Below are 72,089 nucleotides of genomic sequence, written 5' to 3'. Positions count from 1 at the left end.
TTAAAATGCACATAGGATTGAAATGTATTAAAATCAGATAATAGGCCAATAATAATAGTTGAGCGACCGTGCTAGAACCACAGAATTCGGGAATGCCTAACACCTTCTCCCGGGTTAACAAAATTCCTTACCCGAATTTCTGTGTTCGCAAACTGTAAAACAGAGTCAATCTTTCCTCGATTCGGGAGTTAAACCGGTGACTTGGGACACCAAAGTATCCCAAGTGGCAACTCTGATTTTAATTGAAATAAATCCCGTTTCGATTGTCACTTTAAGTTGGAAAAAACTCCCTTATACTCCCTTCCAGGGTGTAGCGAAAAAGGAGGTGTGACAGTATTACTCTCTCGAGGTTTAACCCTTTAATTGGGGCTATCAATCTCTTGAGTACGCCCCAATTCCTTGTTGGACCAATTTCGGAGACTTAGGCTCTCTTTATCAAGAAGAGCCCAAGTCAACTAAACACAAACTAGTGTTTACAACCTCTAATTCAACAATTAACCATGAAATTGGCACAAATATCAAACACCCATAGTCAATATAGCTCTAAAATACAAGACCCATTAATTACCCACACTTAGCTTATGGGTCTAGCTACTCATAATTGAAGAAGAAAACAAGAAATAGATGAAAAAAAACTCATATGAATTAATTGCTCGGCTAAATAACAGGATTCAATGATGAAAAGTAGATAAATTGCCCAAAATATCTAAGAATATCGAACCCACGAGTGCAGCTACTTAATTACAATATTTGATACCCTAAAAAATGGAAAAGAAGCTATTTATACTAAGCTGACAATTCTGGACAAAAATGCCCCTGGGGGGTTAGTGAGGACCGCACAAAATGGTGTGCGGCCGCACTAGGGCTCTGAATCTGAAGATCTGACTCTCTGAACTCAGGCACTGCGGATCGCAGAGAATGGACTGCAGCCGCGGAGGCTTCTAGTGCGGTCCGCACAAAATGGAATGCGGACCGCATTGACTTGAATCCTTGAAACTGGCACTTCTCTGATCTTGGGTTCTGCGGACCGCACTAAATTGAGTGCGTCCGCATTGCCTTTAGTGCGGACCGTACAAATCCTAGTGCGGCCGCATGCCTTTGTACCTTGAAAGTCATGCTCTCTGAACCTCACAGTGCAGACCACACTGAATGTAGTGTGGCTGCACTGGCCTTGCTTTGCCTGAGCTTTGCTTTGTCTTGGTATTTGTGCAAGTTTCACTCATTTTGAGTTGATCTTTGACATCTTGTCACTTTGTTGTTCAAACCGGCAATCAAACACAACTTGTGAGCCTTTTGGGACTATTTTGTATGAATTTCTAATTAAAGCATAAGCAAGAAGGAGTACAAAATGTGTTAAAATCCCTAGTTATCAGTGCCCACCAGAGGACTTTGGTAGTGGTCCAACAACATCCAATCCCAAGCGTCAAACGGCCAGGATGCAACAATCAGGTGCAACACTTCAGGAGGTTGATGAATAAAATTTGCATGGAATTGACAAGCCTTGTATCTTCGAGCATAGTCCAAGCAATTTTTTTACCGTCGTTGGCCAATAGTATCCCATCCTTTTTATATGGAAGTGGAGCTTTGGTCCAGACTGGTGTGACCCTTACACCCCAGAATGCACTTCTTGCAGCTTGGAGTGCTTCATCTTCCCCTAAGCATCGCAAGAGTACTCCCTCGAATGATCTTCTGTATAGGGTATCTTTGTATTAAAGGAAGCGAGGTGCACAACGATGGATTTCAGTTCTTCTCTGCGGATTTTTTGGAAGTATCCTATAGCACAAGTAGTCGATAACGGGTTGTCTCCATTCTTCTTTCTCTATTTCAGAAATAGTGACAAGATGCTTGAGTTCATTTTCTTCACCTTCAGCCTCATTTGGCAGCGGTACAACCCATTTTTGGCAGACAGTAACTTGCGCTTGATAAGGCAGGGTTAAAGATGAAGCTAGGGCAGCTAAAGCATCCGCCTTCTTATTTTCTTTCCTTGGCACATGCTGAATAGTCACATCACCGAGCCATCCAATTAACTTTTTAGCGTAATCATGATATGGGCATAGTTCAGGCTTCTTGGCCTCGTAACTACCTAAAAGCTGATTGACCACTAACTGAGAGTCACCAAAGACTTGCAATTGCGAACCGCTTCATTTCGACAGCTATTTCGAGCCCAAGTATTAGTGCTTGATACTCAACAACGTTGTTAGAGCAGAGTTGCGTCAACGTAAAAGAGTAGGGCAGAACTTTACCTTGAGAAGTGACAAATACTACACCAACACCAGCTCCTCTGTGATGTGAAGCACCATCAAAGTACATCTTCCATGGAGGTTGAACTTCGATGACCATGGCGTCCTCATCAGGTAGTTCGTCAGTTAGCTCCCAATCATCAGGTATAGGGTGATCTGCCAAGAAGTCCGCTAATGCTTGTCCTTTTATAGCCTTTTGAGGGATGTACACGATTTTAAATTGTTGAAACTGGAGGTACCACCTTGCTAGTCGATCACTAAGGATAGGTTTTGACATCACGAACTTGATGGGATTTGCTCTAGAAACCAAACGAATGACATGATCTTGAAAGTAGCGCTTCAACTTTTGGATTGAGAAAACTAGCTCTAAACATAACTTTTCAATTGGCGAATAATTCAGCTCATTTGTTGTCATCATCCTGCTCAAGTAATAAAGGGAGTTTTTTTCCCTTCACTATTTTCTTGGTCCAACAGTGCTCCAACAGACCTTTCTTGTGCTGAAACGTATAGTATCAACGTCTTTCCAAGTATAGGGGGCTGCCAAAACTGGAGGCTTCATCAAGTAGGATTTAATGCTCTCAAAGGGATTGCTACACGCTTGGTCCCATTTGAAAGGGACACCTTTCTTCATAAGGTGACTGAACGGTTGACACCTCCTAGATAGGTTTTAGATGAATCTTCTAAGGTACGCTAACTTTCCCTGTAGACTTTTCAATTCGTGAATGCCCCGAGGCTCAGGCATTTTCAAGATTGCATCTACTTTGACTTGATCAATTTCAATCCCTGAATGTCGAACAATGAAACCAAGGAACTTTCCGGAAGTAACTGCAAAGGCACATTTCAATGGATTCATCCTAAGTTGGTACCTCTAGAGCAACGCAAACACCATTCTCAAGTCTTTCAAGTGGTCGCCCTTCTTTCTTGATTTTACTACCAAGTCGTCAACATAGCATTCGCCATTCTTGTCGAGAAGATCATCAAAAATATTATGCATAACCCTTTGGTAAGTAGCACCAATGTTTTTCACGCCAAAAGGCATTACCTTTTAGTAATAAATACCCTTGGGGCTACGGAATGCAGTAAGCTCTTCATCATTTGGCGCCATGCGAATTTGGTTATAGCCTGATGTACCGTCCATTAATAACATTGCCTCATACCCAGTAGTAGCATCGATCATCAGTTCTGGAATGGGAAGAGGGAACTCATATTTCGGACACGTATTGTTAAGATCCCTAAAGTCAACGCGCACTCGAATCTGGCCATTTTTCTTCCTTATAGGGACAATACTTGAAACCCATGTTGGGTATTTAACTTCACGAATAAAGCCAACTTCGATGAGTTTGTTAACTTCGATTTCAATCAAAGGAACCAAGTCCGGCCTAAAACGTCTTTGAGCTTGTTTAACAAGGCGAGCACCATTTTTGACTACAAGGTGATGAACTACTACTTTCGGGTCCAAGCCATGCATCTCTTTGTAACTCCAAGCGAAGACATCCCTGAACTCCTTGAGTAACTCAATATAAGTTCTCTCTTTATCATCTTCTAGTTAAGCACTTAGGTAGGTGGGTCTTGGTTCTTCATCGGTGCCAAGGTTAACTTCTTTTAAGGCATCAACTGTCGTCTTCACTCCTTCTTCAAGTTCGGGTGGAGCGTCTTTCGCATCTTCATCTTCTAGAGGTCCCCATCGTTGAAGGATATGTGATAACATGGTGAAACATCCTCTAATTCTGCATTATCCTTCATTGAAGATGGAACACCATTCTCGCCTTGTACAGTAACATGATACGAAAAACCCACACTTTCTTCATCTACGTCAAGCTCCTTATTGTAGACCACAATATATGGCTTTACCTTCAGTACTTATTTACATGAAACCACAAGTTTTGTTTGTCGCCTCATTCTAGAAGGAACCAAACTTTGGAAATCCTTAGAGATCTTTTGGATTTTGGGCAAAGCGGGTGTTCTTATGCTTTGAAAATTTCTCTGGAACTTGTTCCCCTTCTTTAATGGACCCAATCTTTCAAACACGGAAGTACCTCACAGGTGATTTTCCAAGTCGATCAAAGATAGAAGGCTTATTAGAAGTAGGAGATTCATCTTCAACAGTGATATAATTGCTACTCGCCCTTCTTATGGAGATGCGCACTGGTGACAGTTAATCGTATCCCAAACCTTCACGTGGTTGTCTCATTGTAGCTTCTAATGGTAGCTTCCCTAACTTTGACGGCTCGTTAGGATTGTATCCAACTTTTGCAAATAGCTTGTAAGCGTTAGGATCAAAACCTTCATCTGTTTGCTTTGTAGGGTGTGCCACATTCTGCCAATGATTTTAGGCTACAAACTCTGCAAGCGGCTTCGAGGACAACTTTACTGCATCAATTCATTTTACCGAAAGAGTTAACTCCTTTAGCGTCTTGGTTTGGAGATTAGATGATTCGCCCTCGTCTTTCTTCCTTTTAGGGACATATTGGAGCACATGACTTACTTTCTTGCCATAAGACGCAATACCCCCTTTATGAGATTTATTCACGTTGGCGTGTACCTCCTTAGTAACAACTTTGGCTTTATCAATAGTCACCTCAACTCTTTTAGTTATGGGCTTGTCATTCTTGCTTTTCATGCCACCATCAGCTTTTATCTCCTTCACAATGCGGTTCTTCAAGTAGAACTTTGCATCGGCGAAGTGTGACTCAGCCTCGGTGAATGGCTCATCATCAGCAACTATCTTCTTCTCGACTTCACCCTCATAGTATTTCAAACATTGATGGTAGGTAGATGGAACCACTTTTTTCTTATGTATCCAAGGCCTTCCAAGCAAGACATTGTATGAAGTCTTTGCATCGATCACATGTAGCCATGAACTTGATTGCATATCTTCAATAGTGATTCCCAGCCTGATCGCGCCTATGGCTCTTTTCCCCCATTGGTTGAATCCTTGGATCATCAAACGACTTTTTGAGAGTTCGTTCATGGGAATACCAAGTTCTTTCATAGTGCGAATTGGAAAAATGTTCACTGAGGATTTTCCATCAACCAAAATTCAATTTACCTTTTCATCATGCATATATCCAATCAGGTACAATGCGCGGTTATGAAGAGTGTAACCTAGAAGAAGATCGCCATTTGTGAACGTGACTTTTTCCTCACAAGCATTAACTTCTTGAGGAGTGGACTCGATGAGCTTTTCCAAAGATGGTGCCAATGGTAGGACATCACTCTTTTCTTCCCCTCTATCAGCATTGCAACAAGAGGCCTCCATACACTCATGGGAAATCTTCGTGCGGAACCAACTTGGTAAAAATTCCTCCAAGGTCACTGGATTTCATGGCTTTTGAGAATGGTGCATCTCCACTTTTGCTTTCTTCAAATGCCTAGCTAGATTCTTTTTCGTTGGTCTTTTTACCATCATCTTCCTTGTTGGTTGTTCTATTGATTCTTTTTGTGGGCCCCTTTTGTGGTGCCTACGATGAGTCACAAATGTACAACCTTCATCATCATCAAGTTGATCGTCTTCAACTTTGTTGTTCACTAGTAATTCTTCATTTTTTATTCCTTTTAAACTGCATAACTCATCTAGACTGAATGATCCAAAGGTGATATAGACTTGGTTCGGGCTTGATTTCTCATCTTCAAGCACGGTCTTCTTTTCACGGGCCAAGTCCATAACTTTGTCCTTGAAGACAAAGCACTTCTCCAGAGGGTGGCTTATAAGTCGGTGATATTTACAGTAATTTGGGTCATTCGTTTTCCCAGCTTCATTTGGTAGCTTCATCTGCGGAAGCTCAATAAGATTTAACTCGAGGAGTTCTTCAAAAATGGCTGGCACATCAGAATCCAGGAATGGGTACTCTTTCTCATGCATTTCTTTTAGAGTCAACTTTCCACTTGGCTTATCTTGAAAAAAGTGGATTTCATACTCTGGTTCTTACTCACCTTCGTCGTGAACTTCATAGGTGACGTGTTGACATTCATAGCTTCTTTGCTATTAGACTTGGGTACAAACTTGCCCCACTTCCTGACTTCTTGCTTGTCATTCCCTTTGCGAGGTTCATAGACGGGAAGCCTTTCATTTCCGGTGGAGGCCATGCTCAATTCCATGTCATGGGCACGAGTTGCAAGTTTTTCAAATGTGCCAGGCTTGATACCATGCAAGATGTAGCGCAATCCCCAATGCATGACTTGGATGCACATCTCTATGCCTGAAGCTTCACTAAGCCTGTCTTTGCAGTTGAGGCTTGCATTCCTCCAACAATTGATAAAGTCAATAACTGGTTCCCCCTTTCGTTGACGAGTATTTGTAAGTTCTATCATACTCACAGTATGTCTCGTACTATAAAAACAATTGAGGAACTCTTGCTCTAGTTGATCCCAGCTATCGATAGATCCAACCTCGAGGTCTGTGTACCAGTCAAAAGCATTTCCTTTTAGCGAGCGGACAAACTACTTGATGAGGTAATCTCCATAAGTACCAACATTGTTTCACGTCTCCATGAAGTGCGCAACAAGTTGCTTTGGGTTACCTTTACCATCAAACTGTTGAAACTTTGGAGGTTAATAGCCAGCAGGCATCTTCAACATATCGACCCTTGCAGTGTATGGCTTTGCATAAGTAAGGGAAGATTTGACAGCAACTTCATTTATGTTCTTAATGGTTCCTTCAATGAACTCCTTCAATTGATCGATTGGAATCATCCCTTCAGATGAGACATGGATAGCCTTAGTGGATGCTGCTTGTCTTGGGGGAGAGTCACTCTCTAGAACTTCTGAAAGCTTGCCAGGTGCATGGGCTGATTCTTCTTCTATCAAGATTCCCATCCTGTCTGTTAGCTTATCGATTCTAGCCTCTTGATTTTGCATGCATTTGGTCAAGCCAGTGATTGCTTCCGTCAAGTTTTCCAACTACTCCTCCACGGATGAAGTATTTGTCACTATGGCTTGCATGATTGTCGTGAATGACAGAGAGTAGCATGGATTTTCACACAGATTGATCCTTAATCGGCTCAGGCTATGTGGTGTAAGTGGGGAGGATCCATCACTTAAAGCACCATCATCTTCCTTCATAGCAGAGTGCTTGGATCCGGAGAGGTCAAGTAGAGCAAGAGTTTTCTTGATCTTTTCAGCAACATCGCTCCCTCCTTCAGATGTGTTTGTGAAAGATCTTGCTCCTTTTGAGGATGAAGATCCGAAAATAGGGGTTGACGCGGACGACACTTGGGGTGTTTGTTGTCCTAAAGAGCTTGCTTTTCTCCTCGTAACTGGTCCGAAGCTTTCAAAGGTAACATCGAGGATGCTTTCCACATCAGCATAGAACCTGGAGTTAGCAGCCTTGGTGGAAGTTGAACCGGAGTTGATTTTCTTTGAAGCCATTTCAATGTTCTTGGACTTTGGTGATTGAAAAGTTGAGATGAGAGGTAAAGATTGTCCCACTGGGCATACCAAAATTTGTAGACAATAAATTACATCAAGAAAATAAAATCATGACCAAAAATATCGCAACAATCGTAATATTTTATTTTAAATATTTGAGTGTACAATCTCTATGATTCCTCTTATTCTACTTTTCTAATATAAATTCAAGGGCCTTTGAGCTTGAACTTGATTTATCTGTCGCGAACAGTTTGATTGTTGCCACGAATTATATCACGAACAAGTAGCCTTGATTTTGAACGCCTTGTACTTAATTTGACTTCGTTCTTGATCTTGAATACTTGAATTGTTCTTCGTTCTTGAGCTTAAACTTGATTTCTTGAACTTGAACTTGATTGCTTGAAGCTTGAAACTTGTAGAAAAATTTACGGCGTTTGATCCACGAGCTCTCTCTTGCTTCTTGTTATAAATTCTGGTCTCTTTTCTGGGTTATGAAGACCCCTATTTATAGTTGTGGGAGGGAGGAGTTGTGATAAGAACAAACTCTTTCCGACCAATCAAATTGAAGCGTGACATGGCCGTATTTGATTAGCCAGAACATGTCACTTGCACACGTGGTGCGGTTTCATTGGCCTTTTAATTTGACTTGGCATGCCTTGTCATTTTAATACATGGCATAATCCTATTGGCTCTTCCGTTTGACTTGTCGTGCCACACCATTTCACGCGTGGCACCAAACTAGGCCTCTAGGAAGATTTGGGCCTAATGAAGTGGGCTCATTACTTGTATCCCAATTAAATGGGCTAGCCCAATGGACTAAGACTTATTTATTTAATCCATATATGTTGGACTTATACAATTAATCCAATTATATTAGCCCATAATATTTATTTGGACCAATATATCTTGAATTTAAAATATAATCCAAATTCTTTACGAATTTAATTCCAATAAAATTTATATGCCTACACTAGGTAAGCGGATCACTTTTCAATCTTTAAAACAATAAAGACATGATATCCCGAACATTATTAAATATAAATGTGGAAATAAAGGTGATACAAGCCAACACGACGATAATAACAATATATCCCAAAACTAGGTAATACAGAGTCACGAACTATAACTAAATACATAGAAATATCTCAAAATACAATATTGTTCGGATAGAGAATTGATAGTATAAATGTAAAGAAATGACTCCAAGGGACTGCGACGATCCAGATAGCTCTACCTTGAATCCTCACGATCAAGAAACTCTCACAGCCTGAGTCCTCTATCTTCAACACTTGGATCTGCACAAAAATGTGCAGGAGTATTTTTTGAGTACACCACGGTCGAAATCCAGTAAGTATCATAACTAACCTCGGTGGAGTAGTGACGAGGTTCAAGTCAAGACACTCACTAGGCAAATAATTTGTGCAAAAATAACAACCTGGCAACAGGAAGAATAACATAAGGCAATAATTGTAATCTCATCAGAAGAAGTGATAATAACTTAATATAAGTAAAAGCTCTATTTCAACAACAAGTCATCGAATAGATCCACACACATAAGGCACCTCGTGCCCCCATTATCAATCACTTTCGCACGGTAAAAACATCGTGCCACATAGTAACCAAATTTCGCACCAATTGCCGATTAACATGTTCAAGAGAACTTTTCATGAATCAACACAGTCATGCATGATAACAACTTTTCTTTTGCTTCAATATGTTATGCTATCAAACACTCGATAGAGTATATGAGATAACTTCATTGAGGTAAATCCAGCTTGGCAATCAAATAATCTAGTAATAACAGAAATACAGTTTAGCATGTTAGGAACAACGCAACAAAACATGTAAAAAATGCATGACACACATAAAGAAGTCATACACACAGATAAGAATGCCCCTTTTTGCACTACCACACAAACATCATCAACAAAACGCCCCCAAACCATCACATATCATCCTCAAAATGTCACCCTTATCTCACCGCGTGAGCAACAATAAAGTAAATGCCTGCGTTGTCTCGCCACACGCATTTTAACAAATTTCCCATCTTGTCTCACCACATGTGCAAACCCAATAAATAACCCGTCTTTTCTCGCCACATGTGCAATATCAATAATAACAATAGCATAACAAAAATCTCGTGCCAATGCCTGAATAATCCACCCAACAAGTCCACGAGTGTCATAATCATAACAATACAACATGCTAACAATTGTCACCAAGACATAAATTCAAAATCTGCCAACGCGGTGCACAAGAAAAATTCAATAAGGAAATGCAGATGGGTGTTCGACAAATAATCATGAAAGCTAACTCAAATTAGCAACAACCTGACAAATGTCCAACTTGACCAATTAAGGAATTAAAACCCTAAAACATGATCTATAGAATGGAATATAAACTCAAGTAACCAACCGTAGTGAAATCACGTAGAACATAGACCTGTCAAACAAAAATAAAGCGATAAAAGCAACCATGGGTTAAGTGCAGTCATAAAGTCACACTACGATCATGTACACACTCGTCACCCCATATACACGTCGTTCACACATAACACAAATAAGCAATTGAAACAAATCCTAAAGTGTAGTTTTCCCCACACAAGGTTAGGCAAGATACTTACCTCAAACAAGCTAAATCAAAACTGTAAGAAGCCATTCCTGCATGAAATAATCTACGGACGACTCGAATCTAGCCAAAACAACTTAATAATATCAATAATCATAGGAAACAAGCCCAAACGATAAAGCTACGATCTTGGTTCAATTATACAAAGTCAACCCCGAGGCTGCACTTCAGAACCCGACCGAACTCGCAAATTTCGAATACCCATTCAATAAGAGTTCAACCATACCAATTTCATCTAATTTTGACTCTGAATCGTAGTTCAAACCCTCAAAATTTCTTTTTGAAAACCTTTTACTAAAATCTTCAATATCCTTACTTAGATTCATCAGCTAAATGCTTAAAAAAATAGAATCACAAATAACAACTAAATTTGAGTCAAAAAAATATTTATCCCAATGAAGCATATGAAAACTCCCTCAAAAATTGCATTTTCTCAAGCTCCAAAAGCTTGTGAGAAAAAAGTACCCAAATTTCAAAATAAGTAAAAATGTAGCAGTTGTCCCTGCCTGAATTAGATTTTAGATGATTCCAAAACTTAAGTTTGAAAATTCCAATGTGATCCTTGCGAGATTACACCCAAAATAGCCTTTTAAATCACCTAATCTGGCCTTAAAATGAAGGAGATATGATGTTTTAAAGTTTTGAAGGAAGTTGAAAATTCCAGGGACATAAAAGGTATTTTCGTAATTATCTACACTAGAAAATCAGCAATAATTTTTTTTTAATTTTAGCACCCAAAACTCATTCGCAACTTCCCAGACACAAACCATATATGCATTTCAATCATAAAATATGCTATGAACCTGCTCGTGCACTCAAAACACCAAAAAGAGGTCATCTTGACCCGATATTGACCATGGTGAAACTCCAAATCCTTAACTTAGCTAGTCTCTCAACCAATGATTCAAAATACACCCGAGCCCTTTGGTACCCCATCCAATCATACTAATAAGTACAATTACATTATTCAAACTTATCCATAGCATCAAAACACCCACGGGAACATCATAACAATGAATCGAGACTCAAACTGAATATAATTTCTTTTAAGTTGTTAAATCTTCATTCCTTCAAAAGAGTGTATGAATCACACATTTCAGATTACTTCCAAACTTTGGTATAAGTTCAATTCAACTATATAGACATATCTAAAGTCTTAGAACATCAATTAGAGTTTAATAACATCAAAGTCAACTTTTGGTCAAACTTATGGACTCTTAAGTTCTACAAATTACTAACTTACGATAAATAGTGTTGAATTCTTCTAGGAACCTCCAAAACCAAATCGGAACATACGTACAAGTCCAAAATAATCATACGAACCTATCAGAACAATCAAAATCCGATTCTGAGTCTATTTACCCAAAAGTCAAATCTTAGTCAACTCTTCCAACTTAAAGCTTCCAAAATGAGAATCATTCTTTTAAATCAAATTTGAACCGATCAAAAATAGAAAATGGCCATACACGCTAGTCATAATACAACATGAAGCTACTTGCAGAGTCGAACCACCGAACAAAATTCAAATAATGAAAACGACCGATCGGGTCGTTACATTCTCCCCCTCTTAAGCAAACGTTTGTCCTGGAACGTAATAAGAGTCGCTCTAGAGCCATCGAATCACTGTATAGTCTTACCATACACGTACCCACGGTGATCCCGCATCACCTCAATCCATAAAAGCATGTCAACACAATCTCGACTGAAGATTATCCCTTCAACCTTGGACGATAAACCTTAGAACCAAATCTTATCACCCAGGCCTTCTCCAAGAGCTGATTCTCACATATACACTGTGGTGACCCCAACTAGCTACAATAGATCATGAATAAATCCACAAGGTGTAACCACATGACGTAACCCATTTCTCATAAGCCCATAACAATATCTCCGATCATAATAGCTGTCAATTACTGAATTCGGTACCGGTGCATAACCTCATATCAACTAGAACCTTATTCGAAACCTTCACCACACTACTACGGATGTAGGAAACATGTAGATCTCATAACCACTCACCCAATCAACAAGTCATGGAGTTCTCTCACGTCCGACAAGAACCATAATCGTATTCTGACATTCTCCCTCCAAACATAGAATTATACCAATCTAATAGTACTGATTCCAGGTCCAACTATTTCGTCTCACCCAGTACAAGCTGCTCGGCCGATAAGCCCCATCAGACAACATTTAAAATCTCATATGGCGCGATCTATGCGCTGACAAGCCACAAGTCAAATATGGCCACTAAGGAAAGGAAACTCAGGTACAAAACTACCCAGCACACATGATAGATATAACCACTGAACAAAATATTGTGAATCTATCCCACAGAGGAGAAGTAAAACACACAAAATAGTATAAAGAATCGTACACAACATCTCACCGTTGCGGTGTGTAACCCGATCTACACATTATACTCGTGGCGGCATGACACCAGGTCTACACATAATAATCTGCATGGGAATATCTATCGAGCTAAAAATGGTCACACTCACTAGACACACGTATATCAACTACAACCACACCAAGTGCATAAACATAACATTGGAGAGACGAATATCATCATGCGCTACAGAAGGCCAAGCACGACTAAGATACAATGAACAACCAACATCTCGAGAGACATTTTGCTCACTTAACACCACAAGAATACACAGGATCACAACACACATGTGAATAATCAACCCGCCTCACAACCCACATAGCATAAAAGTAATACTAGAAATATATGGTGACAGGAACAACATCCACCATGCCCGAAGACTCATCCATAGATAATGTTGTGCTGAATAAACATATCCAATCTGGTGTAGAATATACATCCATATTTGACCTACCAATGGCCCTTCTACACCGATTTCCAACATCTCAAATAGGTAAGCATCCTTTCAAGATTCACAATGACACGATTCCTGACTCTTAGAAACAATCGTCAAATAGTGAACAAACTTTCACAGTCCGCAACCATAGGAATAATGTGTTTCTCAGACGTGAACTCTCCAATCTATAACCAAACCAGAATGTCCATACCCGACCTCAATCTGTACTACTTAAATACTTGACACGTCACACCTACATAATCATTCAGTGGGAAAAAATCCCACAACCTTCCTCCCCAAGTAATAAAATCTGCCAAACTGAACCGCAAACTTGACCCTTCAATCCTAATTTTCACCCACCTCGTCGCATCATTATGCTGTTACGCAAGAGTACTAGAATCACATCATAGATCCTAGACCACCGGTAGAATAACACTTTAACGCCTAGAAACCTTTCGCTTAACTCACTTCAGAAGAAAATTACAACACGCAACCAACTTCCCATAACCACACAAGACACAAACCTCAAGTCATGGTCTAAACCGTCATAATTCTTTCCGGACCCCTTTGCACATAATAAAATCATCAAAATTAAATACCTCTAAATCAATCAAATTACGGAGAATGCCAAACCACAAGTATAGAGACGAAGCACATGTATAGCCTTATCATACAGAATGAACCGCTATAAAACCATAATAACATTATAACTATTCAAAACGTAACTGCAGAACTTTTTAACTCACGTAGACAATATTTGAACAAATTAACAAAACTAATCAAATAGTTTAACAAATGAATGGCATGAAATAAAGCATATATAATAATATTTTAAGCATTATTTATTTAAAAATTCAAATGGAAGGAGACTAACGGCGATAGCGTTACAAGGTTATAACAAGCATTAACGTTTGGTTGAGTGATCTTAAAATGTGGAAATCTTAGGTTTAAACATTTTTATTTGTATTTGTCATGTTCTTAAATTGCATATTGGTTTCGTTAATTTGTTAAATAATGTCTTATTTAAGTTAAAGATCTTAACTTCACCAATGTTTTCTTGTTTTTGTTCATTTTTTTTAAATCCCCTTTCACTTTGGATAAGAGTCCTCGCAACGTGGTCAGCTTCCTTAGAGCCGTTTGGTACGAGGATAAAGATAATATTTTCGGGATAAAATTTAATATTATTGTATATTCCAATATTTATTTATAAATATTAACTAATTCTTGGATAAGTTTTATACTAAAATGGTGAGATTAACTATTCCATATAAAAAGTGGGATAACTAATGCTGTGGAATATTTCACCCCATAGAATATCCTGAATTATCCCATAATTATATCAAACGACCCCTTAGTCTCTTCATCACAAACCATTTTCTTAATCCCATGCCATTTCCTCTCTCATAAATATTCAGTAGACGAGAATTTATGCCTTGAAATTATCAATAAGAATGTGAGGGAGATGTGCACAAATAGCCACTAAGAGCACCTGTCTTTATTTTAAAGCCAGTGTTTTAAATGTCTTTAGTCTTTAGCCACTAGTTTAATAAACTTATACCTGACTGGACAAAAATACCCTTCTACTATAACTTATACCTACGCTTTTATTAACGATCAGCAGCAGCAGCAACGCACGTAACTAACTTCACTGTGATCATCGAATTACAAAGTGTAGAATTGCAGAAGCTTCTCTTCCGATTTCAAACTATAGAATTCAACTTTCCCGTCCAAATATCGACATAAATTTACAGTAATCTATACTTTTGTGTGTTTCTATTGATTTTTATTTCGTTACTAGGAATTTGATTTTTTTTGAATTTCTGGATTGATAAGGTTAAGGACATCGCATCCTGTGATAATTCTATAAAAATTGAGCACATAATATTAAGGACATAGTGTCCTGATTTTGCAAATTGAATTGAAAAAGTTAAGGACACAATGTCCTTAACTTTTTTTGTTGTTCTTCTGTATATTAAGGACATACTATCATAGTTTTGCAAATTGTTTCGAAAAAGTTAAGGATACTTGGTCCTGAAGTTTGAGTTTCAAGTTGAAAACTTAAGGACACTTGGTCCTGAAGTTTGAGTTTCAAGTTGAAAAGTTAAGGACACTTAGTCGTGAACTTTGACTTACATGTTCAATAGTTAAGGACACTTGGTCCTTAACTTAGAGTTACAAGTTAAAAAGTTAAGGATAATTCATCCTGAACTTTGACTTGCATATTCAATAGTTAAGGACACTTGGTCCTTAACTTAGAGTTCCAAGTTAAAAAGTTAAGGACAGGCAGTCCTTAACTTCAAGTTTCAAGTTCAAAAGTTAATGACACTTGGTCCTTAACTTTGAATTCCAAGTTCAAAAGTTAAGGACATTTGGTCCTGAACATTTATTTCCAAATTCAAAAGTTAAGGACACTTGTTCCTTTACTTACAGTTCCAAGTTCATAACTTAAGGACACTTGGTCTTGAGCTTTAAGTTCCAAGTTCATAAGTTAAGGACACTTGGTCCTGAACTTTGAGTTCCAAGTTAAAAAGTTAAGGATATTTTGTCCTTAACTTTGAATTCCAAGTTCAAAAGTTAAGGACACTTGGTCCTTAACTTGGTCTTGAACTTACAATACATGTTCTTAATTATACAAGATTGCTCTATAAAATATGTCCTGAGTTTTCCATTCTCTTGACTTGCAGGATGGAAATAATATGCATTATAGTTGCTTTTAATGATAGATGGACTGAAGACTATAAGTATCTTGATCATCAAACAAAGCTTGTTCTAGTACCTGAGGCAATTCGGTTTGAAGATTTCATTAAACAGATTTTTGAAGTTATTGAATTGGATAGAGACAAGTTTGAAGCAATGATATGGTTTGATATCAACCTTAGAACAAGCAAGGGAATGCTTGTATCCAAAGATTTAGATCTTCACACATGTATAGAGTTATTAAAAACTTATTCACTCTTCAAGGGCTGTCGTTTCATTGTTGATATTTCGGAAAGAGTTTTTGGATCAACAAGCACCTATGAATTTGTCAACAGAGAAACTCAACATGACAATCAAAACAAATGCCAATAGATAATGAAAATAGATATGGTTGAAGCTCAAACAATAACTGAAGAGGTGCTTCAAACATTTGATTCTATTCAAGTAGAAGGACAAAGCATTATAGAGATTGACAACGAACAAGCTTTGGGTATTCAAGTCTTACAGAGTGCACCGGTAATCGAAGAAGTTGCTAAAAAATCTCTACTCAGCTAACTAGACGAAGGTCAAATTTGAAACAAAAAGAATCACCAACTACGATATTAAGAGAAAAATGCTTCGTTGGATGAAATAAAAGTAGGATCAATATTTGACAAAAAGAAGAGCATAATTAACTATTTTCGAATATAGCAATTAAAGGACATTTTGAATTCAAGGTTGTTAGATGAAGCTCAACAAGATATTTGTTGAAATGAAATGATGATAGGTGTGGGTAGTGTGTGCGTGCTTTCAGAATTAAAGATTCAACACTGTTCAAGATAGTAAAGATTGAGAAAAATCATGACTGCTCTATTAACATTATGAAAGTTGATCAAAGGCATGCAACTTCAAAGTTGATTAGTGGTTACATTATCGACAATCTTCGAGACCCAAGGTTTGAACACCAGCTTTTTGTCATGGCAGATGTCACGACCCTAAACCCGGACCCGGTCGTGACGACACCTCTCGTGAAGACAAGGCCAGCCAACTAGTCCCAATTCAATTTTTCAACAGTTAAACATTAATAAACAATCTAAGCATGAGTAAATAAACCAAAGGCTAAGCAAAAGATTTTATAATGTGCGGAATACAGCCCAAACACAGCCCGATACCGGATTGTCACAAGTCACGAGCATCTACTAGGGTCTAAATACAACTAAAAAGTTTGAAATGTACAAAATACAGACTAATGAAATAAAGTGGGAGAAAAGCAGTGCTGCGAACGTTGGCAGCTACCCTGCTAAACTCCGATGACACTGCCTCCGGTCAGCCAACACCTGTTACCGGGTTCAGAAATACCTGAATCTGCACACAAAGTATAGGGAGTAAAGTGAGTACTCCAAATCAATGAGTAATAATCATAACTAAAGTTTGAATGGTAAGAAATCACAAAAGTGCATCAACATGTTGTATAGAAGCGGTACAAAACCCGTAAAAAGCAATGAAGTTGAAAAATCTCTTAAAAACATCTTACCTCAGTTTAACTTCTTTAAAAATGACTTTTCAACAGTTACACAAATGAATGCCAAACAATTAGTGCAGATAAGCACAGAAAATCCGCCCCTCGGGCACAAATACATAATTAAACAGGTAAATGACAGGCAAATACGAAAGATAAGCACATAAGGTTCGCCCCTCGGGCACAGTATCAACAATCCGCCCCTCGGGCAATATCTCAGAAGAAATACCAGCCCCTTGACCAATCACATAGAACAGTACCAGTCCCTCGATCTATATCTCACATCACAATGGGTACCCACGCTCACTGGGGGTGTGCAGACTCTTGGAGGGCCCCCTTACATCCCAAGCGCAATATCAAGCCACCTCGTGGCATCATAAACAGGCTCTCGGCCTCATATCAATATCAACAAGCCACCTCGTAGCGTACATATCTCAGGCCCTCGGCCTCATAATTAAATCAGTGTATTACCGCTGCGGCGTGCAGCCCGACCCAGAAGATATCCTCACAACACAGGCCCTCAGCCTTACTTAGTCAAAAGTCACATAAGCCTCTCGGACAACAATAAAACAGTGTTTCTCAGCCTAAAACATCATTTAAATATCATTTGAGTATTAAAACTGAGTGAACATGGCTAAGTTTTGAAAAATAGTGGAAAATAACATGACTAAGTTCATGTATAAAGTCAAAACAGTGAGGCAATATCAACAAAAATCCTTGAAGGGTTCAAATAGTTGGCATGAAGCTCAAATATGGCATTCAACCCAAATAATGATGATAGTAAATAGATTTCAGTCAAATATACGGTAAAATCATCAATCGAAACGGACCAAGTCACAATCCCCAATAGTGCACAACCCCATGCTCGTCATCAAGCGTGTGCCTCCTCTCAGTATAGCACTACGATGTGCAATCCGGGGTTTCAAACCCTCAGAACATCATTTACAATTACTATTCACCTCGATACGGTCCAAACTCTAGCCCACGATGCCTTTCCTGCACGAATCGACCTCTGGATTCTCCAAATCTAGCCACAATCAGTACATAATCATTAAAATATGCAAAGGGAATGAAGCATACTTGAAAATATCCAATTTTACATCAAAATCCCAAAATTGCTCAAACCTGCCCCCCGGGCCCACATCTCGAAATCCAATAAAATTAACATCAATGGAATCCACATCCTCACACGAGTCTGTACATATCAAGAACATCAAAACCGGACTTCAAATGGCCCCTCAAATCCCCACTCAAAGGTCTCTTAATCTCAAGCCCTAATTACCCATTTTTGCTACTGATATTTCCATGGATTTCAAGCTTACAATGATAGAATTCATCAAATAAACAAGTTTAGGGACCAAAAATCTTACCTCCATGAAATCCTCTTGAATTTCCTCTTCAATTAGCTCTCCGAAGCTTCAAAATCGCCAAACAATGGAGGTACTTAGCCTCAAAATCGTGGAATAGCCCTTTTAAATCATTCTGCCCAGGTATAAAAATCCTTCTTCGCGAACGTGGTCAAAGCCTCGCGTTCGCGAAGCACAAAATTACTTTGACCAAATTTCCTTCACTGCGAACACGTCCTACCATTCGCGAACGCGAAGACTTGGCTCCTTAACCCTTCGTGAAAGCGGAGCCTCCCTCGCGAACGCAAAGGCTAAAATCTCCACCTCACCAGCTAACTCTTCGCGAGTGCGAGGGCCTACTCACGAACGCAAAGGCCAAATGCCTGCAGCACTGAACATAAATTTTTCTACAACTTTGCAAAACATGAAATGGTCCGATTGACCACCCGAAACTCACCCGAGGCCCTCCGGACCTCAACCAATATGCCAACATATCCCATAATCTCATTCAAACTTGTTCCAACCTTCGGAACGCTAAAAAAAACATCAAAACACCACATTCACATCGGATTCAAGCCTAAGAATTCCAAAACCTTCTAAATTATGCTTTCGATCAAAAACCCAACCAAACCACGTCCGAATGACCTGATATTTTGCACACACATCCCAAATGACACAACGAAACTACTGCAACTTCCGAAAATCCATTCCGACCCATATATCAAAATCTCACCTATCAACCGGAAAACACCAAAACCTCAATTTCGCCAATTCAAGCCTAAACCTTCCACAGACTTCCAAAATGCATTCCGATCACGCTCCTAAGTCCCAAATCACCCAACGGAGCTAACCAAAACATTAAAATTTCGATCCGAGATCATATACAAACAAGTCAAATCTTGATCAAACCTTTCAAATTTCAAGCTTCAACTGAGGACTGTTTCTTCCAAATTCATTCTGATTACCTTGAAAACCAAAACAAACGATTTACATAAGTCATAATACATTGCACGGGGCAGGTCACACTCAAGAACTGACAAGCAAAGTGCAAAATCTCAAAACGACTGGTCGGGTCATTACATCCTCCCCACTTAAACATACGTACGTCCTCGAATGAGTCAAGAAACATACCTGAAGCCTCAAATGGGTGAGGATATCTTCTCTGTATCTTAAGTCAGATCATCATCCAACTGAACCGTGCTAAAATCCAGAACATGAGACGGATCCCCAATATACTTCTGGAGCATAGAAACATGAAATACCGGATGCACACTCGACAAGCTGGGTGGCAAAGCAATCTCATAAGCCACCTCCCCAATCCTCCAAAGCACCTCAAAAGTCCCAATGAACCGAGGACTCAATTTCCCTTTCTTCCCAATTCTCATAACACCCTTCATGGGTGAAACCTTCAATAGAACCTTCTCACCAACCATGTAGGACACATCTCAAACCTTCCTGTCAACATAACTCTTTTGCCTTGACTGCACTATACAAAGCCTCTCCTGGATCACCTTCACCTTTTCTATAGCATCCTGCACCAAATCAGTCCCCAATAGCCTAGCCTCACCGGGCTCGAACCAACCAACTGGAGATCTACACCGCCTCTCATACAAAACCTCATATAGAGCCATCTGAATACTCGACTGGTAGCTGTTGTTATAAGCAAACTTTGCAAGTGGTAGAAACTGATCCCATGACCCTCCGAAATCAATGACACAAGCACGCAACATGTCCTCCAATATCTGAATAGTGTGCTTGGACTGCCCATCCGTCTGAGGGTGAAAAGCTGTGCTTAACTCAACCTGATACCCAACTCTCGCTGCACAGACCTCCAAAACTATGAAGTAAACTGAGTGCCCCTATCTGAAATGATGGAAACTGGGACACCATGCAAACAAACAATGCGAACCACTCTGAGGAATAGGTAGTACACACAGGAATGAAGTGCGCGCACTTGGTCAGCCAATCCACAATCACCCAAATAGCATCGAACTTTCTCAAAGTTCGTGGAAGTCCAACAATAAAGTCCATAGTGATCCTCTCCCACTTCCACTCGGTAATATCCATCCACTGAAGCAAGCCACCCGATCTCTGATGCTCATATTTCACCTACTGACAATTGAGACACCGAGCTACAAATCCCACAATGTCTTTCTTCTTTATTCTCTACCAATAATGTTGCATCAAATCCTGATACATCTTCGCAGCACCCGGATGAATGGAATACCGTGAGCTAAGCACCTCTTCTAGAATCAAGTCCCAAAGCCCATCCACATTGGACACACAAATTCGGCCCTGCATCCTCAACACCACATCATCACCAATGGTCATATCTCTAGCATCATCATGCTGAACTCTGTCCCTAAGGACTAGCAAATGCGGATCATCATACTGGTGCTCCCTGATACGATCATATAAGGAAGATCGAGAAGCCACACAAGCCAATACCCGACTGGGCTCCGAAATATCTAACCTCACGAACTAATTGGCCAAGGCCTGAACATCAACTACAAGAGGTCTCTCCCCAACTAGGATATATGCCAAACTCCCCATACCTACTGCCTTCCAGCTCAAAGCATCGGCCACCACATTGTCTTTTCTCGGATGGTACAATATAGTGATATCATAATCCTTAAGCAATTCCAACCATCTCCGCTGCCTTAAATTAAGATCCTTTTGCTTGAACAAATGCTGAAGACTGCGATGATCAGTGAACACCTCACAAGACACGCCATACAAGTAATGCCTCCAAATTTTTAACGCGTGAACTATGGCAGCCAACTCCAGATCATGAACGACGTAGTTCTTCTCATGAGGCTTCAACTGACGAAAAGCATAAACAATAACTCTACCCTCTTGCATCAACACACAACCAATCCCAACTCTCGAATCATCATAATACACGATATATGAACCTGAAGCTGATGGCAAAACCAACACTGGAGCTATGGTCAAGGCTGTCTTGAGCTTCTAGAAGCTCTCCTCACACTCGTCCGACCATACAAATGAAGCACCATTCTAAGTCAACTTAGTCAAGGGAGATGCTATAGATGAGAATCCCTAAACAAACCGGCAATAATAACCCACCAAACCAAGAAAGCTGCGAATCTCTGTGGCTGGGGGTAGTTTGGGCCAACTCTGAACTGCCTCTATCTTCTTCGGATCAACCTGAATACCCTCGCTGGACACCACGTGCCCTATGAAAGCCACTGAACTGTGCCAAATCTCACACTTGGAGAACTTTGCATAAAGCTTCTCCTCTCTCAATCTCTGCAATACAACTCTCAAATGCTCCGCGTGATCCTCCTGACTACGCGAATACACCAAAATATCGTCAATGAAGACTATGAAAAACGAATCAAGATAAGGCCGGAACACGTTGTTCATCAAATGCATGAACACTGCTATTGGTCAGCCCAAAAGACATCACCAAGAAATCATAATGACCATATCGGGTCCTGAAAGCTGTCTTAAGAATATCCGAGTCCCTGATCTTCAACTAGTGATAACCTGAACGGAGATCAATCTTGGAGAACACCCTCGCTCCTTGAAGCTTTTCGAATAAATCATCAATGCGAGGCAAAGGATACTTGTTCTTAATTGTTACCTTGTTCAATTGCCTATAATCAATGCACATTCTTATTGTGCCATCCTTCTTCTTCACAAACAGAATTGGCACACTCCAAGGTGACACACTAGGCCAAATGAACCCTTTATCAAGGAGTTCCTGAAGCAGTTCTTTTAATTCCTTCAACTCCGCTGGTGCCATACGATACGACGGAATAAAAATGGGCTGAGTGCCTGGCACCAGGTCAATACCAAAATCAAAATATCCCTATCCGGGGGCATGCCCGACAGGTCTGCAGGAAACACATCAGGAAAATCCCTCACAATTGGGACAGAATCAATACTGGGAGCCTGAGCTCTGACATCCCTCACAAATGCTAGATATGAAAGACAACCCTTCCCAACCATACGCTGGACTTACAAGAATGAGATCACTATACTGGGAACATAATCAGTCACACCTCGCCAATCAATCCGTGGCACACCCGGCATAGCCAATGTGACTGTCTTAGCATGACAGTCCAGAATAGCATGACACGGAGATAACCAATCCATGCCCAAAATGACATCAAAATCCACCATTCTCAATAGTAATAGATTCACTCGGGTCTCTAGACCCCTAATAGTCACCACACACAACCGGTACACACGATCTACAACAACAGTATCGCCCACCGGGGTAGATACATGAACAGGTAAAGCAAGAAACTTATGGGGCATACCCAATTAACGAGCAAAGTATGATGACACATAAGAAAAGGTGGAACCGAGATCAAATAATACAGAGGCATCTCTGTGGCAGACTGAAACAATACCTGTAATAACAGCAGCTGAAGCAATAGCATCGGGTCTGCCCGAAAGTGCATAGAAACGGGCCTGACCACCACCTAATCGACCTCCTCCTATAAGGTGACCCCTAGCTGACTGGGCGGGTGGTGGTGGATTAACTAGCGCTGGAGCCGACGACTAATTCACCCGCACGCCTCAAACTGGAACCAACATAGCATATAACTATGCAATCGACTAATTAATAGTAGACTCCCCCACTTGGCTCGAAGCCATAGACCAAAACATACACCGTAACTCATAACGCATATACTTTATTGCTGCCATAATACCAAATGTGAGATTAAACTCAATCCATCATAAGCTCGTGAAACATAGACCATCTGGTACTTTATATCTTCTACAAATCTCGCATTCACTCTCGTAGTAGTCAAGCCTACTCTCTTGAGCAACCCAAATTCAAATTGTAAAACATATATTTCCCTGGTAACAGAGATCTTCAAATAAATGACACAAGGGATTACGCAAACTTCATAACAATCCGCAAGAAATAACCCCACATGTTTTGCCTCAAACTAACATTTCTGTATACCTTACACCGTCATAAACATTGCGTAGTCACTTAAACTTCCTGAGTCTGAACTCAGACCGCAACAAGAAATTTACTCCACTCCCAACTAGGAAATATGGGAAGATTCTTCACACACCCATAACTCGGGGCTATACCTCAAATCAAGATGAAAACTGAGCACCTAATAGTCCTCCTATCCTCGAACAGACCCTTCTCGTCGCTTCCAAATCACATGAATACATCTCGTAGTCACATCACACTCATCACGTAACTATCCAATCATCACCTCCCTTAATAGGGACACAATAGAACATATGGATCAAGAAACACACACTCACGAAATCAATAGCTGATGGCTCAAACTATAGGCAAAAATCCGGCCTCGAGTCCTCCAGACTAGCCCAACATCAACACACAGAGATCACATCTCGCCCCTCGATCAGGGAATCATATGCCATCGATGCATATCCAATACCGAGCGCTCATGCGTGCATATGAACACGTGGAAGGGATTCAAAGAGTTACTTTTCAAGCTGAATCAAGGAAGCACGATAAGAATTCAAGAATTTGAAATTTTTCCTAAAGGTTCTACAGCTTCTCGAGGATAAATATAGACGTCTCCATACCGATCCACGAGACTCTACTAAACATACTCATGACTCGTGAGACCTATGTAACCTAGGCTCTGATACCAACTTGTCACGACCCTAAACCCAGACCCGGTCATGATGGTGCCTCTCGTAAAGACAAGGCCAACCAACTAGACCCAATTCAATTTTTAAATAGTTAAACATTAATAAACAGTCTAAGCATGAGTAAATAAACCAAAGTCTAAGCAAAAGATTTTATAATGTGCGGAATACAGCCCAAACACAGCCCGATACCGGGGTGTCACAAGTCACGAGCATCTACTAGGGTCTAAATACAACTGAAAAGTCTGAAATGTACAAAATACAGACTAATGAAATAAAGTGGTAGAAAAGTAGTGTTGCGAACATTGGCAACTACCCTGCTAAACTCCGATGACTCTGCCTCCGGTCAGCCAACACCCGTTACCGGGTTCAGAAATACCTGAATCTGTACATAAGGTGCAGGGAGTAAAGTGAGTACTCCAAATCAATGAGTAATAATCATAACTAAAGTTTGAATGGTAAGAAATCACAAAAGTGCATCAACATGTTGTATAGAAGCGGTACAAAACCCGTAAAAAGCAATGAAGTTGCAAAATCTCTTAAAAACATCTTACCTCAGTTTAACTTCTTTGAAAATGACTTTTCAACAGTTACGCATATGAATGACAAACAATTAGTGCAGATAAGCACAGAAAATCCATCCCTCAGGCACAAATACACAATTAAACAGGTAAATGACATGCAAATAAGAAAGATAAGCACATAAGGTTCGCCCCTCGGGTACAGTGTCAACAATCCACCCCTCGGGTACAGTGTCAACAATCCACCCCTTGGGAAATATCTCAAAACAATACCAACCCCTCGACCAATCACATAGAACAGTATCATCCCCTCGGGCTATATCTCACATCATAATGGGTACCCACGCTCATTGGGGGTGTGCAGACTCTTGGAGGGGCCCCTTACATCCCAAGCGCAATATCAACCCACCTCGTGGCATCATAAACAGGCTCTCGGCCTCATATCAATATCAACAAGCCACCTCATGGCGTATATATCTTAGGCCCTCGGCCTTATAATCAAATCAGTGTATCATCACTGCGGCATACAACCCGACCCAGAAGATATCCTCACAATACAGGCCCTCGGCCTTACTCAGTCAAAAATCACATAAGCCTCTCGGGCAATAATAAAACAGTGTTTCTCAGCCCAAAACATCATTTAAATATCATTTTAGTATTAAAACTGAGTGAACATGTCTAAGTTTTGAAAAATAGTGGAAAATAACATGACTAAGTTCACGTATAAAGTCAAAACAGTGAGGCAATATCAACAAAAATCCCTGAAGGGTTCAAAGAGTTGGAACGAAGCCCAAATATGGCATTCATCCCAAATATGATGATAGCAAATATAGATTTCAGTCAAATAAACGATAAAATCATCAATTGGGATGGACCAGGTCACAATCCCCAATAGTGCACGACCCCACGCTCATCATCAAGCGTGTGCCTCACCTCAATATAGCACTACGATGTGCAATCCAGGGTTTCAAACCCTCAGAACATCATTTACAATCATTACTCACCTCGATCCGGTCCAAACTCTAGCCCGCGATGCCTTGCCCGCACGAATCGACCTCCGGATGCTCCAAATCTAGCCACAATCAATACATATTCATTAAAATATGCAAAGGGAACAAATCCCACTCGAAAATATCCAATTTTACATCAAAATCCCGAAATTGCTCAAACCCCCCTCCCTGGCCCACGTCTCGGAATCCGCGGAACTCGATAAAATAAATATCAATGGCATGAGTTTATACATATCAAGAACATCAAAATCGGACCTCAAATGGCCCCTCAAAGGTCTCTTAATCTCAAGCCCTAATTACCCATTTTTGCTACAGATTTTTCCTTGGATTTCAAGCTTACAATGATAGAATTCATCATAGAAACAAGTTTAGGGACCAAAAATCTTACCTCCATGAAATCCTCTTGAATTCCCTCTTCAATTAGCTTTCCGAAGCTTCAAAATCGCCAAACAGTGGAGGTACTTAGCCTCAAAATCACGGAATAGCCCATTTAAATCATTCTGCTCAGGCATAAATATTGTGGTTCGCGAACGCGGTCAAATCCTCGCGTTCGCGAAGCACAAAATTACTTTGACCAAATTTCCTTCACCGCGAACGCGTCCTACCATTCGCGAATGCGAAGACTTGGATCCCTAACCCTCCGCGAACGTGGAGCCTCCCTCGCGAATGCGAAGGCTAAAATCTCCACCTTACCAGATAACCCTTCGTGAATGCGCGGACCTACTCGCGAACGCGAAGGCCAAATGCCTGCAGTACTTAACAGAAATTTTTTTGCAACTTTGCAAAACGTGAAATGGTCCGGTTGACCACCCGAAACTCACCCGAGGCCCGAACATATTCCATAACCTCATTCAAACTTGTTTCAACCTTCGAAAAACCCAAAAAAACATCAAAACACCAAATTCGCATCGGATTCAAGCCTAAAAATTTCAAAACCTTCTAAATTACGCTTTCGATCAAAAAACCCAACCAAACCACGTCCGAATGACCTGAAATTTTTCACACACATCCCAAATGACACAACGGAACTACTGCAACTTCCATAAATCCATTCCAACCCCTATATCAAAATCTCACCTATCAACCGGAAAATGCCAAAACCTCAATTTCGCCAATTCAAGCCTAAACCTTCCACGAACTTCCAAAATGCATTCCGATCACGCTTCTAAGTCCCAAATCACCTAATGGAGCTAACCAAATCATAAAAATTCCAATCCGAGATCATATACAAACAAGTCAAATCTTTCAAATTTAAAGCTTTAATTGAGGACTGTTTCTTTCAAATTCATTCTGATTACCCTGAAAACCAAAACCAACGATTTACATAAGTTATGATACATCGCACAGGGCAGGTCACACTCGAGAACTGATGAGCAAAGTGTAAAAGCTCAAAACAATCGGTCGGGTCGTTAAATCAGAAATGCAAAAATTGCATGGACTAGACATTGGGTATCACAAGGCGTGGCGTGCTATTCAACGTGCTTCCGCTTTAATAAGAGGAACTCCTGAAGAGAATTATGAATTATTGTCTTCATACTTGTATATGATGAGAAGTAAAAACCTGGGAACATACACTAACATAAAGATAGATGACAACAACAGGTAAACAATCAAAAAAAAGTTTATTAGTCCGTTTTATAAAATTTAGGACATGTTGTCTTTAACCAGTTAACTTTTGAGCTTGTAACCTGAAGTTCAGGACTGGCTGTCCTTAACTTTTGAACTTGTAAGTCAAAGTTAAGGACTCATGTCCTTAACTTCTGTTAACCTTATTTTATACTGTATTTTCAGGTTTCTTTATATGTTTTATGCATATGGATCATTAATATCTGGTTGGAATTATTGTAGACCAGTGATTGCTGTTGATGCAACTTTTTTGAAGTCAAAATTTCGTGGTGTTTTAATGATTTCAGTTTCAAAGGATGCAAATAACCAAATTTTCCCACTAGCCTTTGGAATAGCAGAATCTGAAAATAACAATTCCTATGAGTGGTACTTTAGTCAGCTTCGCAATGCAATTGGGAGCTGTGAGAATTTAATTTTTTTATCAGACAGGCATCAAGCTATTGCATATGGCATTGCAAAGGTATATCATGAAAGCCATCATGGGATTTGTATCTATCATTTGGAGCAGAACCTAAAGCGAAGGAAAGTGAAAAGTGAGGTCATAAAACTTTTCCAAAGTTCTGCAAGAGTATACAGGCACAAATAATTTGATCTACACATGTCAGATATTGCAAAAGTAGATAAGAAGACTTATGACTACTTGATGGAAGAACCACCGAAAAGGTGGGCACGTTCTTGTAGTCCACGACGAAGATATGACATGCTCACAACAAACATAATTGAGTCAATGAATTCTGTCCTATTAGAAGCAAGGGAGCTACCTATATTAAGAATGATGGATTTCATTCAAGTGAAACTACAACGTTGGTTTTATGAAAGAAGAAGTGAAGTAGAAGGAACTTTTTATGATGCTTCTTGTTGGGTAGATGAGAAATTGAAGAAAAAGATAGATTTAGCATTTACTTTGAATGTAAGTATTATGTTCTATGTTTAGGTTATGATTTTAATATAATTTAACATAATGTACTAACTTATAATTTTTCAACATTGAAGGTCTTCCCTGTTGATTCATGGCGTTCTAGAGTTGAAGAAGAAGGAACAAGTGTCTTGGTGGACTTAAACAAAAGAACATGTGATTGTTTTCAGTTTCAATTTGAGGAATTACCATGCATACATGCAATTGCAGCTATCGAGAAGAGAAATATCAAGAAGTCCAACTTTTGCTCGCACTGGTACTTAAAGGAATCTTGGCTGAAAATATATGAAAGACAAATACATCCTGTAGGATATAATGGTTCTTGGATAGTACCAGAGAGTGTTAAGTCACAAATTGTTAAACCTCCAGATTTCAAAGTGCCACCAGGTAGAAGGCAGAAGAAAAGGCATATTCCAGCTACCGAGTCATCAAAATAACATTCAAATGTGGTCGTTGCAGAAGAATTGGTCATAATAGAACAACTTGTATATATTCTCCGGCAGTCCATCTATTTTCAAGAAAGCATAGGGAATAGTAGATATATCCACTTATGTTTATCGACTCTTTTAAGTTTTTGCTATAAATTGGATTCATTTAGATTATTCTTATTTGAGCAGATGTCTGAATTTTCAAAATTTCTTTCTTCTTATGTTCTTTTTGTTTCTTTTGGTTCAAAGTTCAAAAGTAAGGACAGACAGTCCTTAAGTTTGACTTACAGGTTCAAAAGTTAAGGACAGACAGTCCTTATGTTTGACTTACAGGTTCAAAAGTTAAAGACATGCAGTCCTTAACTTTGAGTTCAAAGTTCAAAAGTTAAGGACTGTCTGTCCTTAACTTTGAGTTCAAAGTTCAAAAGTTAAGGGCTGTCTATCCTTAACTTTGACTTACAAGTTCAAAACTTAAAGACAGACAGTTGTGATGACCCAGCCAGTCGTCTCATGAGTTACCACTCTGTTTCCCCCATTTCTGCTTCTTATTGCTTTGTTTATAGGTTCTATATGTGATCGGGTTGGTTGGCTCAGGTTCAGAGAGGTTTTGGTTAGGTTTGAGACACTTAGTCTCTTTTGAGGAAGCTTAAGTTGGAAAAGTCAGCCGGATGTTGACTTATGTGTTAAAGGGCTTGGATGAGAGTTCTGATGGTTTAGATAGCTTCGATAGGTGATTTGGGACTTAGGAGCGTGATCGAAATGTGTTTTGGAGGTCTGGAGTAGATTTAGGCTTGAATTGGCGAAATTGGAATTTTGGTGTTTTCCGGTTGATAGGTGAAATTTTGATATAGGGGTCGGAATGGAATTCCGGAAGTTGAAGTAGTTTCGTTGTGTCATTTGGGATGTGTGTGCAAAATTTTAGTTCATTCAGGCATGGTTTGTTAGACTTTTTTATCAAAAGCGTAATTTAGAAGATTTTGAAATTCTTAGGCTTGAATCCAATGTTAATTTGGTATTTTGATGTTGTTTTGGGAATTCCAAAAATTGGAACAAGTTTGAATGGTGTTATGGGATATGTTTGCATGTGTGGTTGAGGTCCCGAGGGCCTTGGGTGAGTTTCGGGTGGTCAATCAGACCATTTCAAATTGTTGGAGATTGCAGAAAACTGCTGTTGAGTGTTGCAGAAAATTGACCTTCGCGTTTGCGAGTAGGCCCTCGCGTTCACGAAGGGTTAGCAGGTGAAGCTGGAGATTTAGCCTTCACATTCGTGAGGAAGGTTCCCCGTTCGCAAAGGGCTGGGGTTGTTGTGCATCGCGTTCGCAAGGTTATGCCGCATTCGCGTAGAGGAAGTTAAGCAGCTGGGTTCAGATTGATTTGTTCTTCACGTTCATGGAAGTGGAGTCGCGTTCGCAGTGAGTAAGGGAGCTAGGTCTTCGCGTTCACGAGCTGGGCATCACGATCGCGATGAAGGAAATTCTGGTCAAAGTCAGTTTGTGCTTCGCGAACTCGAGGCGTTGACCTCGTTCATGAAGAAGGATTTGGATGTCTGGGCAGAATGTTTAAATAGCCATTTGTCCACGATTTTGGGGCTATTTTCCTCCATTTTTGAGCGATTTTGGAGCTTTTTGAAGAGGATTGAAGAGGGATTCAAGGGGAAACACTTGGAGGTAAGATTTATGGACTTAATACTCGATCCTAATGTGAATTCTACATAATTAATCATGGAATTTAAGCCTAATATTGAAGAACTAGGGCTTGTAATTGGAGACCTAGAATTTGGGATTTGAGGGGTCGTTTGTGGTTGGATTTTGATGCTTTTAATATGAATTAACTCGGGGAGTGATAAGGAGTCTATTGATGTAATTTTTATCGGAATCCTAGACGTGGGCTCGGGGGTCGAGTTTGGTCAATTTTGGGATTTGTGTTGTAATTTGATTTCTTTCAAGTGGGCTTTGTTCCCTTAGCATATTTTGATGGTTTTGCACTGATTTTGGGTAGATTTGGAGCATCCAGAGGCCGATTCGAGTGGCAAAGGCATCGCGAGTTAGAGATTTGGACCGGATAGAGGTGAGTAATGATTATAAATATTGTTCTGAGGGTATGAAACCCCGGATTGCATATCGTTGTACTATATTGAGATGACGCACATGCTAGATGACGAGCGTGGGGTCGTGCACCATTGGGGATTGTGACTTAGTCCACCTCGGATGACTGTTTTACCGTGTAATTGCTTGAAAACTATTTGCTATCATCATGCTTTGGGCTGAATGCCATATTTGGGCCTCATGCCAATTATTTGAACCCTTAGGAGATTTTTACTGATATTTCCTCACTGTTTTGACTTTATACTTGTACTCAATCATGCTATATTCTACTATTTTCATAACTCAGCCACGTTTACTCTGTTTTAACATATTAATGATTTTCTAAATGATAATTTGAGTTGAGCATCATTTTTTACTACTGCCCGAGTGGCTTATGAGATTTTGATTGAGTAAGGCCAAGGGCATGTGTTGTGAGGATACACTGATTTATGATTATGAGGCTGAGGGCCTGAGTTGTATGCCACGAGGTGGCTTGATATGAGGCCGAAAGCCTATTTGATTATGCCACGAGATGGCTTGATATTGTGCTTGGGCCGTAAGGGGCCCATCTCGGAGTCTATACACCCCTAGTGAGTATGGGTACCCATTGTGATATGAGATATAGCCCGATGGGCTGGTGTTGTTCCATGATATTGCCCGAGGGGCGGATTTTTATGTGTTTATCTGTGTAGCTGCGTTTCATTTAATTGTTTAACTGTTAAAAAGGTATTTTAAAGAAGCTTCTTCTAAACTAAGTGTTTTTACATGTTTCCACTATTTTATTGTTTTACTGGTTTTTATATTGCTTCTTTATAGCCTGTTGATGTGCCTTTACGTGATTTCTTATCACTCAGTATTCATTTATTATTATTACTCACTAAGTTGGAGTACTCACTTTACTCCCTGCACACCGTGTATAAATTCAGGCGCTTCAAAACCTTTAGGAAAAACTTCATATTCTTGAAATTCTTGTCGTGCGAATATGTTGATCCGAGTACTAAACTTTTGTTATTCTATTCTCTCACAGATGGTGAGGATACGCACTACCAGTCAGGATGGACGACCACCAGTACCACCAATTGTGGCCACTAGAGGCTGAGGACATGGTCGTGGTCACGGTAAGGGTAGGGGTGTGGCCCGCACAGCAGCTAGGGCAGCACTTGTAGATCCACCAGCCGCCCCAGTTCAGGATCAGGTCCCAATTATGGACGCTCCAGCAGCACCAGCTGTGCCTATTGTGATTCCTGGTCTTCAGTAGGCTTTGGCTCAGATTTTATCAGTATGCACTGGCCTAGCTCGAGCGATCTCAATTACTACAGCCGCAGCTACTTCTCAGGTCGGGGGAGGCACTCAGACTCCCGCCACTCGCACACTTGAGCAAGTTGTGCAGGGACTTCAGACATTGGGGGCACATCCATCCTAGCTGGTTGTAGCTGCTCAGGACTTTGTAGCTCATGTCATGCTAGAGGACGAGCAGCATAGGTTGGAAAGGTTTGGGAGACTTTAGCCTTTGACTTTCAGTGGTGTAGAGGGCGAGAATGCCTAGGGTTTCTTGGACAAGTGTCAGTGGATTCTTCGCACAACGGGTATTCTGGAGACCAGCGGGGTTGCTTTTACTACTTTTTAGTTTTCTAGAGCTGCTTTCAGTTGGTGGGAGGCATATGAGAGGCGTAGGCCTGTTGGTGCAGCACCCCTTACCTGCCAGCAGTTCTTTGTTCTCTTTATGGAGAAGTATGTGTCGTAGTCTCGCAGAGAGGAGCTACACAGGTAGTTTGAGTGGTTGCGTCAGGGAGAGATGAGTGTGATGTAGTATGAGATGAGGTTCTCTAAGTTATCTCATCATGATATTTGGTTGGTTCCGACAAATAGAGAAAGGATTAGGAGGTTTTTAGATGGCCTCACTTATCAGCTTCGTATTCTCATAACCAGGGAGAGGGTATCTGGTGCTACTTTTGAGAAGGTTGTAGACATTGCTCGTGAGATTGAGTCAGTTCGTCGCCAGAAGCGAGATAAGAGGGAGGCCTCGAGGATCTGGTACTTATGGTGGTGCTCCTTCGAGAGGTTAGTTTCAGCACGGCAAAGGTCGTCCATTCAGGCATGCTTAGCCAGCTCGCCCAGGTTATCGTGGGGCGTTATCGGGTCATGGTTCTCATCAGGGCCAGTCATCACTCAGTGCCCTTCCAGCTCAGAGTTCATCTCGTGCTCCATCAGTTCAAGGCTCTTCTATGCCAGGTGCATCTGCTAGTCATTCCGGTGCTAGGGGTTCACTTCAGTCTCCGTCTCCAGCGCCCAGGAGTTGCTATGAGTGTGGAGAGATGGGTTATATGTGGATGTGGCTTGATATGAGGCTGAGAGCCTATTTGATTATGCCACAAGATGGCTTGATATTGTGCTTGGGCCGTAAGGGTCCCCTCTCAGAGTCTATACACCCCCAGTGAACGCGGGTACCCATTGTGATATGAGATATAGCCCGAGGGGCTGGTGTTGTTCCATAATATTGCCCGAGGGGCGGATTTTTATGTGTTTATCAGTGCTAGGTGCGTTTCATTTAATTGTTTAACTATTAAAAAGGAGTTTTAAAGAAGTTTCTTCTGAACTAAGTGTTTTTACATGTTTGCACTATTTCATTGTTTTACTGGTTTTTATACTGCTTATTTATAGCCTGTTGATATGCCTTTACGTGATTTCTTATCGCTCAGTCTTCATTTATTATTATTACTCACTGCGTTGGAGTACTCACTTTACTCCCTGCACCCCGTGTGCAGATTCAGGCGCTCCAGGTCCTGCTTGCGAGGGTTGAGAGCTTCCAGCAGACTTCGGAGATTCACTAGGTAGCTACTCGGCGTTCGTAGCCCAGTGCTTCTCCCTTTATCTTATTTTCTCCTATTTTAGCTATGTGATAGTTGTGTAGACTCTTTCTGACTTGTAGTTTTTATGATAGATGCTCATGACTGGTGATACCCCGATGTCGGGCTATATCTATTTCGCATACTGTAGTATTCACCTTATTTTAGGATTATTATTGTTATGATTAAGACTTAATTTGTATTATTTAATTGCTTAAAGTGAATTGGGAGTGTGTCGGCTGGCCTTGTCTTCACGAGAGGCGCCATCACGACTGGGTCCGGGTTTAGGGTCGTGACAACAGTCCTTAACTTTGAGTTTCAAGTTCAAAAGTTAAGGACATGCAGTCCTTAACTTTGACTTACAAGTTGAAAAGTTAAGGACACTTGGTCCTTAACTTACAGTTCCAAGTACAAAAAATAAGGACACTTAGTCCTGAAGTTTGAGTTCCAAGTTCAAAAGTTATGGATTCAATTTCAAAAGTTGAGGACACATGGTCCTGAACTTAGACTTTCAAGTTCAAAAGTTAAGAACACTTGGTCCTGAAGTTTGAGTTTTAAGTTCAAAAGTTAAGGACACTTGGACCTGAAGTTTCAGTTTCAAGTTCAAAAGTTAAGGACACATGCTCCTGAACTTTGACTTATAAGTTCAAAAGTTAAGGACACTTGGTCCTTAACTTTGAATTTGAAGTTCAATTACACTTGGTCCTGAACTAATACTAACAAGCTTAATGGACAAATCAATATTGACAGAAACAAAGAAATTAATAACATGATGCCTTCAGATTACTTCTGAAATTGTAATTTTGCATAGTTGTGACAAAAAATTATGCTATGCAAATAAAATAAAAGTGTCTTTTGAGGAATTTACAAGATATTTCAGAATTCATACGGATTCTTTACAGCAATTTTATACAAAAAATTAACCACAACTAACTTTCTTTACAACTAAACTACAGCTCCTTCGGACAGCAAGTTTCATTTTCACTATCATAGTCGTCGCCAACATCTTCTGGTAGTGTATCATAACCAGAATTTCTTTTCCACTCTCCATGTGCATAAAGATTTGCTGCAAGTTCTTTTCTAAAGTCGTTTATGTCTTCAGGTTGGAATTTCTTCACATCTTTTCCCATCATCAACAACTCCACATACTTGATTAAGAATGTACCACAATCAGTCCTAAGAAAAATGTAAGATATGGAGTCAATTAAAAAATAAATCTAAAGTACATATAACTTATATAACAAATAACAACATGTACGATCCAGTTTGGTGTGGTGATCTTTGCCACTGAATATCAAATTTGTTGAATGCATTTCCAAAAGACTTGTGATGTTTCTCAAACTGTGAGAACTTTAGCCAGTGGGGGATCATGCATGCAAACATTTCAATGTAATTCATTCCTACCTCATATGGCTCACTATATATAGAATCGTACACATCAATCTTTTTCTTATTCAAGTCCAATACCCCCAAAAGAAAATGTGTCACAGCATTATCATCTTCTAAAGGAAGCCGACATGGAAAAAAGATTTTGTCAACCTCTGTCCAAGCAATTCCACATCTATGACTGTCACCCAATACATATGGTGTCAGAAACAATTGATTATCACCACACCAAAAACATCTGCAGTATCTTCATTGAAATCCTTATACACAAACATCATATAGTTATCAAAAAGTATATCTGTAGTTGTGCAACAAAAAGGATGATCGCGAGAGTGGTAGCATTCCTTCTTTCTCGGATAATATAGTGCAATGTCAATATGCTTCATAAAAAGGCAAAAAATAAAACAAATCCATCAGTCATAAAATAATTAAAAAATGATAAATTAAGAATAAAGAAAATAAATGCCTTGCGAATTATCAAACCTTATCATCAAGTACAAAGCTACTATCTGAAAGCTCAAGGAAGAACATTTTTCTACTAATTTTTTGATGATACAATTTGTATGAATTCTTTCTCACACCATTATCATCAGCATATATATCAGTTTGTCCCCTGAAAATTTTGAAAATATCAAAGTTAGAAGTTAGTCTTTAACTTAGACTTTCAAGTTGAAAAGCTAAGGACACTTGGTCCTGAAGTTTGAGTTTCAAGTTCAAAAGTTAAGGACACTTGGTCCTGAAGTTTGAGTTTCAAGTTCAAAAGTTAAGGACACATGGTCCTGAACTTAGACTTACAAGTTCAAAAGTTCATGACATTTTGTCCTTAACTTAGACTAACAAGTATAAAAGTTAAGGACATGCAGTCTTTAACTTATAGTTCCAACTTCAAAAGTTGAGGACACTTGGTCCTGAAGTTTGAGTTTCAATTTGAAATGTTAAGGACACTTGGTCCTGAACTTCAAGTTTCAAGTTCACACATGGTCCAGAACTTAGACTTTCAACTTAAAAAGTTGAGGACACTTGGTCCTGAACTTAGACTTACAAGTTCAAAAGTTAAGGACACATGGTCCTGAACTTTGACTTACAAGTTCAAAAGTTCAGGGCACTTAGTCCTGAACTTCGAATTCCAAGATGAAAAGTTAAGGACACTTGGTTTTTAACTTTGATTTCCAAATTCAAAAGTTTAGGACACTTAACTTTAGGAATTTAAATATCAATATACTTAGTCCTAAATTTAAAATTACAAGGTAAGGACACGAATTTAAGAAATTAACAAATAATGAAATACATTTAGGGACTTACGCTTTTTTGCGACCTTTCATTTTCTCCTTCCCCAACCACACAATGAATTTATTCAATAATTTTGCATCATCTTTGGCATAATGAAAAATACATGTACAAGTATATTTTGATTTTATCCAGCCCGTTTTCTTTGGAGTATTTTCATTGTGTGCCATCGATGTTCCTATTTTTCTTTCCTATTCAAAAGGAGATTTCAACTGCCAACTAAGCTTCTTATTTCTTTTACCTTGACCAAGTTCTTCTTCAACATTTCCTTCAACCTCCATAGACAAACCCTCATCAATGCTCATTTGTGTACTTGTAGGAGTAGGAGTAAGAATAGAAAATGATGGACCATCATAACCAATACTATCTCTCTTCCTTTTCCTAGTATATTGGTTAAGATCTTCATCTTTGTCTGCAGACAACACTATGTATATATGCTGCAAGTCATCAAATGAAGAGACAAAAACTAAGAACATTATTTTTGAAATGTACTGGCATTTTCCATTATGAATATAATATTTAGGACACAATCAATACATGTCTTGTTCACATTGCCTTCTTGTATTTTTTCAACAGACAATTGAGCTAATATATTGGTTGCATTTTCTTTATCTTCCAACTGCACATTTTCTTTATCTTGCAATTGTTCTCCATGTTCTTCAATTGCAAGTTCACAAGATTCTGCAAAATATTTACAAGAGCTAACACAATTAGTACTTGTTACTAATCTTTGATTAAAATAAATATGTATAAAATTAAAAAAAATACTGTCTAACCGTTTGCAACTGTCAAGATCATCGCAGTTAAATAATTATCTTCATTAGCATTTTCTTGGCTTCCAATATTGTCAGTAAGAGAGTGAGGTGTAGAGAGATCACATGTTCCATCTATGCATTCGGAAACAATCTTACTTATACTTGTTCCTTGGGTATTTTCTAAGTCTTGAGATTGTACTCCACTTTTGTCTTGATACTCCACTCCATCTTCTTCCCTTGCAGCTTTGAAAGATTCTGTAACATTTATAATTAATACACATTCTAATAGTTGACTAAAACTAACATTCAACATATCATGAAAATTTCATCTAACCTTGATTGGCATAATTTTGAACTCGAAATTTCTCTTTATATGAGAGAGGTGTAGACATATCATATGTTCCTTCTAAACATTTGCATACAATCTCACTGACACTTGTTCCCAATGGACTTTCAAAATCCTGAGATTGCACTCCACATTTACAAATTTTTTTTGTTACTCCTGTCTCTTTTGGATTTTTTTGGTCTTGACATTCTACTACATCTTGAACTTCCACTCCATCAACAGATTCTACATATATTTGTAATCACAAAAAAATTTATATGTATTACACTATTGAATATAAATTTCAATGACAAAAAATTCAAAATCTATATCTAACCTTTCCAATTTCAGTACCAATATCAGTTTCATCATCTAGATGTGCATCTCTATAATCGCTTTCATACTAAACTTTTGCATGCACATCTGTATCATCAGATTCATCACCACCTGCATCTTTGTTAATTGTAATAGTAGGTTCTGTACCATCACAATGATCATCAACTCCATCTTTAGTAATTGGAACACTAGATTCTCTCTCTATGTTCCTTTCATCAGGTTTCACAAAAATCTTCAACAAAGTATCAATATTTGATCCTAGACTTTTCTTTAAATCTTGTGAAAGAAACTAAGTTAGAAAGTTAAGGACATGTAGTCCTAAACTTCAAGTTACAAGTAAAAACGTTAAGGACAAGCAATCCTTAACTTAGAGTAACAAGTTCAAAAGTTAAGGACACTTGGTCCTAAACTTCAAGTTTCAAATTGAAAAGTTAAAGACAGATTGTCCTTAACTTAGACTTACAAGTAAAAACGTTTAGGACACAAGGTCCTGAACTTAGACTAACTGAAATTAATGATATTACCTTGATATCATTTTGAATCTTTTTTCTGATACAACTATTTTCTGATTTATTCTAGTAACTTCAGCATGCAGATCCTTTTTAAACTTCTCTGATAATTTCTGAATCAAAAACCATAAAAACAAAAAAGTCTCTTAAGCAAAAAATAATCAAATAAAAAACAAATGCTATTCAAAGACAGAAAACCTACTTTAACAATTTCCTTAAACATGGCTTCATCAAATTGTATGGAAGAAGGCATTGAGCTTTGATCTTGAGAAATTGGCTCATGCACACTAACATGCTCTATATCTTCTTCAATAGGAATAAATGGTACCACCTCGATCAACTTATACACCTATTATATAACCAAAAAAACATAAGTTTTCAGAACTAAAACAAATAAACAAAAAAATAGCTAGTAATTAGATTAACTTACATTTCATTATGGAAGTATTTTTTACACAGAGAATCATATTGTGGAGATTTTATTTCTGAATAACATAACATCTGAGGAAACCCACATTCTCGGAAGTTCACAAATTATTTTTCCTGGAAAATAGGCAATACTTCCATAATCCAAACACAAAAAGTAAAAGCAAAGCCAAGTATAGTGTAGTTATCCTTGTCTTTATCTTTCTCTTTCTCTTTCTCTTTCTCATTCTCATTCTCATTGGGCTTCAAACAACTCTTTAATGATTTTAACAACGTTTCATAACAAAGAGAGCCCCAGTTGAAAGATGAGCAGAGTTCATCATCATCTACAATTTTCATTATCTGCTCGGACACATTCCTATTCTTCCGCTTCTCCATCAAAACAGATTCAACAAAATAAATTGTTGCCAACTTCACAGCATCATCATTGCTGCCTACAAATGATGCAGTTATACCATTTGTGTGACTAGTAATAAAATTAAATAAATCACCCAACTCAACTCTATCCTTTCCAAGGAAATAGACTTTCGAAAGCCTATTCTCTTTTTCATGCAAACCTTTGATGTCTAGTGAAGAATAACACTTCAAACCAGTAATTATATGAAATGCTTCGCGTGTAAACTTAATTTCATGGTAAAAACCTTGTCATCGAATCAGGGTCATTATCTACAATTTCTGAAAGTAATACACAGTGAATAAGTTTACCACAGAACTTCACACTTTGTAATCGGAAAAAGTTTCCGAAAATACCATCTCTCAACTTCTTCCACTGCTTGTTCGACAAAAAACTTTTGATTGTTTCCTTATACTGTAAATCTCTTTTCCAGTAGCTCATTAAATTACGCCAAATATCAAAGTCAAACACACGATCTCCTACCATTATCACACTACAAAGAAGGAAAAAGATCATAAAAGATTAGGACTTACAATTACAAGTTGAAAAGTTTGGGGCACTTGGTCCTAAACTTCAAGTTTCAAGTTCAAAAGTTAAGGACAATAGGTTCTGAACTTCAACTTTCAAGTTCAAAAGTTAAGGACACTTGGTCCTTAACTTCAAGTTATAATTTAAAAAGTTAAGAACAGGCAGTCCTTAACTTATAGTTTCAAGTTGAAAAGTTAAGGACACTTGGTCATGAACTTCAAGTTTCAAGTTCAAAAGTAAAGGACACTTGATCTTTAACTTTGAATTCCAAGTTCAAAAGTTAAGGACACTTAGTCCCGAACTTTGACTTACAAGTTCAAAAGTTAAGGACATTTGGTCCTTAACTTAGAGTTATAAGTTAAAAAGTTAAGAACATGCAATCTTTAACTTATAGTTTCAAGTTGAAAAGTTAAGGACACTTGGTCCTGAACTTCAAGTTTCAAGTTCCAAAGTTAAGGACACTTGGTCCTGAACTTCAAGTTTCATGTTCAAAAGTTAAGGACACTCAGTTCTTAACTTTGAGTTCCAAATTCAAAAGTTAATGACACTTGGTCCTTAATTTTTATGAACACAGTTAACTAAAAATTCATAAACATAGTTAACTTATGAATTCGTACGACTATTTTTATGAAATGTCCTTACATAATCAAATATATTGATTGAACCACAAACACATTTCAATACCAAAAATTTCTGAATAACTTCCTCACAAAAATCCGCTACTTATTTGACACTGAACCAACTTATAATCATTATTTTTGAAACTTCACACATAGTTGATACAGCATTGATCGCGATTAAACATATACAAAAACAAAAATGCATAAAAGCAAAAAAAAATACCAGTTCGATCGTTCAATGCAGAGAAGATGACAGAGAATATGACAAAGGAGAAAGATTAAGTGCAGCTGGTTTGCATGCGAGGACGATACAGATACTGAGGAGCACGCGAAACTTCCCTCTGAAATTTTCGCTCTCAAATTTTCCCTCTGAAGGTCTGAACGAATAAAACATGGGAATGGGAATATAAGAATTGAAGAAAGGGTAAAACTATCCTTTCAAAGCAATTTTAATGGACTAGTGGCTATTTTTGCTCAGCATTAAAATTAGTGTCACGACACAAAAATCGATCCGGTCGTGATGGCGCCTATCGTGAAACTAGGCCAGCCGACACAACTCTCGAATCAACCATTTTCCAATAAAAGTTGTTTTTATACTATTTATAAACCAATAATCTCATATTAAAACTCAAAAGAAAAGTGCGGAATAATTACACAAGCCCGACATCGGGGTGTCACTAGTCATGAGTGTCACACCTCCTTTTTTACCTACACCCCGGGAGGGAGAGTATAAGGGAGTTTTTCCAACTTAAAGTGACAATCGAAACGGGATTATTTTATTTAAAATCAGAGTCGCCACTTGGGATAATTTATGGTGTCCCAAGTCACCGGTTCAAATCCCGAATCGAGGAAAAGGTTGACTCTGTATTACAGTCCGCGAACCAGAAATTCGGGTAAGGAATTCTGTTAACCCGAGAGAAGGTGTTAGGCATTCCCGAGTTCTGTGGTTCTAGCACGGTCGTTCAACTGTTATATTCAGCTTAATTATCTGATTTTAAACAATTATGAACCTATGTGCAAATTTTAACTTATTAACCGCTTTTATTCATTTTTAATAGAGATTGAACGCCGTTTAAAATGTACCTTTGGATCGCGCCACATGAAATGCACCCGCAATTTGGAACACATTTTATTCAACGTTTAGGATTTGGATTTGGGTCACATGAAATGCGCACCCGAGTTCAGGAAGATAATATTATTAAACTAACGCGCCTAAAGCAGCTTCGCGTTGCAACTTTGCGAGGGCCATTGAAATTTGCTAAATGGCACGCCTCGAATTCTAAGAATTTTAGAAGAAATAATTAAGCGAGAGCCACGCAATTGTCATTTTTGTTCGGCATGGTGCCCCACAGTTCTAATTTTAAAGGGTATTCAAACTAGATTTAGGGGGCCATAAACTATTTTATTGTCTAATACGGCGTACCTCCAATCTACTTTGTGACAGTATAGCTTAATTAAAGAAAAAGCCTAATGGAATTCAAAAGGGTGTTTTGTGTTAAAGCTTAAACCCAAAAAGCGGAATAAGTAAACAAAGGGTCCTTTTCTTTTAGAACTGAACCCAAGAACTTGCGGTGACAAATGAACCATTGATTTCAAAAATGATTTGGGCCAAACCTCGATAGTAGGCCCAATTCGTAAACATTGCAGCGGAAAAACAGAGACTCGGGATCGAATCCTTGTGAGTCTGTATCAACTCAAATAGAAGTCAGGTTCCCCATTATCATGCCAATTCAAAATATTCATCGATTCATACCACACTGGACACATTGAGATTGATTTATCAAAAAAAGAAACTTGTGTTTTTATTTTCCAAAACGGTCAGACCCCCCAACTATCATATACCAGCCACTTACATGATTTCTGATTCAACCAATTGTCCAATTAACAATTCCAAAATCAGTTTTCACATATTTCAGCATGACTCTCAACTTTAACATCAGAACGGATCATACTTGCGCTTTAATTTCTGAGCTAACTTTCACAAATAAACACAAGGAATTCAAACTTATACAGACCATTTAAATGGTACTTCTAATTAAGCATAACAATGCAAATCCAAATTGCAGAATAGACAATACTTCATCATAACAGCCCCTAATTGCGAGCTACAGAAAACCACATGGCATACTCAAGCAATCTGCAGCATGTTTAACAGTCCATTCACACATGAACTTCCATTTACAATTACAGAGCCAAAAATCCAAGCATTCATTCCAAATGACCAAACAACCCTAAACCATTGAGCATGAAATAGCAGAATAACATATTTGAAAGAGAAATACTTAATTATTTCAGAATATGGGAAATTAAGGACATAAAACAGCAGGAGCTAATAGAAGCTCAACACTAACCAATGCTTCTGTTCAAATTCCAACTCAAATTCAGTCTGGTTCTAACTTGTAGCACCTCATTGTTAACAACGGTATGAGTAAATACCTGGAAATTGATAGAGGAAACAAAGATGAAGAAGCAGTGGATACAGCCGAGCAAAGACAGCAGAAATCAGCAGGAAAAAGCAATAGAACAGTGATTCCCAGAAAAAACCAGCTCAATTCCAGAAAATAATGTGCAATAATAACAAGATCAACCAGATCTTCAGGCCAGACTCGTAAACCAACCAAAATCAAACCCTTTCAGTCACCATATGAATTAGAAAATTTCTTAGGGCTTGAAAACTTCCGAAATCACAAAGAGACGGAGAAATTTCAATGGAACAGTAAAGCTTTAGCCGTTTGCTCTTCTGTATTTTTCTATCTCTGGAAATTCTGCCTTGAATGGCAAGGAAAAGATGCCTTTATAGGTAAGCAAATAGGGCAGACCCAAGGAGATATTTTCTGCCATTCAGTCTTTTTTTAATTTTACTTTTTGCTAACTAATCATTACCTGATTTTCCCTTGTTGCTGAATTACCCTTAACGTGATTAACCAATTACCAAAACAGCCCCCACCCCAGCTTCCTAGAAGCTTCCCCTTCTTGTTACAAAAGATTCCCCTTCCCCCATTTCCTAAACTGCCCCCGAATGCCCTGTTAATTTACTCTAGGAAACCAACTGGGTCATACTGGCCCGATATTTAAACCAAAATTTGGGCTAAATTCTGACCCAATGACCCAAATCAACCCCATTGGGGTGAGGTCTGCAATGGATTCAAAGCCCAAACTAAATCAAATCAGTCAACAAACAAAAAGGCAAACACTTAAAAGATTTCGATAATTCAAACCTACACTAGTCAACTGATTATTATACGCAAATAAGAAAGAAATTAGCCAAGTTATTAAAATAACCCTAATTTAACTAGGTGACCAAACGAGATATGAAGTTAGACCTTTAAACGGGCTGATAACACAACTAAGGAAACAGAGAACAACTTTCACGAAGAAGAGAAGGACAATGAACAGAAGACCAATTCAAACTCGAAAGATTAATCGAGTTTCAGCCAGACTAGACTAAGCTAAAGAAAAGGAGAAGGAAGAAGAGAACAAGACAACAAAAAAGGTTGAGAAGGCAAGAAAAGAAAGGAGCTTACCAATTCAGACTCGAAATCCATCGGAGACAAAATCCCTAACAAAACTAAGGTCAATTGTTTGAATCCGAACTTCAAGACTCGAAGAAGAGTGCCTTAGGACCATGCATGTACCAGGTCCGATAAAAAAAATGATTTCTGAACTTCAGGGGTCGATCTCAAATTTTGAATTCGAGCAGCTCCGGCAAGGTTCGAGGGAAACGTAGTAAGGATTTGGCATGAAGGGGTCGTGGTGGCTATGTGGTGTTAATTTGGGGTTGATTGGAGGCGTTAGGGTTTTGGTCATTCCTTTTGATTCAAGATTCGATAGGCTGGGTTAGGATTTGAGGGTGGGGATTTGGAGACCTGGAAAGAGAAGGAGGAAGGGAATCTATGGTGTTAATCTGACAGCGATTGGACCGACGCCGCTAGCGGAGAAGATTTCCGGCGGGCGGTTCAGGGCGGAGGCGACGAGGGATTTTCTGGGGTGTGTTGGGACGATGAGAGACGAGGCGGGGTAGGGGGTGAGTTTGGGGTTCGTTGGGACTAGGTTCAGACATATTAATTGCATTATGAGAAACAATTTTGGCCATTGGATACTGGGAGATGAATGGCCAGGATCAACCGAGCTTAAAAGGACTCAAAACGACGCCGTTTAGACTAAGTGGGGAATTGGGTCGGGGCCTGAATGGGCTGGTTTGGGACGGGTTAAAGGGAAATGGGATTGGACTTTGGAAATTTTCAGTGATTCGGCCCAAAGTGTGAAATCCCTTTCATTTTTATTCAAGATCAACTTAATTCAAAACCCTTTTTTTCTCTTTTTCCTTTTTCTCCCTGTTTTTTTGAAAATTAATTAAAATCAGAATTAATTCCTAGAACTAAACAAAAACTAATTAAATCTAAAATGATAATTGACACAATTAATTAAAAATAAATTAACGAAAGAAAGCTACTCAAAATGAGCAGTAGGAAATTAAAAGTGCAAATTAAACTATTTTTGTGATTTTTCCATTTTATGCAACGACTAATTTTCTAATTAATCCTAAAATGTAAAATTAAACCTAAATTCCAATGCAACATATTTTTTTGTATTTTTTCACTAATTAAAATGCACCAACAAAAATGCAAACAATTAACAGAAAATGCTACGAAAATCCACAAAAATTGCAAATAATGAAAAGAGATTATTTTGTTTTGAATTTATGGGAGTAATTCATATAGGGCAAAAATCACGTGCTCACAATGAGCATCTACCAAGGTCTGAATACAATAAGAGTCTAAAAATGTACTGAATACAGTAATGAAAAAAAATGAGGAAGGAAAGCAGTGTTGCGAACGTCGTGCAGCCACCTTGCTAACTCCGATGACTCCGCCTCCAGCAATCAACACCCGCTACCGGGTTCCGAAATACCTGAATCTGCACATGATGTGCAGAGAGTAATGTGAGTACTCCAACCCAGTAAGTAATAAGAGTAAATAAAGACTGAGCAGTAGGAAATTAAAAGTGCAAATTAAACTATTTTTGTGATTTTTCCATTTTATGCAACGACTAATTTTCTAATTAATCCTAAAATGTAAAATTAAACCTAAATTCCAATGCAACATATTTTTTTGTATTTTTTCACTAATTAAAATGCACCAACAAAAATGCAAACAATTAACAGAAAATGCTACGAAAATCCACAAAAATTGCAAATAATGAAAAGAGATTATTTTGTTTTGAATTTATGGGAGTAATTCATATAGGGCAAAAATCACGTGCTCACAATGAGCATCTACCAAGGTCTGAATACAATAAGAGTCTAAAAATGTACTGAATACAGTAATGAAAAAAAATGAGGAAGGAAAGCAGTGTTGCGAACGTCGTGCAGCCACCTTGCTAACTCCGATGACTCCGCCTCCAGCAATCAACACCCGCTACCGGGTTTCGAAATACCTGAATCTGCACGTGAGGTGCAGAGAGTAATGTGAGTACTCCAACCCAGTAAGTAATAAGAGTAAATAAAGACTGAGCAGTAGGAAACGGTGAATCCAGATTTATGATAAACTCAATAAGCACAACGGGCTTTCAAATCAGAATACGAGTCAATTGTCTCATTTAAAAATTCAGCTTTTGGGTAAAAATCATTTGAAATTGCTTTCCAACAGTTTTAGTAGGGATTCAATACCATTTATAACAAAAGATATGAAAACCACAATCGGCCCCTCAGGCAAAACATAGTTCGTAAACAGCCCCTCGGGCAAAACAGAAATCATAAACACCTCATAACATAAAAATCTTAGTGGAAATAACAAATCCAAATCAGCGATTAAATACCGAATATCTCATAAAAACTCCAGCTTAAATGAAAGTTATTTAAAAACATTTGTTCAATATTTTCAACAGAGGCTCAGTATAAAGAGGAGTGAAAACAGTAATTACATAAAAAAAAGAGGAGTGGAAATAGCAAATTCATAAAAATAAGCCCCTCGGGCAAAGCATCACTCATATATGTATACAGCCCCTCGGGCAAGCCTCTCAGTCACTCGAGACTCAACTCTCATCAGTCAGCGCTCACACTCAGCACTCACACTCAATAAGTACCATATAGTAACCGCTATAGTAACCATTGCGGCGTGCAGCCCGATCCAACCTATCGTTGCGGTGTGCAACCCGATCCATATACATATCGCTGCGGCGTACAGCCCGATCCATATACATATATATATTGTTGCGGCGTGCAGCCCGATCCATAGATATATAATCCTCACAACCAAGCCCTCGGCCTCTCTCAGTCATTAACCTCACAATCAGACCATCAGTCTATATCAGTCAGCAACCCCACAATCAGACCCTCGGTCAATCTCAGTCATCAACCTCACGATCACTCGGACCATCAGTAAAACAAGGTACTCAGCCCAAACAGTTTTCACATTTTAAGAAGTAAAGTGATAAAACCAAATTTAAACAATAAACAGGTAAAACATGACTGAGAATATGCTTTCAAAACAAATAGGGTGAAGAAAAATAGTAAAAATGCCCCTAAGGGTCTCAACAGGTCGGCACAAGACCCCAAACATGGCATACAACCCAAAATATAATATTGATCTTTAAAATATGGAATATTAAAAGATATCAAATCAATTACGCGACTTAACAGTCGTACGGGATAGACCAAGTCACAATCCCCAATGGTGCACGACTCCATCCTCGTCATCTAGCGTGTGTGTCACCTCAAAGTAGCATAACAATGTGAAATCTGGGGTTTCAAACCTTCAGGACAGCATTTACAATCATTACTTACCTCGATCCGGTCTAAACTCTAGCCCGTGATACCTTTGCCCTCACGAATCAACTTCCGAATGCTCCAAATCTAGCCACAATCAGGACATAATCATTAAAACATGCTAAGGGAATAAAGCCCACTCAAAAATATCCAATTTACATCAAAATCCTGAAATTGCTCAAACCCGACCACTGGGCCCACGTCTCAAAATCTGATAAAATTAACATCAATAGAATCCCCATCCTCCCACGAGTCCATACATATCAAGATCATCAAAATCGGACCTCAAATGGCCCCTTAAATCCCCAATTTCAAGCCCTAATTTTCCCAACTCTTTCTCTAATTTTTCCCAAAAATTTCACGATTAAACAACGAAATAATTACCCTAAACACAAGATACAAAGCCCAAGCAGCTTAACTCTCTATCAACACTTGATTCCCTCTTGAAATCACATCTTGGAGTTCCAAAATCGCACAAAAATGATGAACAAATGACTGAAAATCGCGAAGGGGCCTTATTATACATTCTGCTCAGCACTTTCGCACCTACGATCCCATAAGCGCATCTGCGCTTCCGCTTCTGCAGATTTCACATATGTCACCAGGCCTCACATTTGCGGTCGCCTCACCGCTCCTGCGGTATCGCAGATGCGGTTACCAAGACGCACATGTGGTCCTCCTCGCACCTACACCTTTCTTCCTCTCCTTCAGAGCTCGCACCTGCGGTCCCCAATCCGCAGGTGCAGATATGACAGAAGCAGCAACATCAGCTGCATTTTCTCAAGTTCAACTTTCCCGAAAACTATCCGAAATCATTCTGAGGCCCCCGGGACCTAAACCAAAAATATAAACAAGTCACATAACCTTATTCAAACTCGTCCCAACCTTCGTAACGCTCAAAACAACATTAAAACACCAAAAATTACATCAAATTCAAGCCTATGATTCCAAAATCTTCCGAATTCTGCTTTTGATCAAAACCCAACCAAACCACGTCTGAATGACCTATTTGTACACACATCCCAAATGACACAACGAAACTACTACAACTTCCAGAAATCCATTCCGACCTCCATATCAAAATTTCACTTATCAACCGAAACGCCGAAATCTCATTTTCGCCAATTCAAGCCTAAACCTTCCACGGACTTCCAAAATGCATTCCGATCATGCTCCTAAGTCCCAAATCACCTAAAGGAGCTAACCAAATTATAAAAATTCTGATCCGAGATCATATACCAACAAGTCAAATCTTGGTCAAACTTTTCAAATTTCAAGCTTCAAACTGAGAATTGTTCTTCCAAATTCATTCCGATTATCCTGAAAATCAAAACCAACGATTTACATAAGTCATAATCCATCACACGGGGCAAGTCATGCTCAAGAACTGACGAGCAAGGTACAAAAGCTCAAAACGACCGGTCAGGTCGTTACAATTAGTGGATAAAAAATAAAGACCACCTTACTTAGTGGCTACCACACGCCATTTTTACAGAATGTGACATATTATACTCCAAGCCTCCAACCACTCTCATACATTATCATTTATTAATATGCATGCATAGTCTTGTAGGACATCTCCAAGTAAATAATCATGCAAATTTGAATTATCAATGAAAATTAGGTGTGGGTATAATTAGGACAAACTCAAAATCTAAACTAATATTCAATTTTTTGGATTTTTGATGTGGATTTTCGAATAACGAATTTGATTTCAGATTTAATTTTTAAATTTTTAGATTTTAGATTAGATGTTGGATTTTGTACTTTGGGTTTCTGGATATTCGAAAATCCGAAATTTTTATAATTTATATTTAGTGCTACCCATTAGACATTAGTCCATTATCCATATGCCAATAGTAATAAGTTCAGTATCCTACCCATTAGATATTAACTCTTATATTTAATGTTAATTACTAAGTCACTGTCTGAATACTTTTTATTTGGACATGGTTTTACTATAGCTAATTTTTACTAGGCTTATTAATGTCTTTGTTGCATTTCTTAATAACGATTTCATTACTTGAATACTTTATTTGGATGATTGCAGTGAAAATGAGAAATTTTTAGGCAATTTAACATGAATACTTCATTTGCATGTTAATTTTTGTAATAAGAAGAAACAACTCAACTTACCGGCTCAAAATTAAAATATCAAAACCGATTAATCCGAAATCGAACATAAAAAATTCGATCAAACCGAAAATCAAAATTCAAACCGAAATTTTCATATTCAATTCAAATTATCCCGAATGCTCACTGATATTAGGCTATATAGATGATATTTACACCTTAATATTACCATGCTTTATTGTTTTTTTATAGGTAAATTGATAACAAAATGCTCTAAATGGTGTTCTTTTGCTTCGCAGAGAATATTCTAAGTGAGGAAGCACTACGGAGTGTTTTGGAGGCAATAATATGAAGAAAACACCCAATCAAGAAGTACCCGAGCACAAAGAAGCAAAAAATGGACTGAGTGAATTCCATCGTGACCATGGTGGAACCGCGGCAGACCAAGTGTTCGAGGCAGAATGTCCAGCGTTCACCGCGGTCTTGCCGCCATCGCGGTGAAATGTTCACGTGCCAGAAAGTTTGGGGACCAAAGTGTAAATCGGGGAAAACTTGTTCTAAACCCTTGTAAACTTTAGAAGCTCGCCCAAGATAGGTTTAAGATTATTTTTAGACTACATTGAAGGCAATAATAAGTGGGAAAAGATCAACCAAACATTAGAGTTTTTCTATCTCCTTTTATTTTCTTGTAATTACCCATTATGAAGAGTTTAGTAGTTTTATCTTGTTTTGTCATGAGTAGCTAATTTCCTAGTCTAAGGTTTTGATGGAACCTATTGAAGGATGAACTTCTTGTTATGTTAATATAGTTTGCCCAGTTTAATCTCTATTTGTTCAACTACGTTCTTGTTGTAGTTAATTGATAGGATCTTCAATTAGCTGTGCCTATTTATTGTGCATAACTCAGGAGAGATTGCATATTTAGGTAATTGTTGAACAGCACCACTCCCTAAGTATATGAGAGATCAATAACCGAGGGTTTAAAGGCGGGATTAGGGATAACGAAGCCTTGGGTGCAATCTAAAGTGAGCTGTAATAAACAAAGCCAGCTAGCGTAACTCGGGAGAGTGCGGCTAGTAAATTGTCGTGATTACTCGGGAGAGATTTACGGTAATAAGAGTGCTCATGATTGATAGAGACTATTTGGTGAATCTATGTGAAGCATAACCGGAAGGGATTCCGTCAATAGGGGAAATCATAGCCTTAGAACCTTCTCTTAATTGTTTACAACTTAATCCTAGTTAGTTTACAGTTGCTTAATTATATTTATTCGTAGTTAATAGAAATACCATCAACTGTTATTGACAACGTTTAGGAAGTTGATTCCGTAGAATTTAGTAAGTCTAACAAGAGTAATTGATAGGTTAATTCCTTGTGGGTTCGACTCTGGGCTAAATACTCAGATTATATTTGCAACGTCCGCGTGTCCTTTTATAAGGCATAGTTGGGTGTGATCACTTTTGGCACTGTTGTCGGGGACTTAATGGTGTTATCAATTACAATTCAAAGAAGTACAAAAATTCTTAGTGTAGTCAGTTTTCTCTATACCCAATCTTTACATTGAAATTTTAACGTTTGTTGACTTGGTTGTATAGGTGCATGCCTAGAAACTCATCGAGAACTGGTGAAGTATTTGAAGCATTATCAGATCCCGAGAGGGTTTTCAAGGCCATAAATTAGGCCAATTGGAAAAACAAGCAACTGAACAATTCGAAACAGACATGGGAGATCACGAAGAAGACCCAGTTGTACCAATAGCGCCAGTGGCACCTCTTGTGCCAGAGGCTGCTCTCTATGATAGGGCACAACACACAGCTGAAAATCTGGCCACAACGATTGTAGTCCCGTAGATACAGGCTGAATCATGCCAAATCACGAATAACATGTTGCACTTGTTGCAAAACAAGGGAATATTTTTGGGGTCACAAGTCGAAGATCCTCAATAGCACTTGAAGAATTTCCTGTCAATCTGTAAAACCCAAAGGCAGCCCAACGTAACTCCGGAAGCAATCAAGCTATTATTGTTTCTATTCTCAGTGACAGGAGCTGCACACACCTGGATAAACTCACTCCCCATAAATTCCATAACAACTTGGGAAGAGTTAGTCAAGCAATTCATGAACAAGTTCCACCCACCCAACAAGATTGCTCAACAAATTGATGAAATTTTGAGTTTTAAACAGAGACCAATGGAGACACTACATGAAACATGGGAACGTTTCAAAGGAATGCTGGTTATATGTCCGCACCATGGTATTCCAGATCTGATGTTGGGATAGCGATTTTACAAGGGATTGTCAGATACATGAAGAACATTGTTGATGATTCAGCTGGTGGAGCATTTTTGAGCAAAACATGGAGAGAAGGTGATAATAGGCTAAATTGTTTAATATAGCCTATGTTTTAGCGCAACTTAAGGATGGTTTACTATTATAAATGTTCAAATAATGTAAAAATTGGCTCTAATCATGACTTTAATGTCTCACAGGAGTTCAATAAACAAATAAGGATTTATAATGGTAATCAAGTGAAAAATGGAGTCAAATGACGAAAAGCTGAGCAGCAACATCTGAACAAAAGAAAACCCCACTAGCGCGGGTCATGCACTGGTCATGCGCTCCCGTGCTAGTTCAGTGATTTGGACAGAAAGAAACCCCACTAGCGCGGGTCATGCGCTCCCGCGCTAGTCCAGTCCGGGAAATCAATTATTTAGGGGCAAAATGGGAAATCTGAGGGGATCCACTCAACTTACATAAAGTAAAGCTCCATTATTGAGAAGAGATCAGATTTTGAGGGAGAAAAAAGCCATAGAAGAAGGAGGAGCTTCATCTTGGAGCTAAGAAAGGAGAAGAAGAACAATATCTTGGAGCAAGGATTCAAAGAGTTCTTCTAAATTTTCTTCTATTTGTTTGTTTATATTATGTTTAAGACTTTAATTGTTGATTTTTGTATGATTATGAGTAGCTAAAAACTCTAGTATTCTTGGGTCATGGGTGTTAGATGATCTTGTTGTTTGAAGCTTAGATTGAAGATCTTGAATCTATCGTTATGGGTTGTTTATTTGATTCTGCTTTTAATTATTTTACTGCGTAGCTAACAGTGAAATATTATTTACGAATCTTGAATTAAACTTAACAAAGAAAATTCTTGGTTGCATATAGAATCAAATAGAACAAGTTTTGAATCTCGTGCATCGGCTGAAGAATTTGTAATTAAGATAGACACATACTTAATTGCCTTGTTTGGTTGAAAATAGGAGTTGTAAATGCATTCTTGCTAATATTAATACCATAGACATATAGGTATTAGTTTAACTTGAATAGATGCATAAGAACTCGAAAGATTCTTATGAATATTATTAACCCTATAATTAATAACCCGGATAATTCAATAAATCAATCTTAAGCTAAAATAGTAGCATGATCTCTAGCAAGTCCATGACCCTGGAATATCTTTACCCAAATTGTTATCAAAATATTGTGTAATTGGTGTAGTAATTTTGTGTTGAATTATTGTGCAATTATTAAGTAAGTTGTAAATTGGTTCTTTAAATATTTTGTAACAATATAGCATAAATTGATAATTGTTTGAGTCTACATCAGTCGATAAGTTGATCACAATTCCTCGTGGGAACGATACTTTACTTACTACTATATTACTTGTCGATCGCGTACACTTGCGTGAGTATTTTGGTCACAACATTAGTACTTCAAGGCTACTTGATCTCGAAATTAGCTACTTGACTGTTTTAAGATTTTATTAGTTGTTAATAAACTAACCTAAATTTTCCATCTACTTTGTTTGTGTTGCGCAGGCTCTTCTCTTGAATGCGGGGAGTAGAAGCACAAACAACCTCTTCCCTTTTGATCCTGAAATTGAACGAATAATTCATAGAACAAGGAAGGAGTGGGAAGCTAGAAACAGAACAGAAAGAGAGTTGGACATTCAAGTGCAACCACAGCCAACAGTGATGGCAGGTAATCAAGAACGTACGGTGATAGAAGCAGCAAGGCCAAACCTTGCTAATATGACTCAGGCCATTGTGAAGCCTGAAATCACCGGTCATTTTGAGCTTAAACAGTACATGGTGCAGCTGATTGGTCTATCTCATGAAGACCCACAAAGGCACATTCAAAATTTTTTGGAAATAATGGATACTTACAATTATCCAAATGTTTCCAAGGATTATGTCAGGCTGAACTTATTTCCCTTTTCATTATTGGGGGATGCTAGATAATGGTTGCAAAAAGAGACAGCTAATTCAATCCACAATTTGGATGACTTAGCAAAGAAATTCCTAATCAAGTTTTTCCCCACCAAAAAGACGGAGTTTTTGCGGAGTCAGATTCTTGGGTTTCAACAACGGGATGGTGAAACTCTTCGCCAAGCTTGAGAAAGATACAAGAAACTACTTCGGGATTGTCCTCATCATTGTCAAACTGATGAAGTATTGGGCCATACTTTTGTTGATGGATTAGACGAAACTTCCAAAATGAATCTTGATTCAGCTTGTGGAGGTAGTTGCATGGCAAAACCATATAGTGAAATACGACTTCTGCTGAATAACTTTACTGCTAATGATCATAATTGGCAAGGTGAAGGAGAACCAAGGAGAGTAATGAAACAGAAAGCAGGGTTACTTGAACTGGATAACATTTCCGCCATGAGAGCAGATTTAGCAAAATTGGCAAATCAAATGACCAGAATGGCAATGGGACCATCACAACCAATGCAGCAGGTTCAACAAATGTCAGTTTGTTGTGAAATGTGTGGTGAAAATCACACGAGTGACATGTGCCCCGTGAATCCTGAATCTATTTACTATGTTGGGCAACAAAACAGAGGTCTGATGAATCAACAAGCCCAATATGGGAACACTTACAACCCAAATTGGAGGAATCATCCTAATTTCTCTTGGGGTGGGAATCAACCCAATCAAAATCAATTTAGACCCCAAGGAAATTTTAATTAACCTCAAAGGCCGCCACAGTAAGCAGAAGAAAGTACAAATGATTTGTTGAAAAAATTGTTGCAAGACAATCAGCAACTCAGAAAGGACTTTAGAAATCTTGAAAGACAATTGGGACAACTAGCTGCAAATCAAAATACTATGCCTGCAGGTGCTCTTCCAAGTGATACAGAGAAAAATCCGCAAGTTAGTGCAATTACACTTAGAACTGGAAGGGAATTAGAAGAAGTTCCAAAGAAGAGAAAAGACAAGCCTATACCTGAGGGTGAATTGATTCCCAAAGCAACACAGGAAGTAAGGAAAGATGATACAATTTCAGCACATGTGAATGTTCCAAGGCCACCACCACCTTCTCCACAAAGATTGCAGAAAAAGAATGACGATCGCATGTTCAACAAATTTCTCTCTATGTTGAGTCAGATTCAATTGAATATTCCGTTGGTAGATGCGATTCGTGATATTCCAAAATATGCCAAATACATAAAAGACATTGTGGCTAACAAGAGGAGACTGACTAAATTTGAAACAGTTGCACTTACTGAAGAGTGCACTTCAAGGGTCCAAAATAAGCTTCCTCAAAAGCTTAAGGACCCTGGCAGCTTTACTATCCCTGTGAGAATAGGCAATGTTGATGTAGGCCATGCACTTTGTGATTTGGGAGCAAGCATAAATTTGATGCCATTGTCTTTGTACAAACAATTGGGTTTGGGAGCTCCAAAACCCACCACAGTGATGTTGCAACTAGCAGACAGGTCCATAGCTTACCCGGAAGGGGTGATAGAAGATGTGCTACTGAAAATTGGGAAATTTATTTTCCCGACTGATTTCATTATCTTGGATTTTCAGGCCGATGAAAAAGTTCCTATTATATTGGGAAGACCTCTCTTGGCTACAGGTGATGCTATAATTAAAGTAAGAGAAGGAAAAATGATCATGAGAGTTGACAACGAGGAAGCTGTTTTTAATGTATATAAAGCAATTCAACTTCCTCGGCAGTATGAAGAATTGTCTATGATATCTGTCATGGAGATTGATGAACAACTTATTATCTCAAGTGTATATTTGCAGGATTCTTTAGAAAAAACAATTGTGTTGTTTGAAAGTTTGGAGATTAATGATGAGGTTGAGGAGATGAAACATACTTTGAATGCAACATGTGAATATATAAAAGGTTTTAATCCCTTTGAACCTTTAAACAGGCCAGATGGTCCTCCTCTGAAGCACTCAGTTGAAGAAGCTCCCAAATTGGAATTAAAGCCTTTACCTTCTCACCTTCATTATGCTTATTTGGGTAGTTCTGAAATGTTACCTGTTATTATTTCTGCTGACTTGTCTGAATTGCAGGAGCAGAAATTGTTAAGAGTACTATGTGAGCATAAAAGAGCAATTGGGTGGACAATGTCTGACATAAGAGGTATTAGTCCAGCTTTTTGTATGCATATAATTCTCATGGAGGAAGGGCACAAGCCAAGCATAGAACAACAACGCCGCCTAAATCCGAACATGAAAGAGGTGGTAAGAAAAGAAGTGATTAAATGGCTTGATGTAGGTATTGTATTTCCAATATCTGATAGCAAATGGGTAAGTCCAGTCCAATGTGTTCCAAAGAAAGGAGGAATGACCATAGTGACATATGAAAATAATGATTTGATTCCCATTAGAACTTTTACTGGGTGGAGGATGTGCATAGATTATAGAAAATTGAATAATGCCACCCGAAAAGACCATTTCCCCCTTCCCTTTATTGACCAAATGCTTGATAGATTAGCCGGGCAGGAATACTACTATTTTTTGGATGGCTACTCGAGATATAATCAAATTGTTATAGCCCCAGAAGACCAAGAAAAGACCACATTTACATGTCCGTATGAGACATATGCATTTAAAAGAATGCCATTTGGTCTTTGCAATGCACCTGCGACTTTTCAAAGGTGTATGATGGCTATTTTCACTGATATGGTTGAAAGATTTGTGGAAGTATTTATGGATGATTTTTCTGTATTTGGATGTTCTTTTGATGAATGTTTAATGAATCTTGATAAGGTCCTTGCTAGGTGTGAAGAAACAAATTTGGTACTAAATTGGGAAAAATGCCATTTCATAGTACGAGAAGGCATAGTCTTAGGGCATAAAGTGTCCAAGAATGGATTGCAAGTGGATAAAGCAAAGGTGGAAGTAATTGAAAAATTACCTCCACCAACATCAGTTAGAGGCATTCGCAGTTTCTTAGGCCATGCGGGTTTTTAGCGTCGTTTTATCAAGGATTTTTCAAAAATCTCATCTCCTTTGTGCAGGCTTCTTGAGAAAGATACATCTTTCAAGTTTGATGATGCTTGTCTGAAAGCATTTGATGAGCTGAAACGAAGATTAGTTACTGCACCGATTATCATTTCTCCAGATTGGAAACTTCCATTTGAATTGATGTGTGATGCAAGTGATATAGCCATTGGAGCTGTTTTGGGGCAGCGAAAAGAGAAAATATTTTGTTCCATTCACTATGCGAGTAGAACTCTTAATCCATCTCAAATGAATTACATTGTTACTGAAAAAGAGTTGCTCGTAGTAGTATAGGCATTTGATAAGTTTAGATCCTATCTAGTGGGGACAAAAGTCATAGTTTACATAGATCACTCAGCTATAAGGTATTTATTTACAAAGAAAGATGCCAAGCCAAGGTTAATTCGATGGGTTCTTCTTTTGCGGGAATTTGATTTGGAGATTCGAGATCGAAAGGGAACAGAGAATCAGGTTGCAGATCATTTATCCAGGCTGGAAAATAGAGGCCATGTCACTGAAGGAGAATCAATCAAAGAAACATTCCCTGACGAACATTTGCTAGCCATCACTTCAGATGAAACCCCGTGGTATGCTGATTATGTGAATTTCATTGCAAGTGGGGTGACTCCACCAGAATTCACAGCTGACCATAGAAGAAGGTTCTTATATGATGTGAGATTTTACATGTGGGACGAGCCTTTTCTATACAAGCAATGCGCAGATCAATTGGTAAGAAGGTGTGTCCCTGAGGAGGAGATGAATGCAATATTGCATGACTATCATTCTTCTCTTTATGGAGGTCATCATGGTGGAGACAGAACTGCACAAAAGGTTTTGCAATCAGGTTTTTACTGGCCAAAATTATTTAAAGATGCACATGCTTTTGTTAAAAATTGTGACCGGTGCCAAAAAACCGGAACGATCACGAAGAAGCACGAGATGCCTTTACAAAATATTTTGGCAGTAGAACTCTTTGATGTCTGGGGAATAGATTTCATGGGACCATTTCCGTATTCTAATGGGCACAGATATATTTTAGTTGTAGTGGATTATGTGTCTAAGTGGGTTGAGGCCATTGCTCTTCCTACTAATGATGCGAAGGTAGTGGTAAGTTTTGTGAAGAAACACATTTTCACACGCTTTGGAACTCCAAGGATGTTGATAAGTTATGGAGGAACACACTTTTGCAACAAATTGTTGAAAAATGTTCTAGCAAAATATGGTGTAAGATACAAGGTTGCTACTGCATATCACCCTCAAACGAGTGGTCAAGTTGAAGTGTCAAACAGGGAGGTAAAACAGATTTTGGAGAAAACTGTGAGCGCAAATAGGAAAGACTGGTCCGGTAAGTTAGAAGATGCATTGTGGGCTTACCGAACTGCATACAAGACTCCAATAGGTACTTCTCCATACATGTTGGTTTATGGAAAAGCATGTCATTTGCCTGTTGAGATAGAACATAAAGCTTATTGGGAAATCAAAAAGCTAAACATGAATATGGACTTAGCTGGAGAAAAAAGACTGCTACAACTCAATGAACTTGATGAGTTTCGGATGCATGCTTATGAAAATGCCAAGTTATATAAAGAAAAGACCAAGAAGTGGCACGACAAACACATCCAACATCGTGAGTTTGAGCCGGGTCAAGAAGTTCTCTTGTTCAACTCAAGGCTAAAGCTTTTTCCTTGAAAGCTTAAGTCCCGTTGGGCAGGCCCTTTTGTCGTAGTAAGTGTAACTCCTCATGGAACAGTTGAATTGCGAAACATTAATTCAATAGGCACGTTCTTGGTAAATGGGCAACGAATTAAACACTATTAGGGTGGTGACATTCAACGTCACAAAACCTCAGTAGATTTAATTGATGTATAATGCAATATGGCGTCGTGCCGCGACATTAAATCAGGCGTTGTGTGGGAGGCAACCCACAAATGTATTGTAAATATAGTTTGTAAATGAGAATTTATAACTTGGCCTTCTATAACGACCCGACCGGTCGCTTTGAGCTTCGGCGCGTCATTCAGCAGTTTGAGGCCATGAGCGGCTTCATCTCAGGTATATTGACTTGTGTGTATGGTCAGAATTAAAATTCAGGAAGTTTGGAGTCAAATCTAAATGGAAATTCTCATTTTGAAAGCTTAAAATTGAAGAAATGAACTAGGATTAGAATTTTGAGTAAACGACCTCGGAATTGGGATCTGAAAGTTCCAGCATGTTCGTATGATGATTTCGGACTTGGGCGTATGTCCGGATTTGGTTTTGGGTAACCCGTGAGCATTTCAGCGTATATTATGAAAGTTAGTACTTTAGAAGAATTTCATAAATTTGGGTTGGAAGGCATTTCAGTGTTATAGATGTCCGTTTGGGATTCCGAGTCTGGGAATAGCTCCGTATGGTGATTCTGGAGTTGGGAGCGCGATCGGAAGTGAATTAGGATGTCCGGAGGTCATTTTGAAGTCATTTGGCTAAATATAGAAATTTGAAGGTTTTTGAGAAAATTCGACCGGAAGTGGAAATTTTGATATCGGGGTCGGAATGCGGTTCCAAGAGATGGGGCAAGTTCGTAATGTCGAATGTGACTTGTGTGCAAAATTTGAAGTCATTCCGAAATGATTTTGGTAAGGTTTGAGACACTTAGTCTCTTTTAAGGAAGCTTAAGTTGGAAAAGTCAACCGAATATTGACTTATGTGTTAGAGAGCTCGAAATGCGAATTTTATGGTTCGGATAGCTTCGTTAGGTGATTTGAGACTTAGGAGTGTGTCCGGAATATTTTTGTGATGACCTGTGTAGAATTAAGCTTGAATTGGCAAAGTTAGTATTTTGGCGAATTCCGATTGATAGGTGAGATTTTGATTCGAGGGTCAGAATGGAATTCCGAGAGTTGTTGTAGCTTCGTTATGTCATTTTGGACTTGTCTGCAAAATTTGAGGTCATTCGGACGTGGTTTGGTTGAGTTTTTTTATCAAAAATAGAATTTGGAAGTTCGTGAGATTCATAGGCTTGAATTCGATGATGATTTGATGTTTTGATGTTATTTTGGGTGTTTTGAAGGTTGGGACAAGTTTGAATGATATTGTGGGACATGTTGATATAATTGGTTAAGGTCCCGAGGGCCTCAGGTGGATTTCGGAAGGTTAACGAAATGAAATTAGGACCAAAAAGAAAAGAAAAAGCTGCAGAAATTTCTGCTGCAATTTTCTGCAGAAGGTCTTTGGACGGCAATCGTGGAGCGTACTTCGGAGGCCTATATCTTTTGATCTACAAGGAATTTTGAGATGATTCAAAAACGAAAGCACTTCGTATCTAGTTTCTAGAAAGCTAAAGAAATCGTAATTTGGACATTTGTAGAGAAAGTTATGATTGATTAAAGATGACTGGTGGAGCAGTTTCTCCAGAAATTTTCTGATTTCATGGAACCGATTTAGAAGCTCATATCTCGGGATATATAAAGAGTTATATAGTATACAACCTATAAAATTAAAGATCTTTGAGTCTAGTTTCTAAATCTTCAAACCGTTTGTCATTTGGATATTTATACAAGACGTTATGGGTGTTTAAACAGAAGGTGTCCGACAAGGAACAATTTTAATAGGATGTACAACTTGTATAGCACAAGTGCAAGGTACAACTCGACGAAGCACGGGCAGATTCTTTTAAACACGGATTTGGCTTATTTCTTTCATTTCTTTCATTTGGCTTGGATTATTTTGGAGAGAATTTCAAGGGGGATTTCATCAAGCATCAAAGGTGAGTTGTTTCTACTTATTTCCAAGTTAAATACATGGATTAGGGCTGAAAACTCAAGTAATTTATGGACAAAAATGGTGGTTTAGGGCTTGAAACTTAAGAGAATTAAATGGTGATTTGAGGGGTCAAATGAACACCGATTTTTGTGAATTTGGTATGTATAGACTCGTGGCGAGATAAGGGTCGTATTGATGTAAAAATTTCTGAATTTAGAGACGTGGGCCCGGGACTCGGGTTTTGCTAATTTCGGGATTTTCGATATTTTTCGAGTCTTTTCGATTGGGTTATATTCCCTTAGCCTATTGTAACATATTCGTTGTGGTTTTGACTAGATTCGACGCGCGAAGAGGTCGATTCAAGAGGAAAGGGCATTGCGGACTAGTCTACGGCCGGTTAAAGGTGAGTAATAGATGTAAATGCTATTCTGAGGGTTTGAAACCCCGGACTTTCACATCGTAACGCTATATTGAGGCATGAAACGCATTTCATGGTGAGTGCGGGGTCGGATACTATTGGGGATTGTGACTTGGTCCATCCCGTGTGATGTTTATACTATATTGGTGATTGATACACACTTTATTGATATTACTGGGCTTGATGCCATGTTTGGGGCCTTGTGCCGATTTGTAAAATCCTTCGAGGATTGATATTACTGCTTAGCATGATTTGCATATCATTTAATTTCAGTCCAAGGTTTTAAATGCTGTTTTGCAAACTCAGCCATAATTCTAAGTGTTGAAAACTTAAATGATATTTTTAAATGTATTCCGGGCTGGGAACTTCTGTTTTGTAAATGCCCAAGGGGCTTATTATATTATTTTCTGGACTGATTATAAAGTGACTTGAAACAGTGGTAACAATGACACTGTGTGATATACTTGAAACAGTGGTAACAATGATACTGTGTGATATACTTGAAACAGTGGTAACAATGACATTGTGTGATATACTTGAAATAGTGGTAACAATGACACTGGATGATATACTTGAACAGTGGTAACAATGGCACTGTATGATATAAATTGGTCAGGTAACAATGACTGACCAAGATATTGCGCTTGGGCTGTAGGAGCCCCTCCGGAGTCTGTACACACCCCCAGTGAGCGCTGTCGACGATAAATAAATATGGATGGCTCGGGCTGCACGCCGCAGTGGGTACTGGAATGTACCATCATATGCATTGCATTGCATTCATGTATTTGTATTTATACTGGTGTTTAGCTGCTCAGTTCCATATGTTGCTGTATATTTGGATTTTAGCTTACTTTGTGTATTTACTGGATTTTTTTATCTTCGGACTGTAGTTACTTTTATTACTCACTGGGTCAGAGTACTCACTTTACTCCCTGCACCTTGTGTGCAGATCCAGGGCAGTCTCAGGCTTAGTAGATCCAGTTGATCAGCAGATCCAGCCTCTGGGGCTACACGGCGTTCGCAGCCATTGATCTTTCCCCTCCTATCCTATCTCTTTATTTCCGCATTATCAGACTTTGGATATACCATGTATTAGGATGATATTCTGTATTCTAGAGGCTCAGATTCGTGACACCGGGTCCTAGTGAGATTATATTGTGTATTTTGTTAAAATCTTCAGTACTTTAATCTTGCTTAATTGATACTTTTTTCCGCTATTTTTGATAAATTGGGTTAAGTGTTGAATAATGGTCGGGCTTGCCTAGTAGTGTGTTGGGTGCCATCACGACCGGGATTTGGGTCGTGACAAAGTTGGTATCAGAGCCTAGGTTACTTGGTCTCACGAGTCATGAGCCGGTTTAGTAGAGTCTCGTGGATCGGTACGGAGACGTCTGTACTTATCCTCGGGAGGCTGTAGAACCTTTCGGAAAACTTTACATTCTTGAATTCTTATCGTGCGTCCTCGATTCAGCTTGAAAAGAAACTTTTGAAATTCCTTCCGCGTGATCGTATGCACCAGCGGGCGCTCAGTATCAGATATGTCTCGATGGCTTTTGATTCCCCGATCGAGGGGCGAGGTGTAATCTCTGTGAGTTTGAAGTTAGACCAGTCAGGAGGACTTGAGGCCAAATCTTTGCCAATGGCTTGAGCACCGAGGTGCTGATATTGTGAGCAAGTGTTTTGAACTCATATGTTCATTATTGTCCTTGTTAGCCGGAATGGCGGTTGGATATCCACGTGATGAGTATGTTAGTGTTGCGAGGTGTATTTGTACGACTTAGTAGTGGCGAAGAAGCCTACTGGATAGTAGATGAACTGTTAAGTGATTCGTTTCTTATTGTAATTTGTTGAGTAGCTCGAGTTATGAGCGCGTGAAGAATATTTTTCGTGTCTCCTAGTTAGATAAGTCTGGGAGCTGAGATCGCTTCCGTAAATGTATTATGACGAAATCGTTGAGTCAAGGAGACCACCTCGAAGGTCGTAAATATTAAAGGAAGAATATGTTCCTACTTGATTGAATAGCCCAATAATGGAGGGTTGAAGGGTATTTTCTGTGTTATGATTCAAATAGGTGCAACGCATGTCCATGTATCAATTTAGATTTATGTAATTGATATGCATTGTGATGCTTTGTCAAGTGGGCTTAGCTGTTGTGTGAGTAAATGCAAGAATTGCAGAAGAGTTAAAATTCCAGATGATTCGTGTTTCCACGAGCTTATGATGGAGTGAGTTTAATCTCACCATGATATTACGACAGCAATAGAGTATATATGTTGTGATCTATGGCTTCGAGCCAAGTTGGGGAGCTTGCTGTTGATTAGCTGATTGCACGGTTTATTACCTGCGTGAATTCTGGTTATTGGTGGGTTATTGCAGCTACGGAAAAGGACCATGAGTGGTAATTTGAGTAATTTGAATAATTTGAGGGAAGTGATCCCTTTGGGTGCTTTATCGAGAGGGTATTCATATGTTATAAAATTCAGTAGAGTTGGTTGCATTCGGGGCCAAGTCAGAGCTGGGTGGCTATCAATAGCGGTCCTAGTTAATTCAAGAGGTAAAGTGTGGTGCCTAATGATTTTGAGTCTATAAGTACTGTGAGCACGTAATTTTTTGCCTTACGAAAACTACTCCAAAATAAATCAAAAAAATAAAATAAATTTCTTTTACTGTATAATTTTTGAATTTGCGTGGTGTTAAATATTTGTGTTATGTCCGTAAGTGTTTACTTTGTCATAATAAAATGAAAATTAAAATAAAATACATGTTGCATGCATATAGGATTTAATTATGTATTTGAAAGATAATTTAAATAAAATCACCAAAATATGCATTTTTGTTCTATTTTTTTTATTCCACTGTGTGATTAATGTTTCATCTACGCGTTAATGGTTATTAAAAGATAGTTAATATTATTGTAATGATAATTTTGTTTTTATAATTTTTGATTAGGATTTTATTAATTAATAATGAAATTTGAAAATAAAAAAATATATATACAAGTTGTAAAAAAAATTGGACCTGGATTAAAATCCAGGCCCAAATCAATTTACCCCCCCCCCCCCACAGCCCAATCCAAACAACCCAGGCATCCGGTCCAAATCAAACGAGTCAAAACGACATCGTTTGATTGTGGTTTATCAGGGATCGTTGGATCAAAGCCAACCAACGGCTGAGATCCCACGAACTTTAACCCATGTCCATTACCCGACCCAGTGCCCCGATTCAGCCCGACCCCAGCAGGAAACCAAACGACACCGTTTGGTTAAGTGAATAAATCCTGACCACTCATCCTACTAGATCTAACGGTCAGCATCAACCCACCCCGTCCCTATATAAGCCCAATATCCTTACCCCGGCCCCCTAGCTAAACACCCCCCCTCCTCTCCTGTTCATCATCTTCCTGAACCAAACCCCTAACCCTAGCCGCCCTTATTCCCCACCGCCTGAAACCCGGCGGCATCAACGCCGCCGGTCACCACCTTAACAACCCAGAACCCCCTGAACACCCTCTATCTAAATATGTTAGGTTCTCGAATCTTCATTTGAAGATTCGAGCCAAACTTAGATCTAAACCTAACAGCCCCAAATCGACACCATAGCTTCCCCTAACCACCCTAAGTATGGATCTGTAGTTTGTTTGGCTCGAATCGTTTCCGAGCTTTTCGAATCTTTTTTTGAAGATTCGGACCAAACAAGAACAAACTCAGATCTGTTCTAAACTGACACCAAATGACCTCTAGGCTACCCTCACCCTTGTGTCATATTTGGTCCCCTTCCAATTTACCCGGAAATGTTCGGATTTAAAATCCAAGATCTGAAAACCTAAATTTTCCAATCTTGGAAATTTTTTTCAATTCAAACGAAGGATTGAGGTTTAATCGACCTTAGTCGAAGTATTTTCAGTTGAAAATACTTCGACTAAGGTCTGTTTGATTTCAAAAAGTCCAAATCCAAGTTGAGTTTGAGTCCGGTTAAATTTAAAGATTCAGAGGTATGTTTTTCTATTTCCTTTTTGTATTCTATATGTTTGTTTCAGTAACCTGTGTAATGTTGCATATTTTTGTTTAATTTCGTGATTCTGCCTCCTACCTATCTACTTGATCCGAATGTGAATTGTTTCTGTTGGTTGTGACTAATTACAATGTGTGTAATCGACTCGATTAAGTTCGTCGATTAGTTATATTATAGAATTCTGTTTCTGAAAATGCTGTTTGAAATAATATGTTTATCAGTTGTTTGTTGACAATTGTTGTAAATAATCAGTTTGACTAATACTCGTTAATTAAATCAGCTTTGTTTAAAATTCAATAAGATGATGTTGATTTCTTAGCATTAAGTTTCAGGCAGTGTCAATATACTGACCATGCCCCTGCACTTATGCTAAATTCAATTTTCAATTCAGATTTTTGTTCTGTTAAGTGCTGTGTATTGTTAATACGTTTGTATACAAGTTCAGTGTTCAATCTGAATTTAGTTTTGTCCATTAGCTATTAGACATTGGGTGTGGGATCAATTAGCTATCATTGAAAAGACAAAATGTTTGTTTTGATTTAGGAATTGGTTCTTAGCTGCTAAACAGTTTAATTCAGATAAACCTGTTAAGATTTAGGCAGTCTTTGGTCTGGGGCAGTAAAGACTGTAATTACAGTAGGATTTTCAAGGGTATTTCTGGGATAGAAACAGTAGGGTAATGTGCTAATAGTAGTGGGCTGAAAGTGGAAAGTTAATGGCTATTATTTAGTGTGATAATGGGAAACAAAGGGTAATGGGCTGCTGAAAATCAGGGAAAAGTTAGCCTAATGGGATTTAAAGTGGAAAACAGATTTTTAATGGAAATTTTCTGTTTTTAAAAAGATAAAAGGGGTCCAGGCAGCACTTAAAAAGGGGGGACAGACCTGTATAAGATAGAGGGAATTGGGACTGATTTAGATGAGTTTTTAGACAGAGGGAGAGTTGAGAGAGACTCAGATTTGGAAGAAATAAAAACAGGGAAAAAAGAGAGCTTTCAGACAGAAAAATTAGAAAGGAAGAAGAGAGAGAAAATCTGATTTGAAAAGGAAAGGGTCAGATTTTGAATACAGATTTTGAAGAAAGATTGAAATCAGATTTTGAGAGGGAGATCTTATCAATTTTCATAGAAAGAAAGAAAAACTGAAGCATAAAATAGAATTCTGTCTCGGAAGTCAGGATTTGAAGTTGATTCTGTGTTAAAAAATTGAAATTTTTTTCAGTCTGTTTTGTTCTAAGTCTCAGAATCAGAAATATTATTCTTTTCATTAAATCTGTCCGGATTTGTTCAATATCATTGTTCAGTTAAAAATCTGAAACTTCCTAAAAGTACTGTCACTGTGCATCTGGGTTCTTCGGGTCTTATTATTGCTCAAACCTGTGGAAAGACTGCTATTCCTTTGATTTTGTTACTGCTGCTACTGCTGAAATTTACTCCTTCTACCTTCATTTTCAGGTACATATCCTTTAAATTCTATGTTGGAAAGAGATTCATCATGACAGATAAATGAAGCTTGAATTGTAATAATGTCTGTTATTCATTTGAGCTCTTTAATTAAAAATTCAGTTTTGTTTCTTGATCAAATAAGTAATATATGTTGATAGGATGACTGTAAGTTAAATGTCCTTTATTGAAGACTGTATAAGTGTTGTAATAAGGTTAATTTTCTAAATTTTCATTAAAGTATAGTTATGATTGAATTGTTAAGATATGGAATATGGCAGGAAGTTGGCTATTAGTTAAGTCCTATGACATTGTTAGTCAGGTACAGAATATTCTGAAATATCAAGAAAATGCATGGTTAGTGTAATTCGATTGTTTGGTTGTGGATTAAGGTCAGATGTTGTTAGTTGAATAAAGAGTAGTATAAAAATGTCAAAAACCATATTGCTAGTTTATTCTAATACCTGATTTAGTTATGGATTGAATGGTGTGAGTTATACGTTCATATATGGCGTGATAACAGGTATATATATAACCATTAAGGGATGATGAATTGATGTATCTCATTATGACGTTAAGAATATTATGAATGTTTAAGCGTACAACTATGTTGTATGTAATACAATTCGAATTGAATCAATTTGCATAATAACTCTATTCTCATCAATTTGATCATTTATCGTTATAAATAAGCGTGTGAGAATGAGGTGATATGTATAAGAACAAATCACAACACTTTATATCAATGGTAAATAAAAGTAGAATTTGCATTAATTAAAATAAAATAAAAAAAATTGTTCAAAAATACTTCTTCCCTTCATAAATTATTTTTGTGAGTTTCATATGGCATTCATCCTTTGGTATATGTATATGTTGTATTTGTGAAGGATAATATTAATCATGTTCTTATTTTACTTTGAATTTGAATAGTCTTGGGATGAACATAATTAATACTCGGAAATTATAGTCAACGGGCAATATTTAATAAATTGTGAATTCTTTTAAAAGAATTTAAAGACATCCCTTGAATATGAATTTCTCAGTATTTTATATAAAATGTGTAGATACAACAAACAATTTGTGGAAAAATTCATAATACCATTAAGAATATTTGGTGTGATTAGGGATACGTTCGCGTAATCTGATTATACCAATAAAAGCAATTCGAATTATGCGTACGCGCAATTTCGAATGAATACTTAATATAAGGGGTTTCTTCGAGGACGTTAAATTAATTTCATAAAAACCCGAGATGTGCGGGTCACTATTTAAGAAAAACAAATATTCTTGATTCGACACAATTTCGGAAAAAAAAAATGATTGCTTAATAAATATATTATCAAAAGTTATTGTGTACACGTACGCGTGACACAATTCCGTATTTTTAAATTTATAACACGAATATACGTACGCGTAATTCGATTCAAAGAAGGGTCCTTAATCACAATAAGTAAAAGCGGTAGAAAAATCACGTAACAAAATGTATTTAATAAAATCAAGATAATTAATCCAATAATAAAAACAGTTAAGCGACCGTGCTAGAACCACGGAATTCGGAAATGCCTAACACCTTCTTCCGGATTAACAGAATTTCTTACTTAGGATTTCTGGTTCGCAGAATAATAAACAGAGTCATATTCTCCTCGATTCAGGGATTAAAATTGGTGACTTGGGACGCCTTAAAATTCCCAGGTGGCGACTCTGAAATAATTAAATAAATCCCGTTTCGACTGTCCTTCAATTGGAGAAAACTCCCCCACGCGCCCCGGCGGGCGTGGTCAAAAGGAGGTGCGACAGCTCTGGCGACTCTGCTGGGGATAAAAGTGTTACTGTAACCCAAAACCATTGGTTCAGGGTTTAAAGAATTCGAGCTTAAAATATCTGTGTTAATTGGCTTTATTTACTATATGATTTTCAACTATTTATATGCTAATATGCTAAATGTTGCTTTTTATCGCTTTAATATTATTTGAATTGTGAATATATACAACTGCTACGAAACCCCCTTCTTTCTGAGTCTTCTGAATTTATGGTGTACACGTGCGCGTGACCCACCTTTCTGTTAAAGTCATAACAAATAAGACGGAGTTGGGACAAGTAACTAGGCCGGGCAGACTTTCGTGCTCCCGGTACGTTGCCCCCGCTTCGGCTCAAACTGTCCGTTTGGGTAAGCCAGGTTTAGAACAATCAACCTCAAGTTTTTCACTTAGAATAACTCAGCCATGTACCGGATCCCTAGTAGGAACGTATATTTGCATCATGTACATTTGGCCTTGGAGACTCAACACAGGGGTTGGGTCTGTCTAGGACAGGTGAACCCGAAATAAAAAGACCATCATTATGCATCCTACTTGCTACTTGTGCATTCATTTGCCTCGAACATGTTTGTTGACCAGCTTAAATGAAATCATGGTGAGAAGAGAAGAATAAAATGGGTTGTTTTTTTTAAAAAAAAAAATTCAAAAAAAAAATAGTTTTAAATCTTGAAATAAAGGTATTTAATAAATAAAAAAATTTCGAAAATGATTTTTTTTTAGTATAAATTTTCAAAATGAATTTTGACTTTATTAAAATTAAATTTCAGATACAAAATGAGCACCACACAAAGCCCCTCATCCACGAGTACAGAAGAATTTCTATTTCAACTTCAAATGTGGTGGTATGATTTAGGCGAAGATGGTCAAAAATGGGTCGTCAAGCATTTGGGAAATCTCACGGACATTATGAACGTTAAACCCCGTGATGATCTGATTGCAGCGTTAGTAACTTTTTGGGACCCTGCTCACAATGTCTTTCGTTTCTCTGACTTCGAGCTTACTCCTACATTAGAGGAGATAGCTGGATATGCTGGTTTTGACGGAAGTCTAAGAAATCAAAGCTTGATATTCACAAAGGCTCCTTCGGTACATCGATTCTTCGGTCTTCTGAACATCAGCAGTCAAATCAGGAAAAACAATGTCATCAATGGATGTTGTTCCTTCAACTTTTTGTATTCAAGGTTCGGAAAGTCAGATGGGTTCGAAATTCATGAGAAAGGCCTTACCAATAATCAAAACAAAGACACTTGGCAGATTCACCGTCGCTTTGCTTTCATGGTGGCTTTTCTAGGAGTCATGGTCTTTCCAAACAAAGAGCGAACAATTGATATTCGCACCGCTAAAATTGTGCAAATCCTCACCACCAAAGAAAATCACACCTTTGTCCCCATCATTCTATCAGACATTTACCGGGCTTTGACTTTATGTAAATCAGGAGCAAAGGTCTTCGAAGGATGCAAAATTTTGTTGCAAATGTGGGTGATGGAGCATCTCAAACAACAGCCCAAGGTCATACAGTATAGGTCAAACAATGATAATTGCGTCGAGAGCTATGAGGAAAGAACAAAAAATTATCAAGCTCCAGAAGGGATAGAAGCATGGGTATCTCATCTAAAGGCTTTAACGGCAAATCAAATTGAATGGACTCTGGGATGGCTCCCGATGAGGGAAGTAATACACATGTCAGCCTCAAATAGTTATCTACTACTATTGGGGTTGAGAAGCATTCAGCCATATGCACCGCTGAGAGTCCTAAGGCAATTAGGGAGATATCAAATAGTTCCTGATGATGAAGATTTGAGTGTGCAAGTAATCGAATTACACCCAGAAGCCACTATTCCTGAGGCTCTACTTCAGCAGATGTGGAATGGGTGCCGATACTTGAAAAGTGATACTCAAGTCCCAGACGCTACAAAGGGCGAGATAAATCCTGGATATGCAAGGTGGTTTGAAAAACGGTCTCGCGTGGATGATGTACCAGAGCCTGAGCTAAGAAGGCCAACAAAAAGACCCCATATTCAAAACTTCAATGATAAAATCCCAGAACGGTTGATCTGGGGAGAAAAGGAAAAAGGGTACAAAGCAACTATCCATGCCCTAAAAGAAAATCTAAGAAGCCTCAGTTTGGAGAAAGATTTGCAAGCACAAGAAGCCGAAGGCGAGAAAAAGAGTCTAGCTTGTGAGAATGAAAATCTTCATGCTCGATTCCAAAAAATGAAAAGAGTTTCTGAAACGCCAAAGAGGAGCTGGAAGGATCAAAAAACCATCGCCAATCTCTTTGAAAGAATGCAAGATTATGATTCCATTCTTGCGGAAAACGAAAGGGCATTGAGCAAAGCAAAAGAAAGGATTCAACAATTAAACGAAGAAGCCAGTTCTAACAAGGAACGCCAAGATAGGCAATCCGAAAAAGACAAGGCACAATTCAAGAAGGAAAAAGACTATTGGATGCGATCAGAAGACCAGCTTCGTGCACAACTAGAAGAGGCAAGAAGATGCAACAGAGAACATCAACAAGCAGACCTCGACAGGGAAAGATCGCAAGCAAGATTAGAGCATGCCAGACTCCGAGCTCTGTTAGAATCAGCTCTAGATCGTGAAAACCGTGTCAGAGATATAGCCACCACTCGTCAGCAGCAATTACAAGACCAAGACCAACGTCTCCAAGGTTTCAGGGCACAAATCCACGACCTGGCAGTCTTCACATCTCAAAGTTATGTAAACTGCCAAGGAATGGATTATGAAAGGTTTACAGAGCATGCGCCCACTTTTGCTCGTCATCTAGCAATGGAGTTGGAAAGGATGTATCGTACGCTGGGAGGCCATCCAGGTCAAGCCCCACATTGAGCAGATAATCCAATATTTGACAACAAAAGTGGAAAGTGGGGCATGTTGTGAGATGTTAAGAATTGTATCTTTTATTTTGATTTAAGCATGTGTGTTTCAAGCCATTTTCTTAAAGTTTTCCAATGTAATTCCATCCTTGTGTAATGAATAAAAGTGATTGCCTTCAGTCCAAACTACGCAAGGTCTGATTCATGTAAGGCATAATATGTAGGCAATCTCTAAGATTCGACCACCACGATAAAAGATATATATAATAAATAAAAGTGAATGACAATAAAAAAAACTGGGACGACACAAGCAGCCGAGCAAATGCATAATAGAAAGGGATTATTTGTCTAGGAGCATTGCATCTCAACGTGTGATTATATATGTGTTAAACTCTCAAAACTAACAAGTTTGTTCATTTTCAGAATTCAAGCAGTTAGTTTCCCTAAAGAGTATACTGGCATATTATCACTATCACACAAGATCAAAAGGACCAATACCCGAAAGTATGTCTATCCCAGATGTTGACACAGGTATGGAGCTAGAGGAGATGGATGTCGGGAAAATGAAAGAAAAGATGTTTAAACTCAAGCAGCAAATGGCTGAGATGTACCAAGCTTGGTCTACAGGACAGCTACCCCCATCTTACCCAAATAACCCTGCTCCATCAATGACCCAAACTCAGGATAATATTACCACTGAATTATCCCCAAATTTCCCCATTTACCAGCACTACCGAGGCACCACCTCTCAGACACTGCAGTCTCCACCTCCGAAACCCGTTCCATATTTTCCTCCACCTATGACTCTTATTTTCGTAGCACCTCCCCTTGCTACATTCCACAAATCTCCTAGTGAGCCTACATTCCAGGCCCAGGACAACCAATATTTTCCCCCGGAGCCCACCCTCAAAGCTTCCGAAATACAATCAGCTACTCCTCGTTTTGATCTACCAACCGAAATTGACAAGCCAGCTAAAAATGTTGAACAAGAAGAGATGTTCAAGAAGGTCAAGAGTCTAGAACAATCGTTCAGAGACATGCGAGGATTAGGCGGGCAAGTCAGTGTAGCATACAAAGATTTATGCTTATTCCCCAATGTGCAATTGCCAGTTGGCTTCAAGATGCCCAAATTTGACCTATACAGCGGGCACGGCGACCCAGTTGCCCATTTAAGGGGTTTCTGTAGCAAGATGCGAGGAGCTGGGGGAAAGGATGAATTATTGATAGCTTACTTCAGTCAAAGTTTAAGCGGATCAGCTTTGGAGTGGTATACACGCCAGGACCATGGGAGATGGTACACCTGGGATGACCTGGCACAGGCATTCGCATACCATTTCCAATACAATCTGGAAATCATCCCAGATCGATTATCTTTGACAAAATTTGAGAAGAAACACAATGAAAGTTTCAGAGAGTATGGTTTTCGGTGGAGAGAACAGGCAGCAAGAGTGGATCCTCCTATGAAGGAGAGCGAAATGGTAGACTACTTCCTCCAAGCCCTGAAACCGACTTACTATGCCCACTTGGTTTC

At 38.6% G+C, this 72,089-nt stretch overlaps 1 protein-coding gene and 1 non-coding gene across 2 annotated transcripts; one reads left to right on the top strand and one right to left on the bottom strand.

Moving 5' to 3' along the window:
• Positions 1 to 27,969: 27,969 nt before the first annotated feature.
• LOC142181996 (uncharacterized) lies at positions 27,970 to 28,724 on the top strand. Its single transcript, XM_075255756.1, has 2 exons — positions 27,970 to 28,281; positions 28,458 to 28,724. Exons 1-2 carry the CDS (start codon positions 27,970 to 27,972, stop codon positions 28,722 to 28,724), a joined length of 579 nt encoding a protein of 192 aa, XP_075111857.1.
• Positions 28,725 to 51,200: 22,476 nt separating this feature from the next.
• Positions 51,201 to 51,307, bottom strand: LOC142182482 (small nucleolar RNA R71). Its single transcript, XR_012711301.1, has one exon. It is a non-coding gene; the product is annotated as a small nucleolar RNA R71 (small nucleolar RNA).
• Positions 51,308 to 72,089: the final 20,782 nt, after the last annotated feature.

Source organism: Nicotiana tabacum, chromosome 6 (genome assembly GCF_000715075.1).
Source record: "Nicotiana tabacum cultivar K326 chromosome 6, ASM71507v2, whole genome shotgun sequence".
Classification (NCBI taxonomy): domain Eukaryota; kingdom Viridiplantae; phylum Streptophyta; class Magnoliopsida; order Solanales; family Solanaceae; genus Nicotiana; species Nicotiana tabacum.
This window is presented reverse-complemented; position numbering and strand designations above follow the sequence as displayed.

Bases quoted from the DNA above. Each gene is read 5' to 3' on its own strand.
- LOC142181996 (XM_075255756.1), top strand. From the start codon at position 27,970: ATGTCAGATATTGCAAAAGTAGATAAGAAGACTTATGACTACTTGATG. The intron at 28,282-28,457 runs GTAAGTATTATG...GATTGTTTTCAG, and splicing joins ATTTAGCATTTACTTTGAAT to TTTCAATTTGAGGAATTACC.